Source organism: Caretta caretta, chromosome 6 (assembly GCF_965140235.1).
Source record: "Caretta caretta isolate rCarCar2 chromosome 6, rCarCar1.hap1, whole genome shotgun sequence".
In the NCBI taxonomy this organism is placed as follows: Eukaryota; Metazoa; Chordata; order Testudines; family Cheloniidae; genus Caretta; species Caretta caretta.
In genome coordinates this window covers 20,814,679-20,885,986 of record NC_134211.1, presented here as the reverse complement: position 1 = coordinate 20,885,986, position 71,308 = coordinate 20,814,679, and the positions used below count along the sequence as shown (strand labels likewise).

Sequence of the window (71,308 nt, the reverse complement as noted above, 5' to 3'; positions counted from 1 at the left end):
ATAAAGTCAGGTTAGTAACACTTGCAGTGCGGGAATCCAGTACCCTAATTGCCATTGACTTCAATGGTCTCAAAATCAAGAAAAAAACCAAAACACTGATATGCGTGTAACTGGTGACATGTTCCCATTTAGACAAGGCCTAAAAGTTGGCCTGTGCCCTGATGAGCTCACAGACAAGGCTGATGAAAACCTCGTCTACACAAGAGAATTTCTCCATTTATCCCAGTATAACTGTCCATGTGGACACTCTTATTCTAGAGTCAGAGTGGCTTTTTTTGGTTTAGCTTAACCCCCTTCCTAAGCCACATAAGCTAACCCAAAAGACATATACCATAACAAGAACAGCTACATAGGGATTATACAAGTTGCAGCAGGAAGCTACACAGCTTGGCTTCAGGTCCATCTGCTGCCTCAGTTTCCCTCACTCCAGGCATCCACTGGCATCCAACACTTCAGGTGCTGGGCACTAGTCAGACCTGTCATCCTCCCTTGGTCACAAGGCTCACCACATCACCTCACTGACAAATGACAGATGACAAAACAGTTTTTCCATCCTCCTCACGTGCAACACCAGTATGGGGGCACCCACATCCACTCTCTACTACAGGTTCCCGATCCTGGGAACACTTCATAACAGGGCTATCTAGCCTCCCTCTGATAACCTCATTGTGGGGCTCTGATTTCCCAGGACCGCTTCCTGGATTCACTCTCCTCCCACTCTTTACAGAGCACTAAATCCAACTTCCTCTGATCTCCCAGTTCTACTGCTGTTTGCAATTCCTCCCTGCTCATGCCCCACAGGCTGTTCACTCCTGGTTTAGTCACAGGACCTTTGTCACGTGAGTTCAGCACTTAGCGCCTTCATCTGGGGAGGAGAGCTAAGCTGGGACAAGTGCAGCGGCACCCCAATCCTCTTAAAGGGCTAGCTCAATTTGTGACCCCATATCACAGAATCAAAGAATCATAGGACTGGAAGGGCCCTCGAGAGGTCATCTAGTCCAGTCCCCTGCACTCATGGCAGGACTAAGTATGATTTAGACCATCCCTGACAAGTGTAAGTGTATTGGTTTAAATTCATACTTTAGGTTATATTGGAAAAAACCAACACTTTCTGCTGTAGGCACAGCCAAAGGAAACATTCCTCGCCACATTTTACAAAGGCGAACCAAGGCACAGAGGGGTTCAGTCACTGCCTCAACATCACATAGGAGTTGGGACTTAAATCCAGATCCCTTGAGTTCTAGCTCAGTGCTTCAACCAAAAGACCAGCTTTCCTCTCAGGCTAATGTTGCTTCTGCCTGTTTTTCCGCACCTTGCAAACCGCACGGTTCTGTCTGTAGCTGAAGGAGAACAATGGTGCTGGGGCTGCACCAGTTCAGAAACATCTCCTCAGATGTTTACATCACCCAGTCTTTGGCCTTCAAGGTTATACGACTGAGGCCTTATTATTGCCTGGCAAAATAGCACAACACTGTTATGCTTGTTGCAATAAACAGTGTAAACAGTAATTTCTCGCTGAACATTTCTTGGATTCTTTAGCTGGTAAGAAAATGCTGGCAAACAAAATAATAATGGTGTTTTTCTCCCAGGTGGTAATCCCCCCAAGCCAGTGATTTTTCAGTAAGCAACCAGAAGCAGAGAAATCAGCGTGACCCTCAAATGTGTTGTGTAAGCAGGCTTTATACCAGTGCCTTTCTGACATGTTGGGCACTCATCAAAAATCGCATGTTCATTCATGCCCATTGAATGCTCAGTATGCAGCAAGAAAGCTTCCTCTGCAACCCTTTCATTACCTTCTTGTTACTCATGTGGGTTACGTACAGTTAACATCCTGCTACTATTATGGTACAGCACATACAAAACCAATGTCAGCCTCTCTTCTTGATGACGTTCATATATTACAGCTTGACGACACCGTGTTCCTTTAGATGATCCAGGGCCTGATCCAACTCTCATTAAAGCTGATGGAAAGACTCCAGTTGACTTTCTCCCTATTTTAGGGTTGCCTTTGTGCTTTGTGACTATGTATTAGACCTTCATAACACAGCTCTGCTTTACTAATCTAGGCCAGTCCAGAGTCTTTGCTTTCATAGTACGGCAATATTTGTTCTTACAACTACTTTTCCCTTTGAAAACAAACCCAAATTTAATGCAGATAAGTGTGGGCTGGAGCAATAGCCTGGGAAAATAAGTCTTCATCCACAGAACATGTATAGCCTGGATACATCAGAACAAGCTTCCCCACCACTATGCTTCAGACTTAATCTGGAGGGACACCTCCAGGGCCACCTCTCGGGGCAGGCAGTCTCCATGCTCCATTGATCCTTGAGCTTCCTTTTAGGGCTGCTAGTAAGGGTGCCAGCAGTGACTGGACGTTTAAGCTGACTGTTCTGTGCAGGTGGATGCTTGTGCCTGTGTGGAGCACCATTGACTTCAATGGGGTTCTGCCACTCTGGAGCAGCGCACAAAACCGGGGTGTTAGGGTATATCTACCCTGAAGCTGGGAGCAAGCCACCCAGCCTAGGTAGCCAGACTCACGCACGATGGACTCAAGCTACCGTGCTAAAAGTAGCAGTGTGGATGTTGTGGCTCAGGCAGCAGCTCAGACTCTCAAGCCACCCCACACCCTATCTCTGAACTTCTGTAGCTAACCAGTCTCCACCCCAGCCCCAAGCTCCACATTGCCATTTTTAGCATGCTGGCTTGAGTCTGTTCACCTGAGCTGGGAGGCTTGCGCCAGGTGCAGTGTAGACCTACCCTCAGTGACTCAATCGAGAATACTAATTGACTTCACAGATGCCACCACGGAGCCATCACTTAATTACCATTTCCAGTAGCACCTGGGATATACTTGGTAGTCTCCAAATAGAGAAGATGTCATGCTTCCTGTCCTGAGGTGCTTGCAAGAAATGATTTTCCTTCACTACTGAGCTGGAGTAGAACTAATATCCCAGAGATGAAAGTGTCCATCTCTTACCATCAACCTTATTAGCAGATCACTCTCCCTTGCTATGGTAATCAGTTACCACCATAACTTCCAGGATAAAGATTTGGTTCTCCTTCCTTTCCCAATATTGCTGATGTCACTACCTTTGGAACAGAGCTTGTGCCATAGGATGTGCCAAAGTGAGCCATGTTCCTGACATTAGGATAAAGAGAAAGGGATATATTTAGAAGTTTATAGCATATACAATATACCACAACTTTCTGGGCCTTACCTGTGGTTTCAGTAGGAACATGCCCTTGTCCTTATCTTTTAAGGCACCTTTTACAATGATTCATACGGTCAGGCTTGACAAAGCCCTGTCTGGGATGATTTAATTGGGGATCAGTCCTGCTTTGAGCAGAGGGTTGGACTAGATGACCTCCTAAGGTCCCTTCCAACCCTGATATTCTATGATTCTATGATATAAGAAGCATTATGACTGTGAAGAAGGAAGCTACAACTGAAAATACAGAACAGCATCCATAGAGACAAAGCAATGGGTGGGTCAAATTGCTCAGTGGTAGACACCTGCTGAAGACAGTGGAGTTAGAACCATGATTAATTTGACCCAGTGCATTACAGGAAGCTGATGGAGATTTCTAGATACAGCACTCTGATTATAAACCAGTTCAGTGGCAACTGAAAAGACTTGGAGTTGGGGAGAATAGATTAAAGTACTTTTGCTTCCTTGTTTGGAGTAAACTTTTATCATTTCACAGGACAGGCTAGATGGTTTGCTATTGAATTGTGAAACAGGCATGCAAACTTCCGGCATAGCTAATTGCTTAAAACATACATAAGTCCCCCTCCCTCTGTGAGCTTCATGGAATATTATTTAAAGTGTATTGCCACCTTGAGGGTATTCTGGGAACTCCACCAATGCAGTATTTAACAAGTTTTGGTATGTTTAGAACTCAGAAGTGGTCTCTGCGGCCAGGGGTTTACTATAGACTAGGAGGGATAGCTCAGTGGTTTGAGCATTGGCCTGCTAAACCCAGCATTGTGAGCTCAATCCTTGAGGGGGCCATTTAGGGATCTGGGGCAAAAATTGGGGATTGGGCCTGCTTTGACAGGGGGTTGGACTAGATGACCTCCTGAGGTCCCTTCCAACCCTGATATTCTATGATTCTACGAACGTGCTGCAGACAAACAGAGCACCAAGTGGTCTGATTATATATTTATCACAAAGTGGTGTGATGTAGTCAGTTGGTGGTTTTTAAACACACAAACCCGAGACTGTGCTTTCCAGGGCAGATTAGTTGCATAAGCTTTAGCAGAAATGGTGCATTTTCAGGAGAGTTTTGAAGTAGATGGTAGGTGGCCAACCATCAGGTTGGGTTGATAGCTCCAGGCCTGAAGAATGGGAGGACAGTTGGAGTAGTTAGGCCTCTTGTGCAGGGCACAGCTCATACAAAGTGCTAGACTAGGAGACATCAAGACTCAGCTAGGCCAGTTATCAGCCTGCATCTCAGCTGCCTTTTCTGGTTACAATTATTGAACAAATGGTGACAATCAGGTGGCCTCAGTACCCTTGGACACTTGTCAATTTGGAGGCATGGGACAGACCAGCTCTTGTTACATCAGTAGATAATCTCCCAGCAACAGGCCAAAATTGCATCTCCACCCTGACACTCTTAGAATTGCCAACTGCCTTTGATACTTTTTATCATGAGGTGTGTGGACTCAGCTGGGGGCTGCACCAGGAGTGAATGGGGTTGCTTTGGGGTGGGACCATTCTTGTATAGGTAAGGGCTTTCAAAGGCTGGTGGCTGGGCCCTCCCTTGGAGGGCTACAGGGCTCCATCTTGTCACCCATCCTCTTTACAGAGCTATGGAGCAGTTAGAAGGGTTGGTGAGGAGGTGGAGATTGCTCTGACTTCACTATGCTGATGGGGCCCAGCTCTTTTATTTTCCTAGCAGCGAAAAGGGTCAAGTGCCTCAGCTGGTGTTTGGATGAGAATGAGCTGGCTTACATTTGGTTCAGAGAACATGGAGGTGATACTGATTGTAGGGGAACAAGTGGAAGAGATGGCAGAGATAATATCTCCTCCTTTGACTGAGGGAGGGGCTAGCTCAGCATTTGTGGGGCAAGTGAGCAACCTAGGAGACTGGCTGGCCTTCCAGCTGCTATTAGAAAGTCAGGTAGAGGCTACAGCCACAATCAGCTTTCTTCGATTACATACAAAACAAGAGGCTGTGTCTGTTTCTTTCATAGACATTGGCAACTGTGCTTTCATCCTCTTGTACAACCACTATAACATGATTGGTGGTGCTACGCTTCTTAAATCTATCCAGAAACCGATGCCAGGTTCACTTGTTATGGATACATCTTGCCTTGACACCAGTTTTTGAGGGCCTGTAATGGCTATTTATTACATTGGAACTGTAGCATAGTTAAGGTTTCAGTTCAACAGGAACTTAAAACTTTTATTTTGTACAAATCTCATTGAAATAGCAAAAGCCAAAGTCTTATCTTTGAGCACTGTTTTATCTTCTCATGGTGGGTTGATGAAAAATGAATTGGTAGAGAGAATAAAGTTAAAAAATACTTCCTTTTTGGCAAATTTTCACTCTTTTCTTTGTACCCTTTTATAAAAAAATCCAACACTCTGGGGGCCTGTCCTTGGACCACAATATTAGTCGTCTTATGCTGATTATCTATGAATAACTGATAATTGAGCAGTTTGTCTATATTCTATAACTTTTTAGCCATAACAGAAAAGAGAGGCAAATCAGAATTGACCTACTTTAAATGAGTCAGACAGGGAACCTAGCGGAAAGGTATTTGAGCTGGAAAAGAGGAAATCATTTCAAATCTCACCTGTTTAAATTTCCATGTAATTTACTACCCTTAATATTAGCCAAGCTCATTAACTCTAACCTAGAAGGCAGTCAAGGAAGAGCTGTTGAATCCCGTGTTGAAAATAAGTTAGCACAGAGTCTATGCAAGGACACTACATGCATGAAACCTAGGTCTTTAATGGTAAGATTTTCAAGAGTGCCTATGCAAGTTAGGCACCTAAATCCTAGTGACTTTCAGTGCCCAAGTTACTAGAGACATTTTGAAAATGGTACCCTAACTTGAGAAAACACAATCCTATCCCCCACACAACACTGCCTTTCATATTTGAGCCTGGTCTACACAGATTTTATATCAGTATAAACTATGTTGGTTAGAGATATATTTTACTGAAAATTATACATATATAACCCCTAATGTGGATGCAGCTATACAGCTGTAAAGGCATCTTACACTGAACTTATTCCCCTTCCCATACACAAATAAGTTCTACTGGCATAAGAACTTTTATACCAATCTAGAATTGCATCCACTCTAGTGGACAGGTTGTACCATTTTAAGTGTACAAGTTGTACATCTCCACTATACCTGTATGTAGACAACACAAGATCATACATCACTTCAGCAGTGTTACCCACAATAACTTACCAAACACACGGAATGCAAGTCAATCTGTTATCAGAGGTTCTTAAACTTCACTGCTCTGCAACCCACTTATGATAACAAAAATTACTATACGACCCCAGGAGAGTGTTGGAGGACGAAGCCTGAGCCCTGGGCCCCAGAAAGTCTAACCCCAGCCCTGATGATCCCATTAAAATGGGTTTACAACCCACATTGGGGTCCTGACCCACAGTTTGAGAACTAATAATATAATGGATATCAAAGCTGTGAAGCGATTTAAGATTTTGTGTTTGCACATTTGATGAAGTTGAGGTGTGCATTGCTTTTAGAGATCTGTTGGAGATGGAAGTGAAATCCCTAAAGAATGTGTTACTGACAGCATTGTAGGCAACATGCAGGTAGAAAGGAATGAACAAGTCTTGGAATAAGATCTAATTTGTCAAAGAAATGAGTGCCGCTTTGGTCATTTACAAAATATAATCTTTATGAGAGTTAGCTTTGAAGTGATGCAGTAGAATTTACAAGCTAATTCTGATTTTCTTTCCATTGGGTTTTACAACATGATTTAGAATCAAGTGCATGTTTAGGTCCTTCAGGGTGGGGTTTCAAAGGTTTCTAAGTGATTTAGGAGCATAAATTTAATTGGTTTCACCTACATGGAGAAGCAACGAGGCTAGTTAAGAAGTTTTTTTTTCTTTAAACAAAGCCCAAATCCAGATCACCGTTCTTAGATGAGAGAGAAAACTTCAGGGACAGTAGGGTTATTATAACAAAACACCTCAACATCCATTTTAAACAAAATGTTTTATTAGCTTCTGTAGCAAAAGTTTAGTCAAATAGGCCAAATCCCATGTCATCATCAGACTCCTCAGACTCCTCCTTTTTCTCTTCTTTCTTCTCCTCAGCTGCAGAGAGAAAAGATTTAAATGGTGTTTACTCTCATCTGGGAATATTTACAGTACATTTTGGACATTGCAGGTGTGAGAAGATCCCAAAACACACACTCTTCATGAAAGGTTTCAGAGTAACAGCCATGTTAGTCTGTATTCGCAAAAAGAAAAGGAGTACTTGTGGCACCTTAGAGACTAACCAATTTATTTGAGCATAAGCTTTCGTGAGCTACAGCTCGCTCACGAAAGCTTATGCTCAAATAAATTGGTTAGTCTCTAAGGTGCCACAAGTCCTCCTTTTCTTTTTACTCTTCATGAAAGAGTATCTTCCAATTAAATGGACACAAGTCACCCCTTTAAGTTTCAGTCTCCATATCTACTCTGTGCGTTACTAACAGATTCAATTTCTTTTTAACCCATATGTTTAAAGATTAAGTGCCAAATTTTGCCTTCAGAGACATATGCACCACTCTCAATTACATCCACAGGAGTTGCATACTCACACCTGAGGGTCCATTTTGGCTCTACAGACTTAAACCAGAACAAATTAATGAAGGTGAGGAGCAAGCAACTGTGTATAACTCTTACTGGTTGGCTGGTTTTAGCTAACCGCCTTCTATGCACACCACTTTAACAGTTCATGCCCAGGTACAGTGCAGAGATAGTCTTCAGTGCTAAACCATGTCAGTTAATATTTCAATCTCAGGACAAGAAGCCAAAATACAGTAGAAGAAAGAAAAGCTTCCTAAGTTTACATGATGGGAATTAAGGCACTAAGATTTGAATGTAATGAGTTTTCATAGCGGGGCTCCATTTCCCCCCTTGTTTCTACTGCACTGCACAAGTATACTCACCAGCAGCAGGTGCAGCAGCAGGAGCAGCAGAACCTGGTCCAGCTGAGACTGCTACTGCTCCACCAACTGGCATGCTGGCAAGTTTGCCGTTACCTGTAAGGAACAAAAGGGTGGGGAACACTAATTAAGCACTCAGAATAGACCTGGCCCTGCAAATACTGCAACACGCAGAACCAAAGTTATGTAGTAAGATGGCACCTAGTCAATATGGTATATGGACATGTCTATGATAGGATGAAATGAATGAGGAAAAAAATATAAAAATATCTAAGGGATGTGATTACAGGCTAGCCTCTGACAAATTAACGCACACTAGCCACCTGCAAGGAACAATAAGGTGCCAGGTATTCGTTTGTTTAAAATACAGCACATTCTACAACAAGATTCTAGAGTTTAAGACTGAAACACTGGGCAGCTAGCCTACCCAAAAAACCAACAAACAACATGGTGTTGACAATAGTTTTGGGCAGTATTTTTTTGCCTACAAAATCCCCCAAACCTCCATATTAAAAAGTTAAGACATCAACAGCAAGCAAACTTTACCAAATAAAGAAAAAGGTATCCTTCGAGAAGAGCATTTCCTATATGACCTCTGCTAGGTCCTGTCTATTCTATGTTGTCTACAATGTGCTACAACCTTGGACTGTGCAGCAATGCAGCACTGTTTGGGAATATGATTAGATTGCCATGTACAGAAGGAGACCAAACAACACTGAGCTGTTCCAAGAAGTACTGTGTAATAACTAGGCCCCTCCAACACAGAAGGAATTACATTACAGATGGGACCTTTGAGATTAGTGACCTCACTACTGCTTAATGTCTCCAATTTCTGAAAAGTTTTCCCTTTTCCCTTGTGAATACTGAGAGTCCCTCTGCTTTCGAAGTTTGCTTACCCAGTCCTTTTGCTTGTACTTCTTTTCTAAGAATCAATTTCTAAATAATTCCTTAGAATTTCAGATTCCTATAACTAGCAAAATAAACATGTTTTATAATCAGGTCAGATATTCTAGGAAGCCACGTACAGTAGAACCTCAGTTACAAACATCTCTGGAATGGAGACTGTTCGTAATTCTGAAAAGTTCATAACACTGAAGAAAACATTATGGTTCTTCTTTCAAAAGTTTACAACTGAAAATTGACTGAATACAGCTTTGAAACTTTACTATGCAGAAGAAAAATTCTGCTTTCCCGTTTTTTTAACTAGTTTACGTTTAACACAGTACTGTACTGTACTTTTTTGTTTGCTGCCTGATTATGGACTTCTGGTTCCAACTGAGGTGTGTGGTTGACTGCTCACTTCATAACGCTGGTGTTCATAACTCTGAGATTCTACTGTATTTCTAAAATAAATTATTCCATCAGCAGACAACTGAATCATTTTAAGAGTGTGTGGTAAGTGCATGCATAATGGCTCTTTCAGGTTTTTATACAACATTCACAGAAGTATCTAACAGCTGCTGTACTTTCTGATAATCATTAAGGCCTGATCCTGTGAGCACTTAAGGCATGTGAGTAAAGTTACAAAAATATCTGCTTAAATGTTTGAAGGAATGGAGAGTAAATCATTAAAGAGCTTTGGGCTACTCGAAGTATTCAACATGCTGTATAAAAACAATGTATTTGGTCAGAGCCAAATATTCAGTAAGTGGAACATTCAAATTGTTGTGCCCTTCTAAATTTATATTTATTAATTTTGCACTGAAGGTAAAATGTGATTTTTTTTTTTTACTTCATTGTTCTCTCTCAACAAGATTTATCACTTCTAGGTCTCCCTGAAATAAACAGAAGGCTTGTGAATGAAGGATTTAGTTCATGAAGTGACTTCTCGGAGAAAGAAAGTTCAAGAACACAATTGGGTAAACCAAGAGTTACAATTTAGAATGCTAAAATCTGGCTCATTCTCTCACCTAGCAACATGTCCAGAAAACTCTTGTTATGAGCAGACTAACTGTAAACTCATATTTAAGAGCACTTTCCAGTTTAATCTGGTCCACAAGCGAAACCTAGCAGGTACTGGCACTGACCTGCAGGAATTAGGATGGACCCCTACCCATTACATGATTTATCCCAATTTCTATCTTAATTGAGAGCCCTCTAAAGCAAGTCTGATTTAATGAGGAAAAACAAAATGGAAAAAAGAAAAGAAAAGAAAAATCTGGTAATTCTCCGCTCTTAAGGGTCTTTAAATTAGTGACTTAACTAGAAAGGCAATCATCATAAATGTCACCCCCCCATGCCAATACCATGAGATTACACTTACCCTGAGCAATGACATCCTCTACATTTTTTCCGTTCAGTTCACCAATAACCTATGGAAATTACATATAAAGTATTAAAACAAATTGTTTGATAAGCTGTTTTAAGTGTTAGTCAATCAGGCTTCTGTGTAATACCACCTAACCAGCTGCTTGTAAGACTCCATCTTGCCCTGTTTCTCAGGAGGAGAAACAATGAATATAGGGTTTTTTTAAAATAAATAATTTAACATTTAATTTTGAATTGACAACCTACGTTAAGACCTAAATTTATGATCTATTAAAATCATTTAAATAATTGTAAAAATAGTATTAAATAGTACATGTTTGCTGCTGATGTTTTAAAAAAAGTCAAGCCACTGAACTGGGAAAAAGCACTGGTTAAGTACCAGGAACCAGAGCTGGTTGAAGCGCTAAACCAGATTTTGACAATAGGCGTGCTCTACAGAGATTATTTTGTTCATTTCAGTTTATTCCTCTAATTCAGTTCAATGACTAGTTCATTCAAAGTTAAGAAACCAACTGGGAGCTGAAGAAGCAGGGAAACTTGTTTTCCCTCTGCCAATCTATGAATAAAAGCTAGGTGTGATGATGAGATCTACTGTTCTAAAAATAAGGACACAGTGACCAGAAATAATCAGTTCAATTCAACAACTATAGATAATATTTCCTATGTTTAATAAATCAGTTTTAACAGCAAAACATGTTTTGATGAACTTTCTTCCTTAGGTATCAGGCACATTCAAGATAATTTTTGATAAAATAAAATTAAATGCTGTTTTTGTGCTTTTTTTAAACTGAATTTGAATTTCCATCCAAATAGAGCCACAAGAAAAAAATTAATCTAGTAAATAAGAAATGTGTCATTCATCAATTACTAACATACAAAGGTAGAAATAAATACAAGTTAAGCTATATAACTGCTTATGTAAATATAGTGTGTCCACATAGTTAGCAAAAAGCAGGACCAAATTTTGTATAAAAGCTATATTTAGTAGCAAATCAACATATTTCAATGGTTACCGAATAAATCTCTTTTTTAGGAGAATAACCAAAAAGTATAAATACAAAACAAGATTAAAATCTATGATTTAAATCAATATACTTTATAGGACACTGAAATCCAAACAAGTCCACAGTTGGAAATAAAAACAAACATTAAGTGTGCCATGATAATAGCTCATCTTAACTAATTAGCCTCTCACAGTTTGTATGGTAACTTTCAACTTATCTGTATGTATGTATATATCTATATCTTACTATATGTTCCATTCTATGCATCCGATGAAGTGGGCTGTAGCCCACAAAAGCTTATGCTCAAATAAATTTGTTAGTCTCTAAGGTGCCACAAGTACTCCTGTTCTTTTTGCAGATACAGACTAACACAGCTTCTACTCTGAAAAATGTGCCATGAATGAAAACTGAAGACTGACACACTGGAGCACCTGTGCTTTTCTGTAGTCATCTCCTCATGAAATCCATTTCAATGAGTTCACAATGAATTCAGGAAGCTCACAGCAATGAAGACTATAGAAGCCTTCTACAAGTCACAAAACAGACCCTCTGCAATGGTTTGTTAGGCATTTATGAAACTGATGCTGTACCCCCTTCCATGCACATGCTCTACAGCATGGGATCCTGAACCCGCATGTGTGTTCCTCAGTACTCTGACATATGCTAAAGCCCAGCTGATCATTTCAGCTTTTCACTGGAATGTAAATTTTACTATCAAAGCTGGAGTCCAGGCTGGCAAAGATTAAACAGGAAAACAGAAACTGCTACCATCTCAGAAGCAAGCGTTAAAGGTCAAGGGTGCTGCAGCTCCTCCCGGTGTATTTCAGCTATTGGATAGCAGTGCAGGATAAAGGAGAGTCACAAACCAATGTAAACAAACAGTGGAGGCAAGATTTTAACGATAGGAACTGTAATGTCAAAATACATTGCAGCTCAGCGATAGGGACATATCTAAACAACATTTTTCAACAGCTAATCTCCTGCTCAAGTGAAGCATGCAATATGTGAATTGCCATGTTTGTGTTTATTTACTCAGAAAGGTGTGTTTGAAGAGTCCTCTAGAGTTATATTGGAGTAAGATCCGGTCAGTGTTAACAAATACAGATAAGTCAATGATGACAAGAACAAATTCCAACAAAACATTGTGGAAAAGGGATGATCAGTGAAAACTAGGTGAGTTTATATTTTTAACCATAATAAAAAAGTGTCAATTTGAAACACACAACAGAATAAGAACCTCTATTTCAGAGTGCAGAACTATATCCTAGTACTGCATGGATTCTGGTTACAGAGAACTAACCACTCTTTTGGTTGGATTTCTGAAGATTACAACTATCCACCTGAAAAACCTAGTTTCCCCAATATCCTCTCTCTTAATGCATCTCTTGTAATACCTGACACACCGTGTCTGCAAATAAGATGATTTCTCATTTGAAAAAATCTTATAGAATTTCATCAATTGTTTTCTTTTTAAACACCTTTTAAAACACCACCACATTATGAAAAGTATTTAAATCTTTCTTCCCAATCTTCCTTCAAGCCCTTCTCTGCCACACAGCCTTTCAATACTGATCTCCAGGCTGACACTAATCCTGCAGAATCTTTATGTTTTTTCCTAGGTATTGTATCATCTGGGTGTATCTCATTTACTTCCATGCCATTACAGGAGCCTCAGGCATTGGTCCACCTCAGTGTTTCCTATGCTCTGCCCATGGCACCCAACAGTTTGTCTCCTGAGGGCTGTAATACTTTGGTCTAATTCCAGTTGTTAGGTTAGTGTGCGAGTGGCTGGATTGTATTAGTGGCCACCTTGTATTAATGGCCTGTGACACACAGGAGGTCCAACTAGAGGACACAGTCCACAGCAGGTACAAGGGCTTGTGTGTTTTATGGAAAATGCTGTGTATACACTTGGCACCCCATAAATGTAGTGCAATAATGTTGCCAGAAGCTGGGAATGGGCGACGGGGATGGATCACTTGATGATTACCTGTTCTGTTCATTCCCTCTGGGGCACCTGGCATTGGCCACTGTCGGAAGACAGGATATTGGGCTGGAGTGACCATTCTGATGTTCTACCTTTTGCCTGAAAGGTATGACCCTCCACTAGATTTAGATCAATTTGAGGCCGTGCATAACTGCAAATTGAACACTGTATCTCACTAGAATTTTTTTTTGCCACCAACGTCCACTAACCAGGCAACTACCAGCCTCTGATAAGAGCCATTAGGCAGCCCTTGTTCTATGCAGTGTAGTTGTAGCCGTGTCAGTTCCAGGTTACCACCACCTGTCTCTCTAATTACAGAGACTTATCAGTTAGAAACATAGCTTGTATTAGCTCTGTCCAGTGAGGTTATTCAGACTGAATTTTTGTAAATAAGAGACCCTGAAATCTACAGAAATGCTGCCCCAAATACTTTTTATTGGGCAATTGGCACTTGAGAGACCATAACCACATACATACCCATACTTGGAACGACACAAATATTTTTAACATCCCTTGGATTAATAAGATAAGATTCATAGCCAAGTGAATACAGAAATGGCTCCCATTTGGATATTACACTGTCAGTTACTGCATTGTCACCTTGTTCAGGCGTTCATCATCCGTCTCAATGCCTACACTGTCGAGAATCTTCTTCAAGTCCTTTGAAGCGGGGGACTCGTTGCCCCCAAGGACGGCCAGAAGATAAGCTGCAACGTAACGCATTCTGAAAGAGAATTAAAATCTTTATCATGGAGGCTGTTACAGATTTTAGAAGCCAGGGACTTGTTCCCAGCTCACTGGAGCCCTGTCGCAGTTACAAAAAAGAAAAGTGCCTTCTTAGCTTGAGTTAGCTAACTCAAGATAAAATCCTAGTGAAGATGAGGCAGTTTTCACGAGTTTTAAGATCGAGTTCTATGGGAGCCTAGTGTTTAACTGCTAAGCTATATTAAAACTACAAATTACCTCATCTTCCCTAGAATGTTACCTCCAGTTAAGAACAGATGTCCCCTCCCCACCCCCCAAGAAGACAAGGCCTTAGAGAAGCTGTTAGTCAAGACAGTTGGTTTTAAGTGTCCTAAAATAAATGGCTTTTACCTCGAGCCACTACGAAAGTTGATACATACACAGCTCTACACTTCCAACCCTTAACAGTGACATCAGAGGATGTGGGGGGAGAGAATCTAAGCAGCTAGCAACTCGGCACCTTTCTGAACAGAGCCCGCTGGGTAAATGCCCATTGCAAGCTGAATGCAGGTGGGGGGCAGCCCAGCTGGACACGTCCCTGGCAGGCACCCGGAGGGGCTCAGCGAGCCCAGGAGAGGGGGCTCCCCCAGCTATGCAGGCAGGGGGCTACAAGGGGCTGTGCGTGGAGGGGCAGCTGCTTGGGCACGACGCTGATGGCAGAGCGGTTTGCACACTGGCCTGCTAAACCCAGGGTTGTGAGTTCAATCCTTGAGGGGACCATTTAGGGATCTGGGGCAAAAATTGGGGATTGGGCCTGCTTTGAGCAGGGGGTTGGGCTAGATGACCTCCTGAGGTCCCTTCCAACCCTGATAGTCTATGCTTCTATGACCACCCCGCTTCCCCCCCCCCCGACCCCCAGGTTCCCATCCCGCCCCCATTCAGTGGGGTGCTCCCCGCAGCCCTGGTAAATCCCCCTTTGTAGCCCCCCACTGCGGTCCCAGCACTGCCCCACCCCACAAGCTCCCCCCTCGCTGCGATCCCAACCCCTCCCCCCCGGTACCCCTCCCTCCAGCGTCCCAGGCCCGGCGCGGCAGAGCACATGGGGCCGCCATCGCTCCTTCCTCCCCCCCGGCTCCGCATGGTCTCGGCCCAGCCCTGCTCACGGCCAGGGCGGGGGGGGGGGTCCGGGCGCGCTTATTAGAGGGAAGGCGCGGGGGGGGGGAAGGTCCGCACACTTACTTGACTGAGTGGGGTGGGACGGGAGCTGGGGCTAGGGACGTGCACTCGCTACGGCGGCCCGGCGGCTAAAGGGAAGGGGCAGGGCCTAGACAGACAGTTCTTCCTTTTACAACGCCTCACCAACCAGCTCTGCCATTGGACGAACCGAGGCGGGTAGACAGCCAATGAGCAGTGAGATTGTTACTAGCGCTGCGGCCGCCATGACACTAGAGGCCACACCTCGGGCTGGCACGTGCTCCAGCCCCCCAGCCGCTCTCGTGCGGGGAGGGGGAGAAGCGCAGGCAGGCCGAGGCGTTACCCACGGGGTGCCAAGGCCTCCGGCCGTGCTGGGCGGGGGCAGCATCATGGTGCCAGGCCCACTGGGGACCCTTCCTCCCACAGCCCGGCAAGCTGGGGCAGCGTGGGGCTGCAGGGAGGGCAGAGCAGGGGGCAGGAGATGGCGCAGCCCTCCCCCTCCTTCCTGCCCTGCAGCAGCTCGCCCCCCCGAGCGGTCACAAGAACATGGCACGCCTCGTCCCCTGGGCACCGTCTCCAGGGCTGACGGCCCTGCCTAGGTCGCCAGAGCCAGCCCGCGCAGACGTGGGTCACCCCCCCCCCCCCCCCTTGGCTGAGAACTGTAACAAAGGCACCACGCACAGGAGGGCTTGGAAGAGACCCCTTTTTATTTCCTAGCCGCAGTCCTCTCCCCTGCGTCAGAAAAAAAAAAAAAAAAGCAATCCCATAGCTGGAGTTTGTATCCACTGGATTCAGTGAGAAGGAAGTTAACACCCTTTCAAAGTCCCTCCTCCCTTTTGTTTTAAGATAAAATAGATCTTAAAAGCTAGAAATTGTCCCTCTAGGTTTCCCATTCCCCTCTACACAAGAAAATTGCTGTGTTTCAGCTCTAGTTTGATTTTTTTCTTCAGGTGGGTTAGTTATGGCCTCTGATTCTCCCACTGGTAAATACACAGCCTGGTTTGTCTCCCAAAAATGGCCTGGAAGGGCCCTTGAGAAGTCATCAATCCAACCCGCTATGGTGAGGCAGAAGTCTCAGGACCAAGAACATTTAGAGCATCCGCAGGTGTTTATCTAACCTGTTCTTAAGGTTAGATAAACCAGGGACATGCACTCGCTAAACCCCTGACCAATCTCCTTTCAGTTACAGGGATTCCACAGCTGCCACTGAAAGCCTATTTCAGTGCTTAACTACCCTGATAGTTATCAAGGGCATGTCTTCACTGGCACCATTAAAGTGTTGCCATGGCAGTGCTTTAACATGGCTTGTGTAGTTGCGGCAGCTCTAATAAAAAACCCACCCACCTCCACAAGGGGCATAGCTGCCAGCGCTGGGAGCGCAGGTGCACTGTCTACACTGACACTTTTCAGCACTGAAACTTGCAGCGCTCCGGGGGTGGGGGGAAAGGGTGAGTTTTTTTTCCACACCCCTAAGCAAGAAAGTTGCAGCGCTTTAAAGTGCCAGTGTAGACAAGCCTTAAGTGTTTCCTAATATCTAATGTAAACCTCCTTTGGTGCAGATTAAGCCAATTACTTCTTGTCCTACCTTCAGTGGACATGGAGAACAATTTATCACCATACTCTTTATAGAAAGTTAACATAGCTGAAGACTTATCAGTTCCCCCTTGTCTTCTTAAGATTAAACATGCCCAGTGTTATTTAAGTTTCTGCTCATAAGTCAGATTTTCTAAACATTTTTGTAGCTCTCCTCTTCATTAAATATATGGAGAGAGTCCAGAGTGGCACCCAGAATTGGACACAGAACTCCAGCTAAGGCCTCACCAGTGTTGAATTGAATGGGACAGTTATCCTCTCATCTTACATGCAAGACTTCTGTTAATACAGTCCAGAATTATATTAGCCTTTTTCACAACTGCATCACACTGTTGACTCAATTTGTGATCCACTACTGTATAGCAGTGGTTCTCAATCAGGGGTCTGTGTACCCCAGGAGGTATGCAGAGGTCTCAGACTCAGACTTTAAGGTCAGAAGGGACCATTATGATAGTCTAGTCTGACCTCCTGCACAATGCAGGCCACAGAATCTCATGCACCCACTCCTGTAACAAACCCCTGACCTATGTCTGAGCTATTGAAGTCCTCAAATCATGGTTTAAAGACTTCAAGGAGCAGAGAATCCTCCAGCAAGTGACCCGTGCCCCACGCTGCAGAGGAAGGCGAAAAACCCCCAGGGCCTCTGCCAATCTGCCCTAGAGGAAAATTCCTTCCTGACCCCAAATTTGGCGATCAGCTAAACCCTGAGCATGTGGGCAAGACTCACCAGCCAGACACCCAGGAAAGAATTCTCTGTAGTAACTCAGATCCCACCCCATCTAACATCCCATCGGGCATATTTACCACTCATAGTCAAAGATCAATTAATTGCCAAAATTAGGCTATCCCATCATACCATCCCCTCCATAAACTTATCAAGCTTAGTCTTGAAGCCAGATATGTCTTTTGCCTCCACTGCTCCCCTTGGAAGGCTATTCCAGAACTTTACTCCTCTGATGGTTAGAAACCTTCATCTACTTTCAAGTCTGAACTTCCTGATGGCCAGTTTATATCCATTTGTTCTTGTGTCCACATTGGTACTGAGCTTAAATAATTCCTCTCCCTCCATGGTATTTATCCCTATGATATATTTATAGAGAGCAATCATATCTCCCCTCAGCTTTCTTTTGGTGAGGCTAAACAAGCCCAAGTTCTTTGAGTCTCCTTTCATAAGACAGGTTTTCCATTCCTCGGATCATCCTAGTAGCCCTTCTCTGTACCTGTTCCAGTTTGAATTCATCCTTCTTAAACATGGGAGACCAGAACTGTACACAATATTCCAGACGAGGTCTCACCAGTGCCTTGTATAACTGTACTAACATTGCCTTATCTCTACTGGAAATACCTCACCTGATGCATCCCAAGACCGTATTAGCTTTTTTCATGGCCATATCACATTGGCAGCTCATAGACATCCTGTGATCAATCAATACTTCGACGTCTTTCTTCTCTGTTACTTCCAGGTGATGTGTCCCCAGTTTATAACAAAAGTTCTTGTTATTAATCCCTAAATGCATGACCTTGCACTTCTCACTATTAAAGTTCATCCTATTACTATTACTCCAGTTTACAAGGTCATCCAGATCTTCCTGTATGATATCCCAGTCCCTCTCTGTATTGGCAATACCTCCCAGCTTCGTGTCATCCGCAAACTTTGTTAGCGCATTTCTACTTTTTGTGCTGAGGTCAGTAATAAAAAGATTAAATAAGATTGGTCCCAAAATCAATCCCTGAGGAACTCCACTAGTAACCTTGCACCGGCCCTGCCTCTAACCACTTTCTTATCCACCTTTCAATTTTTATATTGATCTCCATCTTTTCCAATTTAGCTAATAATTCCCCATGTGGAACTGTATCAAATGCCATACTGAAATCAAGGTAAATTAGATCCACTGCGTTTCTGTGTCTAAAAAAATCTGTTACCTTCTCAAAGAAGGAGATAAGGGTCTCCCTTTTGTAAAGCCATGTTGTATTTTGTCCCAGTTACCATTGACCTTAATGTCCTTAACTACTTTCTCCTTCAACATTTTTTTCCAAGACCTTGCATACTACAGATGTCAAACTAACAGGCCTGTAGTTACCCGGATCACTTTTTCCCCCCCCTTTCTTCAAAATAGGAACTGTTAGCAATTCTCCAGTCATACGGTACAACCTCTGAGTTTACAGATTCATTAAAAATTCTTGCTAATGGGCTTGTAATTTCATGTACCAATTCCTTTAATATTCTTGGATGAAGATTATCTGGGCCCCCTGATTTAGTCCCATTAAGCTGTTCAAGTTTGGCTTCTACCTCCCATATGGTAATATCTACCTCCATATTCTCATTCCAATTTGTCATCCTATCAGGTCCTCCCAGGGGTACATCAACTCATCTACATATTTGCCTAGTTTTACTACAGGCTACGTAAGAAGCACTAGTGAAGTTAATACAAACTAAATTTTCATACAATGAAATGTTTATACTGCTCTATTTACTATACACTTAAATGTAAGTACAATATATATATTCCAATTGATTTATTTCATAATTATATGGTAAAAATGAGAAAGTCAGCAATTTTTCAGTCATAGGGTGCTGTGACACTATTTTTTGTCCGATTTTGTAAGCAGGTAGTTTTTAAGTGAGGTGAAACTTGGGGGTACACAAGACATCAGACTCCTGAAAGGGGTCCAGTAGTCCGGAAAGACAGAGCCACTGCACTATAACACCAGATCCTTTTCAGCAGTACTGCTGCGTAGCCCAGTTATTCCCCATTTTGTATTTGTGCATTTGATTTTTCCTTCTTAAGAGCAGTATTTTGCACTTGTCTTTATTGAATTATTGATTTTAGTCCAATTTTCCATATTGTCAAGGTCATTGTCAATTTAAGGCTGCCCTCCCAAATGCTAGCAACCCCTCCCAGCTTGGTGTCATCTGCAAATTTTATGAGTATACTGTCCACCCCATTACCCAAGTAATTAATTCATTATCTCATTATCACATTATCAAATCCAGAGCACCTCCAGTCATCATAAAGTCCTGGCAAGTGAGAGAAGAATCACACCCATAGCATACTTACTTTCTGGAGACTGGATGGCTCAAGGAATTGACGACAGGATAAGGAAGTTTAGTTGTCTGCTTCAAATCCATCTTGAATTAGCAGTAACTGAAAATTATCACCTCCTGATGGATGTGTGCAAAAAAAACGCTTGACTGTTTCTGGCAAGTTTTCTAACAGATAAGAATCCACATAGCAAGAACTGTGGTCCATCACCATGGTTGGCAATCCTGGCAAAGAAGCTAAGGACTAAAATAGGCACGGAGACTCAGTTATTAATATTGCTATAACACGCAGAAGCCCCAGTTAAGGTTGAACCACAACAATGGAAGTATTGCAGGGAAACTTATACTGCCACTGCTCATGCTGTACCTATCCTGGAGACAGGAAACAATAAAACTGATATGCAGTTATAAGCACTTCCAAGTTACATGCTGTTGGAACTAGGTGCCTCCTATAAGCAGCTCAGACACTGGGCAATTTGACTGGAGTAAAGCTTCAGAAAAGCAACATGGTAAATCAAAAAAACAATTGCCATGTGTATAACTTTGTTAGTCATAGTTAGAAGGGGCTGCAAGGGTCATCTAGTCTAACCCCCTGCCAAGATGCAGGATATGTTGTGTTTAAACCATCCAAGACAGATGGCTACCCAGTCTCCTTTTGAAAACTTCCAGGGAAGGAGATTCCACAACTTCCCTAGGCAGTTTGTTCCACTGTCCTCCTATTCTTACAGTTAGAAAGTTTTTCCTGAGATTTAATCTAAATCTGCTATGTTGTAGATTGAATCCATTGCCTCTTGTCCTGCCCTTTGTGGCAAGAGAACAATTTTTCTCCATCTTTTTTATGGCAGCCTTTCAAGTATTTGAAGATGGCTATCCTGTTGCTACCTCCAAGATCACAAACCTTCCTGGAGGCACTGCTGAACCCATGTTTAGCTTTGAACAGAAGGGGGGCTGGAACCAGGAACCATATGTCACTACATATCCCAGGTGGACAAACATTTCCCATTGCACAACAGTACAATGGTGGCCCATGGTATAAATGTGCTGCTCAGAAATCTGCAATTATAGGAAATCCTCCATTACTTGGCTACTTACAAGTTGATAATAACATATGTGCCATGGTTAGACTACATCAGAACATGGCATTATGCAGAGTTAACACCTATCTGATCCAGGAAAAACCCTCCAACAGCAGCTTGCGTTTACAAAGTTTTTCTTTTTTTGCATGACAAAGTTTAAAATGGAAATCCACTTCAAAAATAAAATGGTTTTTATTTTAGATTTAAAGGTTCTAAGTGAAAATAATTTTTCAAAAGAGTTCAAACTTCACAAAACAATCGGATTTCTTCAAATAATTTGTCAAAACCAAGTTGACAAAAAGTGTTGCTTTGCCCAGTTCTGATTGCAAGAATAAACTTGTAAACCTATAATGTTTTTTAAAAAAACAAACAAGCAAACATTCATTTGTGAGGGCAGAACTGCACCTTAAATTTAGGAAGTGAAATAAAAAGATGCAATGTTGATTAATACCTTTTTGTTCTTTGACAAGCCTGCAAATAAACCAAGTGCAGTTCTGCTCTGAAGCTGTAAAAACTGCATTGTGGGGTTCATTCTTGTACTTAAAACTAGTCAGATTGGTTCGTGACCGATTTGATGTGTAACATTTTTTGATAGAAGATATTTTCATTATGGAGGAGTGTTTAACCTACTGAAGTTAAGAATTTTTTTAGACAAATTTCCATTTTAAAGTTTGTCATAGAAAAAGAGAAGCTTTGTGAAAAGCTTGGAATGAAACATTGGTGAGGCCTCATCTGGAGTACTGTGTCCAGTTTTGGGCCCCACACTTCAAGAAGGATGTGGATAAATTGGAGAGAGTCCAGCGAAGGGCAACAAAAATGATTAGGGGTCTGGAACATATGAGTTATGAGGAGAGGCTGAGGGAGCTGGGATTGTTTAGCCTGCAGAAGAGAAGAATGAGGGGGGATTTGATAGCTGTTTTCAACTACCTGAAAGGGGGTTCCAAAGAGGATGGCTCTAGACTGTTCTCAATGGTATCAGATGACAGAACGAGGAGTAATGGTCTCAAGCTGCAGTGGGGGAGGTTTAGATTGGATATTAGGAAAAACTTTTTCACTATGAGGGTGGTGAAACACTGGAATGCGTTACCTAGGGAGGTGGTAGAATCTCCTTCCTTAGAGGTTTTTAAGGTCAGGCTTGACAAAGCCCTGGCTGGGATGATTTAACTGGGAATTGGTCCTGCTTTGAGCAGGGGGTTGGACTAGATGACCTTCTGGGGTCCCTTCCAACCCTTATATTCTATGAAAGAAAAAACTTTCACTATTACATTTTACGCCCGCTCTAATAACAAATGATTTCCAGAGAAAGTTTGCTCATTTTACAAAAGCTGCTTTTTCTAACTGCTAGCCCTACAAACCCAAACTGCAATCAGCATGTTCTTCCTGGATCATACATCTTGAACCAACCCCCATTGTCAGACATTACTACATCTGTGCAACTCCACTATCTTCAATTCGATTACACAGATAAACTTGGAGCAGGAAACTTGACATGATATTGGAATTTAATTAACAGTTATTTAGATGATGCATGAGGCAGGGTAGAATTCAGGTTCTGCTCTCAGCTAGGTAGGCTCTGGAGAGTTAACATTAATTTTGACCCCTGAAGTAAACAGATATCTGTTGAATAAGAAGGTAACCACTTTACAGAGTACAACTGCCTTTTACAGACTTCCCTAAAGGCAACAACAAAGAAGAAAACAGAAGGGGGAGTATAAGGGCCCTATACAGTGGTCTGATGGAAGCATGAACATGTTTCCTTGTGCAGGGGTACATTATAGAGGAGCAGATTTTTGTGGGAAAATTGAAGAGACAAAGCCAGCTCTACTGGTGTTTCACCATGGCTGTTTACTACAGCTGCTTTAGCATCAGAGCACCTAATGACACCATAGCAAGCGTCAAATAAAGTGCTTGCAGTGTCAAGCCCTGCATAAATGAGATGTAGGGGAGCATTTTGGCCCCTGAAAACTGGATAAATACCTGCAAATAAACCAGTTACAGCTGAAGAATAGGTACAAGGGGTTGGAATTTGTAGGTCAAATAGAGTAAACTCTTTCCAAGCCCATTTTCAAAGCACAAATCCACACAGTTTAGGTGTATTAAAGGTGCACCTAGACCATCAGACATAGCACTGGTCTGTTACAGGTACCCCCAGAATCTAAACCTGACATCCAAAGGTGGTAACTTTGTACCCTATTTTCACAATCCACAAGGCAGGACAATGGTTTAATAAAACCAAATCAGGCCCCAATAATACTGATTGGAACTCTCAAATTTCAGCAAATGGGAAATCTCTCTATATGGTATAGATGAGGACCCAAGCCACTGAAGCCAAACACAAAGCAAATGATTTCTCACAGCCAGAGGTCAAAACATTAAGGCACTCTTGGAGTCCTCTTCTTCAAACATACAACTTTGAACTAATTTCCTCTCAAGCAGCCTTACCAGGTCCCCTACCACACAGGCAAATATATTCCCTACATTAATACCACTCTAAACAAACACCCACCAGCCTTTCCTTTTTATACTCCCTGAATGACCAATCATCTTCTTCACCTGAGACCAGTCTCATTCTTGCCACCTACCCCTCATGGCTGAGTTGTTCCTGTTGCATTTGTTGTCCCTCTGGTCAGAGACAGAGTTTAACTCTCTCTGAATTATCACATCACACTGTTATATGAGGGCATTCAGACAGCCTTACAGTCCCTATGTCCTGTACAAATACACTCAGATGGCATTCTGGATTAGATTAGAAAGCTAAATTACATTGGAGCTGGGACCATGTTTCCCTGTGTATTTGTACAGCACCTAGCACAATAGAGCCCTGATTCTGCTTGGGACCTTTGGACATTATTAAAATGCAGATAATAGTGTTATGCTGGAAGCTATTAATTGCTGCCAATAATCATAGACCTGGTTAAAACTGATGAGTGTGCTAATAGTCCTTAATTCGGGCTTGATGGAAAGAGCAGTTCGGCCCCTTTATCTAGTGATCACTGGGAACAATAGGAAGCCACTGCCCAAGCTAATAAGCTGCATTAGAAAACCTGAGCAGAGTTAAACCATGTACCTGCAAAGAAAGGGACTAGACGGGGATTAATTGTTTGCTTGCAGCTATGTGTGACTGTATGTGTGAGAGGCAGAAAGCCAAGAGACACTGCAGAGAGAGAAGTAGCAGTGAGCGTAGCCCTGGAGAAAAGCTGTGGTATAGAGCTTCTTATGGTACAGTACTTACTGAAAGGGCATCTTTGGATTTCTGAGCAGAGACTGCCTTTTGTGGTTTGTTTCTATTTGTTCAGGGAAACACGTTTGTGTAGATTCTTTGTAAATAAACAGAGTTGCACCCAAGAAATACCTGACTCATATCATTAATTGCTCTCAGCAATACCCCCTCATATCCACTAACTGCTTGGGCCACAGAAAGGGTACCAATAATAATGGCCGTTTCCCATGTAGGTGCATGGAGCTGGCTTATGAATCTAGCCCATATGACATTATGTATCCGTATGTTGTCTCTTGTCTTATACTTACTGTGACAGATATAGCAATTCCCTGCAATATCCTGGACAAACCTTGCTGAGTTAAGTTAAATATTGATTATATTGAATTATTATTGAATATTGATTAAATATTGAATACTGATTTAAGTTTAAATATTTTAGGAATAATCTTAGGAATAAGTTTAAATATCTTAGGAGTGTATTGTATTAAAAACGCAAACGTTTATATATTGCTGTGGGATTGTATGTAACTTCTTTAAGGGGGAGACAGGACTAATGTAAAGCTTGGGAAGTGTTATGAGCTTCCAAAGGACTCTCTTGAAACAACAGACCAGACAAGATTTAGGGCTAGTCCACACTGGAAGCGCTTTAACGTGGCTTGTGTGGTCACGGCAGAGCGCTGGGAGAGAGCTCTCTCAGCACTCTAAAACACCCACCTCCACAAGGGGCATAGCTACCAGCGCTGGGGCACTGTCTACACTGGTGCTTTACAGCGCTGAAACTTGCTGTGCTCAGAGGGGTGTTTTTTCACACCCCTGCGCGAGAAAGTTGCAGCGCTGTAAAGCGCCAGTGTAGACAAGTTTTTAGTTGAGTGCATTTCCTCGGAAATACTTGGGAGGAAGGGGATGCAAAGCTGTACCTCTTGAGGAGAATCCCATTGTCTGGCTGATTACCTGTCAGTACTCTGCATGTCAAAGATCCCAGTTGGATAAAGGAGTGACTCACAGATTCATGGGGGTGCTTGTTCTGAGCCCAGGCCATTGTGAATTTGTAACCACAGGAAAATATCTTGGTGGGGTTTGAAGGATTGACTCCTAGCAGAGCCCTTGCTGGAGTTGAGGTGATCTCTGGTAAGCTTATTAGCAGGTGGGTAGCTTCTTTTATTGTTTTTAATATATTTTCTTTGTAATGCTTTTAAACTGAGAATGTGCTTCCTTAGAAAGAGCTGTGTGGCAATTTAACTGAGCAATTATACTGTTTACTGTCTCAGAGGGGAAAAAAAATAAAGCAGGTCTTACTTGTCTGACTTTGCTGAGCAACTGTGCAGCCTGGGAAAATCCCAGTCAAGAAGTAGAGATACACAGGTCACCACACAAGAGAGAAGGTGGCTGTGGAGTCTAGAGCTGATGGCCAGTATGGATGGATGGCCATTCTTATGTTCTTATAATGTCAGCAGATAATATCAATGTTAGTTTTTAAGCATTTTTATCTATTTAAATTTTCACAGTTTGGGGAAATTATGGAGGGTCAGACAATAATTATGTAATAACAGTAGACCCTGAAATTCAAAAAGTTACAGCTTTATTATTATTAAAACAAAAATTGTCAACATCACATGTCAATCTATAAAAAGTAAATAATATCCTTAAATCAAACTCTTAAGTTCTCAAGCAGTGGGGTTGTTTTTACTTTGCCTATCTGTAAATTTTGATTATTATCAATAGCAATATGTTTTGTTCATTTGTGTGTGTACAGTGAAATCAATGTTTACTGACATTTACCAATAAAAATCAAATCCGTCTAAGCCTATTAACACTGCAGCATTTGATTTTTGTTTGTTTGTGGCCTAAAGAAAGAGAGAAGTGTGGAGGATGCATGCAAACTATATGGAGTACCAGAATTTTGTTTGCCTCTTAAGTGTTTGGTAAAGAACACAGATGTTGCTGTTTTTTTCCTCAAGCTCAGAAGAATGCAGGTGACTATAGAGACTGAGAAATCATCTCTGAAAGAAGTTCATAGGAGATGTGTGTGTTAAAGTAGATAACTTTAACTTATGTTGGAACCATGCATTTAAATACATGTAACAGCAACAAAGTGGGGGAAGTTTATGATCTACACTACAGACCTATATTGGGATAACTATGTCACTCAGGGGTGTGAAAAATCCACACCTCTGAGCAACCAATGTAACCCTTTTCTCTTCTGTGTGGACAGTGCTCTCTCCCCCTGGTGGACAGAATCTTCGTTAATGCAACTTTTTAAGTTTCAGAGTAGCAGCCGTGTTAGTCTGTATCCCCAAAAAGAAAAGGACTTGTGGCACCTTAGAGACTAACAAATTTATTTGAGCATATGCTCAAATACACTTTTTAAGTGTAAACATGCCCTGTATAAGGCCTGGTAGACTTACTACCTAGCACAGGGGTTCTCAAAGTGGGGGGCGGGTCACAAGGTTATTACATGGGGGGTCGTGAGCTGTCAGCCACCACCCCAAACCCCGCTTTGCCTCCAGCACTTATAATGGTGTTAAATATACAAGAAAGTGTGTTTAATGTATAAGGGGGGTCGTACTCAGAGGCTTGGTATATGACAGGGGTCACCAGTACAAAAGTCTGAGAACCCCTGACCAGCAGCTTTTGTTTAAAAATTACATGGGAGTACTCTAAATACTATTTTCAATGTTTTTGTGTGTGCTAATATTCGTTCACTACGGAATTGTACACCACTCACTCTTCGATGCTGAGTGGAACTTGTAACAGCTGCATGCCATTCACGCTTTCTGGAGAGGCATACCTGTGACTTGTGCTGCAGTACAGAGTGAAGCTGAAGTACATGAAAAGGGGGAGCGTAAGCAATTGGAGTATATCTACACGGACAATAATAAATGCCTGCTGGTCCATGTTAGCTGACTCCGGCTCCCCAGCTCCGGCTCTAAGTTGCAGTGTAGCTGTTCCCGCTAGGACTGGTTTCAGAGTAACAGCCGTGTTAGTCTGTATTCGCAAAAAGAAAAGGAGTACTTGTGGCCCCTTAGAGACTAACCAATTTATTTGAGCATAAGCTTTCGTGAGCTACAGCTCACTTCATCGGATGCATACTGTGGAAAGTATAGAAGATCTTTTTATACACACAAAGCATGAAAAAATGGGTGTTTACCACTACAAAAGGTTTTCTCTCCCCCCACCCCACTCTCCTGCTGGTAATAGCTTATTTAAAGTGATGACTCTCCTTACAATGTGTATGATAATCAAGGTGGGCCATTTCCAGCACAAATCCAGGGTTTAACAAGAACGTCGGGGGGGGGGGGTAGGAAAAAACAAAGGGAAATAGGTTACCTTGCATAACAACTTAGCCACTCCCAGTCTCTATTCAAGCCTAAGTTAATTGTATCCAATTTGCAAATGAATTCCAATTCAACAGTCTCTCGCTGGAGTCTGGTTTTGAAGTTTTTTTGTTGTAATATCGCAACTTTCATGTCTGTAATCGCGTGACCAGAGAGATTGAAGTGTTCTCCGACTGGTTTATGAATGTTATAATTCTTGACATCTGCTTTGTGTCCATTTATTCTTTTACGTAGAGACTGTCCAGTTTGACCAATTTACATGGTAGAGGGGCATTGCTGGCACATGATGGCATATATCACATTGGTGGATGCGCAGGTGAACGAGCCTCTGATAGTGTGGCTGATGTGATTAGGCCCTATGATGGTGTCCCCTGAATAGATATGTGGACATAGTTGGCAACGGGCTTTGTTGCAAGGATAGGTTCCTGGGTTAGTGGTTCTGTTGAGTGGTGTGTGGTTGCTGGTGAGTATTTGCTTCAGGTTGGGGAGCTGTCGGTAGGCAAGGACTGGCCTGTCTCCCAAGATTTGTGAGAGTGTTGGGTCATCCTTCAGGATAAGTTGTAGATCCTTAATAATGCGTTGGAGGGGTTTTAGTTGGGGGCTGAAGGTGACGGCTAGTGGCGTTCTGTTATTTTCTTTGTTAGGCCTGTCCTGTAGTAGGTGACTTCTGGGAACTCTTCTGGCTCTATCAATCTGTTTCTTCACTTCCGCAGGTGGGTATTGTAGTTGTAAGAATGCTTGATAGAGATCTTGTAGGTGTTTGTCTCTGTCTGAGGGGTTGGAGCAAATGCGGTTGTATCGCAGAGCTTGGCTGTAGACGATGGATCGTGTGATGTGGTCAGGATGAAAGCTGGAGGCATGTAGGTAGGAATAGCGGTCAGTAAGTTTCCGGGATAGGGTCGTGTTTATGTGACCATCGTTTATTAGCACTGTAGTGTCCAGGAAGTGGATCTCTTGTGTGGACTGGACCAGGCTGAGGTTGATGGTGGGATGGAAATTGTTGAAATCATGGTGGAATTCCTCAAGGGCTTCTTTTCCATGGGGCCAGATGATGAAGATGTCATCAATATAGCGCAAGTAGAGTAGGGGCGTTAGGGGACGAGAGCTGAGGAAGCATTGTTCTAAGTCAGCCATAAAAATGTTGGCATACTGTGGGGCCATGCGGGTACCCATAGCAGTGCCGCTGATTTGAAGGTATACATTGTCCCCAAATGTAAAATAGTTATGAGTAAGGAAAAAGTCACAAAGTTCAGCCACCAGGTTAGCAGTGACATTATCGGGGACAGTGTTCTTGATGGCTTGTAGTCCATCTTTGTGTGGAATGTTGGTGTAGAGGGCTTCTACATCCATAGTGGCCAGGATGGTTGTTATCAGGAAGATCACCGATGGATTGTAGTTTCCTCAGGAAGTCAGTGGTGTCTCGAAGGTAGCTGGGAGTGCTGGTAGTGTAGGGCTTGAGGAGGGAGTCTACATAGCCAGACGATCCTGCTGTCAGGGTGCCAATGCCTGAGATGATGGGGCACCCAGGATTTCCAGGTTTATGGATTTTGGGTAGTAGATAGAATATCCCAGGTCGGGGTTCCAGAGGTGTGTCTGTGCAAGGCACTGCATTTAGCCGTATGGAGTGGAAATCTATCAACTGCATGAAAAATCTTGTACAGATACAGACAGACATCATCTTCCTTTCCAAATGCAAACAGATGGACATAGTACCAAAAGGACTGAAAATAAAAAATCCATTACAATCTACATACCACACAGACTATGCTGACAGCTTGTGCCACACGCTCTCAAAGAAACTGCAGAACCACCTGATCAACATCCTCTACAGCAAACAGGGAAAGATATGAAAAGAATATGGAAAAGATATGGAAAGAATGAGCTCTCAAAAATGGATACTCTCATAAAAAACCAACCTTCCACACAAACTTCCTCGTGGCTGGACTTTACTAAAACTAGACAAGCCATTTACAACACACACTTTGCTTCTCTACAAAAGAAAAACTACTACATGCCACAAGGGGCCACAGCAATGGTTCCCTCAACCCACCCAGCAATATTGTTAACCTATCCAACTATACTCTTAGCCCAGCAGAAGCAGCTGTCCTATCTCGGGGCCTCTCCTTCTGCCCCTCCACCCCCACGAACATGATACAGTTCTGTGGTGACCTAGAATCCTATTTTTGACGTCTCCGACTCAAGGAATATTTCCAACACACCTCTGAACAACATACTAATCCACAGAGACCTCCCTACCAACACTACAAAAAGAAGGATTCTACGTGGACCCCTCCTGAAGGTCGAGACAGCAGACTGGACTTCTACATAGAGTGCTTCCGCCGACGTGCACGGGCTGAAATTGTGGAAAAGCAGCATCACTTGCCCCACAACCTCAGCCGTGCAGAACACAATACCATCCACAGCCTCAGAAACAACTCTGACATCATAATCAAAAAGGCTGACAAAGGAGGTGCTGTTGTCATCATGAATAGGTCGGAATATGAACAAGAGGCTGCTCGGCAGCTCTCCAACACCACTTTCTACAAGCCATTACCCTCTGATCCCACTGAGAGTTGCCAAAAGAAACTACAGCATTTGCTCAAGAAACTCCCTGAAAAAGCACAAGATCAAATCCGCACAGACACACCCCTGGAACCCCGACCTGGGATATTCTATCTACTACCCAAGATCCATAAACCTGGAAATCCTGGGTGCCCCATCATCTCAGGCATTGGCACCCTGACAGCAGGGTTGTCTGGCTATGTAGACTCCCTCCTCAGGCCCTACGTTACCAGCACTCCCAGCTACCTTCGAGACACCACTGACTTCCTGAGGAAACTACAATCCATCGGTGATCTTCCTGATAACAACCATCCTGGCCACTATGGATGTAGAAGCCCTCTACACCAACATTCCACACAAAGATGGACTACAAGCCATCAAGAACACTACCCCGATAATGTCACTGCTAACCTGGTGGCTGAACTTTGTGACTTTTTCCTTACTCATAACTATTTTACATTTGGGGACAATGTATACCTTCAAATCAGCGGCACTGCTATGGGTACCCGCATGGCCCCACAGTATGCCAACATTTTTATGGCTGACTTAGAACAATGCTTCCTCAGCTCTCGTCCCCTAATGCCCCTACTCTACTTGCGCTACACTGATGACATCTTCATCATCTGGCCCCATGGAAAAGAAGCCCTTGAGGAATTCCACCATGATTTCAACAATTTCCATCCCACCATCAACCTCAGCCTGGTCCAGTCCACACAAGAGATCCACTTTCTGGACACTACAGTGCTAATAAACGATGGTCACATAAACACCACCCTATCCTGGAAACCTACTGACCGCTATTCCTACCTACATGCCTCCAGCTTTCACCCTGACCACACCACACGATCCATTGTCTACAGCCAAGCTCTGTGACACAACTGCATTTGCTCCAACCCCTTAGACAGAGACAAACACCTACAAGATCTCTATCAAGCATTCTTACAACTACAATACCCACCTGCAGAAGTGAAGAAACAGATCGATAGAGCCAGAAGAGTTCCCAGAAGTCACCTACTACAGGACAGGCCTAACAAAGAAAATAACAGAACGCCACTAGCCGTCACCTTCAGCCCCCAACTAAAACCCCTCCAACGCATTATTAAGGATCTACAACCTATCCTGAAGGATGACCCAACACTCTCACAAATCTTGAGAGACAGGCCAGTCCTTGCCTACCGACAGCTCCCCAACCTGAAGCAAATACTCACCAGCAACCACACACCACTCAACAGAACCACTAACCCAGGAACCTATCCTTGCAACAAAGCCCGTTGCCAGCTGTGTCTACATATCTATTCAGGGGACACCATCATAGGGCCTAATCACATCAGCCACACTATCAGAGGCTCGTTCACCTGCACATCCACCAATGTGATATATGCCATCATGTGCCAGCAATGCCCCTCTACCATGTAAATTGGTCAAACTGGACAGTCTCTACGTAAAAGAATAAATGGACACAAAGCAGATGTCAAGAATTATAACATTCATAAACCAGTCGGAGAACACTTCAATCTCTCTGGTCACGCGATTACAGACATGAAAGTTGCGATATTACAACAAAAAAACTTCAAAACCAGACTCCAGGGAAACTGTTGAATTGGAATTCATTTGCAAATTGGATACAATTAACTTAGGTTACCTTGCATAATGACTTAGCCACTCCCAGTCTCTATTCAAGCCTATTTCCCCTTGTTTTTTCCTACCCCCCCCCCCCCCCACATGTTCTTGTTAAACCCTGGATTTGTGCTGGAAATGGCCCACCTTGATTATCATACACATTGTAAGGTGAGTGATCACTTTAGATAAGCTATTACCTGCAGGAGAGTGGGGTGGGGGGAGAGAAAACCTTTTGTAGTGGTAAACACCCATTTTTTCATGCTGTGTGTGTATAAAAAGATCTTCTATACTTTCCACAGTACGCTTCCCATGAAGTGAGCTGTAGCTCACAAAAGCTTATACTCAAATAAATTGGTTAGTCTCTAAGGTGCCACAAGTCCTCCTTTTCTCTTCCTGCCAGGACTGGAGCCCGGGCTCTGGGATCTTGCGCTTCAGCATAATCACTGGCAGAAAGGAGGAGGAAGATGCAAAGCCCTTACTGGCTAAATCGGTTGGGTTTGGAAGTGTAACTCCAGTGGTACTACCCCTCCCCTCCCATAAATATAAATAAATCTCCCCCCGTGTGGGCGCGCGCAGCTTTTGGAGGGGGTCGAGCCAACAGCTCCGTGCACCAGCGTGGCTGCACATGTGGCCAAGCAACGCTGCCCGGTTCCCGCTTCCGCGAGCGGCGCACGGGTGCCTAGGCCAGCCGGGAGGGGCGGGACCCCGGGACGCTCCACCCTGGGCTGCAGATCGTGCCCCCCCCCCTCCACCCCCGCCCCGGGACTGTCCCTTTAAGAGCGGGGCGGGCTGGAGCTCGCGGCGCTGCGGGGTGCAGTCCCACCCCCGGCCCCTCCAGCCCGGGTAAGAGCCGCGCGGGGCCCCGCTGCCTGCCTGCGGCCACGTGGGGCTAAGGGGAGCCCGCGGGCTGCTCCCCCTGCGCCCGGGGCGGGGACCGGCCGCTCCGCGCCGCCTCCCAACTTCCACCAAGTGCGCGGGGCGGCGGAAGCGGGGCTCGCGGCGGCCCCGGAGCAGGAGCCCGCTCCGCTGCCCCGGGCGGAGGCGGGGTGAAGTGGGGCGGCGTTAACCCCCGATCCCCGCAGCCTGGCCGGGCCGCTCGGGGTACAAGGGCCCAGTTGTCGGCCGCTTGGCGTGTCCTGAGTCCGCGGAGCAGATGGGGCCCCGTCCCCTCCCGCCCTGCTGTGGCTGAGCGGGTTGAGTTGTCCTTTCCCTCTCCCAGCAGCCCGCGTCCCCCCCAGCGCTGGGTGCTGCTCCCTCAAGAGCCCATCGCTGCAGCTTCTGGGCTTGCCGGGGTGTTCCCCACAGCGCTATGGGGCTAAACTCCCCATGGCTCGGGACCCTGCCTAGGGGAGGCAGCCCAGTGGGTAGCGCACTAGACTGGGGCTCCGGAGAGCCACATTCTATTCCTGGCTCTGCCAGTGGCCTGCCCGATGATCTTGGGCAAGCTGCTTCCTTCCCTGTGCCTCACTTTCCCCTTCTGTAAAATGAGGCTGGGGGTACTGCCCTCCTTTGAAATTTAGGGCTTAACATTAACACCTGGGTAGCTGCTAGCAAAGCAGAATGACTAATTGCATTTTGGTTTCAAATCGCACTGGTATATCAGTGGTTTTCAACCTGTGGTCCATGCAACTCGGTGTGGGGGCTGCAAACTGTCTAAAATTTCGAACATGGTCTGCACTTCCTTTTGTAGGGGTTTGCAAATAAAAAAAAGGTTGAAAACCAGTAGTATAGATGACCACACAAGGTGAAGGGGGCAATGGAGAATTTATCCCACATTGGCCTTTCCCTCTTCTCCCATAATGCAGAAGGCTGTGTGTGCTTCCCCCAGGGCACTCCCCATCCCAGCTAGTGCATAAATGTGATGTGATTTTTTTTTTCATTACATCACTGCATAGTTACATTACAAGTTTTGTTCCTTAGTCCTTGTGCTGATGTGAGCCAACCCGCCTCTGCTTTCTCCTCTCTGCAATTTCATCCTGTTGCTCCTAATTACACAACAGTCAGTATGGCCTATTGGATCAAGTGCTGGCCTAGGAACCAAGGTCTCCTGACTTTGCCCTTGGCCTGCTGGGTGACCTTGGGCAAGTTGCTTTGTCTCTCTATGCCTTTGTTTCCCCGTCTATAAAATGGGAATAATGATACTGACCTCCTTTGTAAGGCACTTCGAGACTTGCTGATGAAAGGTGCTATAGAAGAACTAGGTATTCTTATCCTAAGCAAGCCTTCTCCTTTGATTACACCCTTTAAATTCCTGGAGATGACTCTGTTTTCTGGCTAGATGGAGGAAATGCGCCAAGGTGGCTGTTCCACCTTATTGCTATACCTAGCACATAGCTGATCTACCGCTGCTAGCAGCAAAGATCTCCAATGGCCGGTGATGAGATGCTAGATGGGGAGGGCTCTGAGTTACTACAGAGAATTCTTTCTCAGATGTCTGGCTGGTGGGCCTTGCCCACGTGCTCAGGGCCTAACTGATCACCATATTTTGGGGGCAGGAAGGAATTTTCCCCTGTGTCAGATTGGCAGAGATCCTGCGGGGGCTTCACCTTCCTCTGCAGCATGGGGCACAGTCATTTGCTGGTTTAAATTAGTGTAAATGGTGGATTCTCTGTAACTTAAAGTCTTCTAAATCATGATTTGAGGACTTCAGTAACTCAGCCGGAGTTCAGGGGTCTATTATAGGAGTGGGCGGGTGAGGTTCTGGGGCCTGTGATGTGCAGGAGGTCAGACAAGATGATCATGATGGTCCCTTCTGGCCTCAAAGTCTATACCAACTGCCCATAAAATCTTTAGTGACATACTGTATGTACAATCCCCATGCATCTTGTTATGGTCGGAAGATGCTGTTTACAAGCTTCTTCTAGCTAGGCTGTGCAGGGGCAGTAGGGTTTCACTGTGTGCTCATGTTCCCTTTTAGAGCCTCCTTTCTCGTCTTCACGGCTGCCTTGTGATGCTGCCAGTGCCTGCCTGCCTGGCAAGTCAAAACATGCTCCGGCCCCAGTGGACTAACAGCAGAAGATGGCAGAGCTGCCGGAGGTTGGGGCGGCTTTGGGGGAGGGCAGTTTGGTGACTGCCGCACTTGAGGGCTGCCGCCTTGCAGGCAACAGGCTGAACCTGGATGTGTACCCCGACGGCTGTCACCAGTTCCTCAAGCTGTTTGAGAAACGAAGGGAAGAGGTGGCCCAGGTGGAATTCCTGCGGCTGAACTGCAACGAGGCCCTCATAGACTCCACGCTGGGTAGCCTTCCTGTCCTGAAGTGCCTGAAGTCGCTGGTGCTCAAAGGTAAGACACGGAGAAGCATCCCTGCCCATTTGTCCAGGCTTGGCTCTTTCTCTCTGCTCCTACAGGATGGATGCGCTTTATGGTTTCCATTGTGCACTAGAGCTCCTTGCAGCGGCTTTGGGTCTGTTAGCCTTATGGGGAGCAGCAAGCAGATTGAGCAAAATCCAGCGGAGGGGCTGTTATTACCATCCTTTGTTTCCACAGCTGCTGGGGACCAATTTCCTCACCTGATTCAGTCTGACAGGTGCAGCCTTTTATTTGAATATCACTTGAATGGAGACTGGGTTAGATCTTCAGTTGTGGAGAATCTGAAATAATTTTTGGTGATTATTTCCCCCCCTCATGAGACATAACGATTCCTTTTACTGCATTTCGTTCTGGTGTAGCTTTCTGAACAGACCGTCATCCTGTGCCCTGCAGTACAGGCTGGGAACATGGTTTGAGAATGAACAGCAAAGAAGCCAACTTATCAGGAGCACAAAAAGTATTGGAGTGGATATGCCTAAGGCTTGCAGTCTGTGGCATGATGACATTCAATAAATACCTGTTGACCATTGTATTGCTTCTTTGGCTTCCTAGTTTTTGTATGCTAGGAGGCTGTGAATACGAATGATGTGTTTTTAGTTATCTTGGAAAAATGTTGAACCACCCAGTCTTCTGTGGGGAGCTGTGTGTGCACGTTAGGGAAGAAGGATGGTCCAATGGTTAGGACACTAACCTGGGAGTCAGGAGACTTGGTTCATTTCCCCTGCTCCACCAGAATGTGACCTTAGGCAAATATCTCTGGCCCAGAACCACAAAGGTGTTTGAAATCAAGGGAAGTCAGAAGTCTAAATATCTTTGTGGATCTGGGCCTCAGTTCCCCCATCTGTAGAATGGGCACATTAATACTTCCCTACCTCCATAGAGTTATGCTGTGAAGTGCTCAGATACTCTGAGTATCCTGAAGTGGGAAAAACTTGATTCACTAAGAATTCCGTATTTAAGCCCTACCATTTGCTAATCCAGGGTTTCTCAAATATTAATCTTTCTTCTATTGTACAACAAAAAAATCCAGTGGTCTCCTCTAATGTAAGCATTTAAAATTGCACTGCAGGAGGGTGGTGAGTAGGAGGAAGGGAGGATACTGGTACATTTAAGGAAGTGTGAGTTTAGATCATGTGGCTGCCACATTTTTTTTCCCCACATAGGTCACTTGCCCTGGTAGTCTCAAGCAAGCCAGAAATCCTTTGAATGTGCTTGATTTATTATTTGGAGCCAGACTTGCCCTTAAATACCTGAGCACGCCTCCCATCAAACCTAGACTTGTCAAAGTCAGAGATGGGGAAAGCTATTAGACCATGCAGTCCCCCTCCCTGCCAGTGTGGGTTATTACTGATGTGCTTCTGTCCAGGCTAGTTTTAAAAGTCCCAAGCAGTGAAGCTTCTATCCTTTCCCTTGGGGAAACTGTGCCACAGCCAAATATGCCTCCCTCTCAGGGAAATTTCCCCATCTTCAGCTAAAATTGCCTCTTCCATAAGTGCATCCTGTAATTCCTAGTTCTCCCTTCTCCCACTGTGTACCAGAGAAATCTCTCCTCTCCTCCTCAGCTGTTAACGCACCAAAGTTTTAGGTGTCAGAGGTCCAGGGGTCAGACTGGAATGAAAAAAAGATGAGACTGTGCTAAAACAGACCCCTCGTACATACGTCCCGCTCCACAGAACCACACACAATACAGAGCCCTCCACAGTTGATACAGCTGATTTTACGGATGGAGAAACTGAGACACGGGGAGGTGAAGTCATACAGGTGATTCACCCAGTGACGGTGCTGGGACTAGAACCCAGGTCTCCTGAACCACACTTTAGTGCACTAGCCATTAGGCCATGCTATACACCTTACTCTTATAATCTGCGTGCATGCACCAATCCCTCCAGCCTCGTGTTAACATTGTCTGAATTTCCAGTTTGCCATGCTGTTGATTTAAGAGGGAGCTGTGCGTGCCTATCTGAGGCTAGCTTAGCAGAATCCATGTAACATGGACTCCTTTTTCTCTGCTTTTCCTTGCCCCCAGGTGGGCATGCCAAGGATGAATTCGGTGCTTGTCAACAGGGTTCCCTGACAACCTTGCCACAAGATTTTAGGAATCTACTATGTCTCACACATCTGGATCTCAGCTTTAATAGCTTCTCCAGGTTGCCCAGCTGCGTCACTGACCTTGCCAGCCTCCGTGTACTCTTGGTGTGCCACAACAGCCTGGTGGGGCTGCCTGAAGACTTCGGCCGGCTCAGTAAACTGACTTTCTTCTCTGCCATGAAAAACCAGCTCCGGGATCTGCCACGGAGCATCGGGGAGCTGGCAGCGCTGCAGAGACTGGACCTGTCTGAAAACGCCCTGGAATCGCTTCCCGACGAGATCGGGAGTCTGTATAACTGCCTGGAGCTGGATCTCTCAGGGAATCAATTGGTGGGCGTCCCTGGCTCCCTTGGTAAGAGGTGCACCCAGAGAAAGAGAATGAGAATGAAAGAGAAGAGTCCCTAGCTTCTGGCATGGAATGGGTGGGTTTTAGGGGGTCTTTGAACAGGAAGGCATGTAAAACCTAAATGGGATTTAGGTGTCTGTCACTGCCCCCCTTACTTCATCACCCCCAAGCAGGGCTGTGGATTGGGAGGTATCTCTTGCACGACTTGCTAGGAGCAGGATGTTGTCTATATAGGGCCCCATCAATTTAGTCAGTAAGCAAACCGGGCACTTTGAAGATTCAGAAGACTCTGGGCCAGATCCTGAGTTGTTACAAATCAGGATAATGCCATTGCCTTCAAACTGACATAAACCAGCTGAGGATCCAGCCCTTTGGCTGGCTGGGGCACTGGCTCCTGACAGGATCCCAGCATCTCTGCAGTTGCTGATGTGAGGCAATGCACTGAGGGCTAATGAGGATGATGGGTTGTTCTGTTTTAAATGACCTCTGCGTTGAGTCCAGACCAATCCAGAGAGCCGTTCAGTGCTGGACTCTCAGATCTCAAACCTGTATTCTGAATGGGGCTATTTCCACAGCTTTGATTTCTGTATTACTATGCTCAGGTTTCTGCCATGGTCGTTATATTGCCGTAGCATGTTGTAGCCCCAGGCATGGACTGGAATCCCATTGTGCTAGGCACTGTACAAACAGAACAAAAGGACAGTCCCTGTCCCAAAGAACTTACTGCTCTCCCAACCTGCTAATTCTCTGAACCCACAATCTTTGTGCCCCCCTCATGATTTAAATATAGCCATGATTTGTGTGTGTTTAGTGGTCTGGTGCAGGCAGGCTGGGGTGGCGCTCTGGGTGCTTGCTAAGGGGAATTGGGGATGTATGTGTATGGTGGTTAGAATCACTACTCGTGTATTTACTGAGGGGGGGGCAATTTTTCTTCTTGTTCTAACTTGCAGCCAATTTGCGATCTCTGCAGCAGCTGCGTCTTCACAGCAATCTCCTGGTGACTGTCCCTGCATCCCTCGCCAGCCTCCCCAACTTGTCCAGGCTTGACTTGCAGAACAACAGGCTACGCTCCATCCCCCCCGAGATCCAGAGCTCTCCCTTCGTGCACCTGCGGGGCAATCCTTTAGGAGAACCTGAGATCCCCCTGCAATCTGGTAATTACGTCTCATTGGCTTGACTGCGTCTCAGACAGCTGCTCCCAGGCTCTAGCAAGTGTCACAAGCTGGTGTGTGAATGTGATTGTTGGAGATGAGGGGGAGAAAATGGGTCATTATTGGTATGGCATCATTACAGGTGTATTTTGCACTGCACGGGCACATGGAAGAGTGAGCCCCTCGCCCAAAGAGTTTACAATCCACATTTGATGTGGGCTTAATTGCACTAGAGGGTGTGTAAGGGAGAGGACGGCTATCCAGAAGTTCCTACAGTTCTAAGGTGTGTTTTAAAAAAAAAAAAACAAAAAAAAACCTCTGGAGATGCTTTTGCTCAGCCTGATCATTGGAAAGGTCTTGCTGGCGATGCAGAGGTGGGGCTGTGGGGGAGTCAGTGGGCAAAAGGAAGTCGGCCTCTTGGGAAAGTCCTCAGACTGCAAGCAAAAAGATCCCAAAAAGGCACCTGCTATTTAGATCATAAAGAGGCAGAGGTAGGGAAGAGTCAGCGATGACAGTACAGCCAGGGCAGTAGCTGCCAAGTGCAGGAAAAAAGATGCATCAAAAGTTCACTGACCTCTGTCTGTCCTCCCATGGAACCCGATCCAAAGCCCATGGGGGGGGATATGGAAAATCTCTCACGGACTTCACTGGAATTTGGATCCAGCCTGTTATGAGCACAGTGTTGCAAGAGGAATGCTCCTTTATCACCTGCACCCCTCAAATCAATGGAATGTCTGCCTCCAGTCTGCCTGCTACCCACCCCTGTTCACGTCTCTTCTTCTGATTCACTGCAGATGAATCCAGCTCAGGAGAGCTAGGAAGAGTGTTCCTTGTACCCAGTGATGACAGGTATTTCACGCAGTGTCTTTATTGTTTTTGTTACTATTTATTATTTTGTATTGCAGTAGCACCTAAATGCCCCAGTCAAGATTAGGGTCTCGTTGTGCTAGGTGCTGTATATACACATTATTAGGGGTAGTCTCTGCCCCAAATTGTTTTCAGTCCCAATAGACAAGTCATAGTTTTGCTCCATTACATGCAGGGAGTTTGTCTTGCCAGTTACAAGACACAGGAAAGCAAAAGTTTAATGGCGTGTGATGTCATTGGAAGACAAGGTGGGTGAGGTAATATCTTTTATTGGACCAGTGTCTGTGAGTGAGAGCGACAAGCTTTCACGCTACACAGAGCTCTTCCTCAGGTCTGGGGAGTGTCACAGCTCCATACAAGATGGAACAGAGAGTTTTTTGGCAAAAGTAGTTAGCGCATATTCTAAGGGACCAGTCAAGTTGAAGTGGCCCATTAACGCCCCTATAGTCATAGGCTAAAAAGGGGGGTTAGTGCATTACAGATTAAGTTGATCCAATAAAAGATATGCCCTCATCCACTTTGTCTCTCTGATATCCTGGGACCCACACAGCTACAGCAACACTGTAAACACCAATGCGAGTCATTGCAAGATGTCATTCATACATTGCTTCGTTTTCAAAAGCTTTACTGTGACCCCCGACGGCTGCAAAGTCATCCTGGCCTGCGGCATCCAGTTTTACTTCCCCCCGGGTGCTGCCACCTCCTCAGTAACAATCCATTTCCAAACGCTCTCGCCTGACCCACGGTGGGTGAAACTGAGGCACCATGACATCCTGCTGAGTGAAGTCCTGGAGCTGTGGCCTCACGGGGTTGAGTTCCAGCAGGTAAGCGCACGTGAGGGGCAGGACGGGGCTGGGCAGAACTCTGTTATAGCCCATCGTGGGTCTATATGTGCAAATATGACTGGCCAGAAAATCCTTGTTTGTGGCCTGAAAGGATCATGTCTTGGGGCTGTGTGCTGACTGCTGGGATCCCTGAACCACACATCCCTGCTTGCAAATAGCCCTGGGGATCAAACTTGAAAGGGATTCTCAGCACCAGGGCAAATCCCCAAAAGGGCAGTGTTTTCTCCCCTGGCAGTACGCTGTCCCCACACCTTCCCCATCCCTTCTGCCACGATGCAGGCTGTTCTCTGAATGAGAACCTCCTCCCTCCCAGCTTGTGAACTCCTCCTAGGGGGAGAGCCAGCCCCTGGGGGTGACCTCCGTCTGCCAGAAACAGGACTCGTGCCCCATTAATGGACGCTTACATGAGTAGCCCGGTGAAGCCAGTCATGGCCAACAGGAGCTCACTGGCCTTTTTGGGAGGCCAGTGCACAACACCCCCACCGAAGCATTGTCTGGAGCATAGCCAAGGAACTGGAGGCAGTGGTTCTAGCTGACTCCAGGGCTGGTGGGCTGCAGGAGAGATCAGTTTTCATAACCACCCCCCACTCTCTGCCTAAAATCTGCCTGTGGTGGATTGCGCTTACCCCTGTGAGCGTCCCCCAGCGTCTGGGCATGGTGTTGCTGCTCTTGTCAGCTCCCAGCACCCCCGGCAGGCTGTCAGCCTACCTCTGTGGGTCTTCTGTGGCTTGGTCGGGTCACCCAGCTCAGACCCCTTCTGGGGTACAGCCAACTTGGATAGAAGCAGCCCCTTGCCCTTCAGGGCCAATCAGAAATCAAATGGTTTCCTACCTTTCTGGGGTTTAATTTGCTCCCCAGAGTTAAATCAGCAGGGTTCTTCCTGAGCTCCGGCCGCCGATTTGGGGCCAGCAATGGGCCCTGGCCCAGCGTGGCTCCTTTGTCTGTAGCCTAGGGAGCATCTCTCCTCATGCCGCCGGCTCCAGCCAGGAACTACCTTGCTAGCAGCAGGCAGCTCCTTCTCTTTTTTGCCCTTGATTGGGTGTTACTGATCCCCAGCCCTTTAGTTGCTGGAGGAGCAGCTCTCCATGGTTCCCACAATGGCTGCTCCCGGGCTGCTTCTCTAGGTAAGCCCAGAGATCATGTGCTCACTGCTCATTTCCTCTCAGAAGGCTGTTTCCAGGGGTGGGGGGGAGCAGAGCAGTGGGGCCTCCAGCGGGGAGAGGGGAGCACGGAGGCTTGCCACGCCCTGTCACATTGGCCTCCCCTGCTTGCCCAGGTAAGAGGATGTCTCTAGAGTCGGGGTGCCGTTCTGTTGGCGTCTCATGGAAACTCCTTGTTGTCCCCTGCCAGGAGGTGCAGATCTGGATGCCTTACACCTCCCCTCAAACGCAGCGTGAGCGAGAGGTGGTAGTTCGGACCTTCAATGGGCAGAGCTGGAGCGACCTGCAAACCAAGGTGGAGCGGAGAGGAAAGCCGAAGGTGAGCAGGTTGGATTAACTCCTGGTCACATGCAGGATGTCTGACTTGCCCTGCAGCAGATAGCAGGGCTTAACTTTGTCCAGTCCCCAGGGCTAGCTTGGACCTGAGCTATGGGTCCAGTTGGTATAAAGGGGTTGCGTCTGCATCCCTCCTCTCCAATACAGACGCGTGGCAGCTAGAGCAGGGGTTCTCGCAACAAATTTTTTTGATGGCCTCAGAGTGTGGCCACCAACTCTCACTGGTAGCTGCACTGAGACTTTTAACCTAAAATACTTAATTAACTTTAGGAAGAACAATTAAATATGCACAGAGTCACATCCAAATCATCGGAAGGCATATCTGTAGGGTTTTTAGGCAGACTCAATAACAAAAATAATGCTGCCTCCCTTTTCGGCCCTCTTCTCCACCTCCACCCACACCCGCCCCCCCCCCCCCCCCCGGCTTAGTGAGTCCTGGGGCTTGCTGTGAGAAGTGATATTTGTATATTAGTAGCTACCTGGGAGGCTGTGAAAAGTGATATTAACAAACATACAAGTATCACTTTTCTCAGATAGCTAGTCAGTCTGCTGTGAAAAGTGATATTTGCATGTTTAGTATCAGAGGGGTAACTGTGTTAGTCTGGATCTGTAAGACGCATCTGACGAAGTGGGTATTCACCCATGAAAGCTCATGCTCCAGTATGTCTGTTAGTCTATAAGGTGCCACAGGGCTCTTTGCTGTATTTGCATGTTTGTTAATATCACTTTTCTCAGCAAGCCCCAGGACCCATTACGTCCTGGAAGGGGGATGCAGCAGGGGCCCGGGACAATTGCGGGGGGATGGAGGCAAGGCCAGGAAAGCAGCAGGGTCTGGGCCTGGCGGGGACGGATACAGGGCTGTGGGAGGTAGCTGGGGCCAAGGGTGATGGGGGTGGGTGATGAACCCCACTGTTCCCATGGCCAGAGCTAGGGCCTGGTGTCTGCTGCCAGGTGTCCAGGGCTGAGGCTCAGTGCCCACGGCCAGAACCCAGAGCTTGGAACAGGAACTGCATGGCTGGAGCCAAGGATCGCAGCCTGCTGCCATGCAGCTGGAGCTGTGGGTCAGTGCCCAGGGCTAGTGCCTGCCGCTGCACGGCCAGAGCCCGGGACTGGAGCCGGGAGCCAGCGGCTGCCACCATGCAGCTGGAACCAGGGGCAGGAGGCTGAAGCCCTGCAGCTGGAGGCCAGGGCCACATGGCCAGAGTTGTGGGGGTGGGGTGGGAGGGTCAGTACCTGCTGCCCCGCGCTCAGAGCCCAGGGCTGCACGGCCTGGTTCCTGAAGTCCCACCACTGGAGCCTGCTACTCAAACCTCCTCTACTCAAGGTGGGTCAAGAACTCACCTTGCTCCTGCAGTGTTGTGCCTCGTCTCTCTCCAGAGGCGGTGCAGGGCGGCGCATTCAGGAGCAACAAGGAGGGAAGGGGAGGGGCCGATGCTTTGCCCCCTGCCATCACTGCCCAGGAGGCTGTTGTAGCTGCACGAAAAGCCCCTGGTGGCCGCATTTGAGAAATGTTGTCCTAGAGACTACAATTTTCCATCTTAATTTAGCATTGGACTGAAAGATCTGCTCGGCTGGGACCTCATCTTACTCCATGTTTTGTGAAGTGCTGTGGGGTACTGTGCTAAGGGTCAACCTGTGCTCTCCCTGCCACCCTACCAGCAATCAATCCCGGGAGCACAGCGGGTGCTGCAGGCTATCATGTCCAAAACGTCTAGGCTGCTTCTGCAATCTGTGCAGTGTGACTCATACCAGGAGTGGGGTATGAAAGGTCACCTCAAATGCCAGCTCTAATGGTGCAAATGTCTTCTCAGGTGTTTAAAAAAATAAGCTTTATTGGTGGCGTGTGTTTGCATCTAAATGTGTGTAATATATCTGCATATGTACTGATGAAACATTATGAGCCATTGATTTTTTTTCAGTGATTCCATTGACTTCAACTGGTGTCAATCTGTGTGTCTGAAAGATACTGTAACATGTCACTCAGCTGTGTTTTCTTTGTTTCCCACGTTTTGTAATAGAAGCACATGGCTTGCTGTAGCGTCCCCCACTTCTCCTGGTTCCTGGTCGTCTCTCGGCTCGTGGAGAATAAATGTAGTGTCCCATCAGCGGGGACTTTGCTCTTTTCCACTGTGGATCCAAGCATCAAAGTGACCTTCCCTCCTGGAGTCACAGAGGAGACTCGGAGCATCACATTGCAGGTGTGTGTGTGTACGCTAAAACTAAAACGCAAGCTCTGGTAGGACTGCTGGCGTGTGCTGGAGATGAGAGCAGGCAATAGGATAGATGCACTAAATGAGAAAGAAGGATGGGCCAAGCACCAGCCAGGGAACTGGGTCTGACTTGGGCTTCTTGTGGCTTTTAGGTACGTCACAGAGCCTCCCTGCCTCGGTTTCCCCTGCTGTGAAATGGGCTGGGTCATTAGCTGTCTGGCAGGGGTTAGCACTCACATATGCCGTAGGTCAAGCATTGTAACTTGTTAAGGTTCTCCTAGCAAAATTTTTGGTGGCCTCAGAATGCAGCCACCTACTGTTGCTGGGGCTGCTATGTCCATTTTTCTGAAAAACGTAGTTAAGTTGAGGAAGAACAAATAAATCTGCACCCATACAATGTATGTCCCAATCATTGTAATTGCAGGGTGGTTTTTTTGCAGACTCAATAATAACAACAACGTACAGTGGTCTCTAGTCTTTACTGGACCTAAACAGAATAGAAACACAAAGAAGGTGCTTTGCATGTTCTTGGTTTTTTGTTGCTCTCGTTTCTTTTGCTTTTTTTGTTTTTTGTTTAAGAATTGCTAGCTAGTAAGTCTGCTTCTGTGAAAAGTGATATTTGTATGATTGTTACTGTCACTTTTCACAGCCGCAGACTTGTTAGCTAGCTGGGAGAAGTAAAAAGTGATAGTAACAAGCATACAAATATCGCTTTTCACAGCAGACTTACTCGGTCCTGGCAAGCTGGGGGACAAATTAAGCCTTGGATGGGGAGGTGGGTAGGGAGGCAGCTGTGGCCAGGGGTGATGAGGTGGATGAGTCAGGAGCCAGGGGGGCCAGGGGTGATGAGGGGGTTCGTGAGCCCAAAGCCCAGCGGCCGGAGCCTGCCGCCTGCCCCCCCAGGGCTGAAGCCAGAAGACTGAGCCCCACCGCCCATGGGAGAAGGGGGAACTTATACTGACTGTCTGCTCCTCTGGTGTTTGTGGCTCCAGAGGGGGGAAGAGCCTGTCCCCTCCTTGCAGACCCAGGAAGGGGCTGCTGCTTTGCTCCCTGCCCTCCAAATCACCGCCCAGAAGGCTGTGGCTGCAAGAAAAGCCTCTGATGGTCACATGCTGGCATGACCGCTACATCTGAGAAACGCTAGCACATCTTGCTGAGGTAGGGCCTGGTTTAACATCTAGTGGAGTCAATAGATGTTTGGTTGGGCCCCGAGGACCTCACTTCTCAGAGTGCTGAATGCCTGCAGCTGCCACTGACCTCAGCTGGTGTGCTGGGTGCTGAGGAGTTTTGCAAATCATTGCCATAATGCATGAGTGCAATGTTCATCTTTTGGGTCTCCCGCCACATTCCCCAAGGCTTTGACCTTTCCAGGCTATGGGGCTGGGGACAAATGTATCTGGGACTTGTGGGACAGGGGAGTTGGCAAGACTAATCATAGAATATTAGGGTTGGAAGAGACCTCAGGAGGTCATCTAGTCCAATCCCCTGCTCAAAGAAGGACCAACACCAACTAAATCCTGTACCCTGTTTAAAAACAAACAAACCTGTCTCTTTCCCCTCTCCCATACAACCTTCCTTGATACAGTCCTGGCCCCTCTGTCCTTCTCTGGGGAAGGCTGAATGGGGTTCTGCTCAGAGCTTTGCTACCAAGGCGCTTGATAAGCCAGGAGGCAGCACTGTCAAAGGACATGCAGCTTTAGCCTCTTGTTTAGTATCCAAGAACGAAAAGCATGACAGACCAGCTCAGCAAGTGAGATTCAGAGCGTTAAACTTTACCCTTATTCTAACTCTGGAGCAGCCCCATTAAAGTTAGTAAAAACCATGAGGAGTCTTTGTGACACCTTAGAGACTAACAAATTTATTTGAGCATAAGTTTTTGTTGGCTAAAACCCACTTCATCAGATGCATGGAGTCAAAGTTAGTAGGGGTGGTCGTGGTAGCTGTTTAATTAAATATGTGACAGTACCACCGAGAAGACTCAATCTGGCTCAGGGCCCTGTTTGCCAAGTTTACACCAGTATAACTCTGAGCAGAATGTGGTTCAGGGATTAGGATTCACACTCCCACTTGGCAGCCAGCTTGTGCCACTGAGTCAGGCCTGGCATTTGAGCGGTTGGGGCCTGTAACCATGCCTTCTTGGGTCACAAGTGAGAGCACCAAATTCAGGACAAACTGCTGAGAAATAGAGCAGATACACCCCAAGACTGGTGGCTAATCCCACATAGGATATACCAAACCAGCAACAAAAGTAAACTTCTGTTTCACGACACTGGCTGACAAGAAGTCATAAAAGCAGTTTCCTCAGGCATTACAGTCCTTGTATTACCACCGAAAACATTAGACTTAGAGATGAGTGGTTCTTTAAAACCAATCTCTTCAAATAAAACATTCTTCTGATCCCAAAGGACCAGCCACACACTCAGGTCAAAATATAACTTAGATCTTACCAAAAAATCACACTGGTGCCAATCCTTTAGTATCTAAAATCTAAAGGTTTATTCATAAACAGAAAGAAAGGTGAGAGTTAAAATTGGTTGGAGGAATCAAATACATATGATAAATGAACCTCCTTGGTTCAGGCTTGCAGCAGTGATGGAATAAACTGCTGGCTTGGTAAGTCATTGGAAATCATTCCAAATCATTGGAAAGTCTTCCATCCATTAGTTAAAATGCTCCCATTAGTATCGTCCATAGTCCAGAGGTTTGGGCAGAAAAGAGGCAAAATGGAGGAGTTACCAGGGGCTTTTATCTCTTCTGCCATGTGGTGGGAATCCCATTGTTCTTACTGTTGAAAAGTACAGTAACAAGATGGTGGTTGTAGTCACATGGACAAGTCACATGTCCATGCATTTCACCTAGTCATTGCAGGAGGCCATTACCTATATTTCAGATGGAACGTCCACAGGACAGTTCATTCAGTGCAGATGAGCGTCTCCCATGGTCCACTGTCAGTTAAGTGTTTCTTGATGAGCCACTTAATTTGAATAGTCCCTTCAAGATGTGCAGACTAAATACCTTGTGGTCATTACCCCAGGAGCAAACATTTGAAATCCAGGTATAGAGCCAATATTCATAACTTCAAATACAAAAATGATACATGCATACAGATAGCATAATCATAACCAGCAAATCATAATCTTTTCATAGACACCTCACTTGACAACCTTTGTACAAGATTTGTTGCAAATATATAACAGTGATTGCAACAGCGATCTATATGGTCATATTTTAATCAGATAACGTCACAGTGCCGTTGCCCTCTTTCTGCCTCAATGAACTCAGGTATTCAGACATTAAGCTGATTTGATTATTGTTCAACCACCAGGTGTTGCCAGTGTCGGCAGAGGAGTTGGCAGAGATCACGGACGATCCAGAGTCCATAGCCAGTCCCCTGCTCTGCCTCTCCCAGAATTCCACTGTGGATTTCCTCAGGCCAGTTAAAATTCAGCTCCCGCTACCTCCAGGGGTCACAGGTTAGTATATGCCCAGAAATGCCAATGGAAAGCTTCTGTGCTTAAAATCCTCCTACTTGGTAGATTATCTTTCAGTTTCCCCCAGGCAATTGATGTAATAAACCAAACTGTGAACAAATGGCACCTTTCAGCATTTGTGGTTAGGAACATCAGGGTCCAATGCACAAAGTTTAGTACATAAGTAGTAGAAGAACTATAATAGGCTGCTAATATTTCCCACTGCTTTCTGGAGAGTGCTGGTGGGACAGGTCCTCTTTATTCATAAAGGAATACTGACACCAGTGCCATCCCATGGAAACAAGATATTTCTCCCTTATTCCAGAGTAACTGATCAAAAGAGGTTGGGGAGGTGGGAAAACACTTATACTTTGCCATCCACAGAAAACACACTCTTTTTGATTTAATGCCTTCTGACTCCATAAATGCTTCCCAAACGTTCCATCCTGTTTAAATGCACAAAAGTAAATGAAAGCAACGGTAAGGTTGTAAATTTGGTGCCTGATTCTGATCTCAGTGTGAATCATGAGTGACTCCATTGGAGTTGCAAGTCGAGTCAGGCTTTCCAACCCTAGCAATTCAGGAAATGTGAAGATGTAGGTTCCAGCAGTGTGCAGAATACTGATTGATTATATTGTGAACCAACATCAGGGACTGACAAGCTGCTGTTTAGCTGTAACATTCGCCTAATAAAGGTAAAGCAAAATTGGACTGGGTACATCCTGGTGATGCTTGGGAAGTGGTCTTTTAATACAGGATCTAGAGGAATAAGGGTGATCTCTGGTACATTTAACAATGTATTCATCAAAAATATTATGGCTGTTTTGGATTCCCAGTTCCCATTGATTTTAAGCAGTGCTTTAATCTGTTTTGGAAATCTCAGCCCATCATGGCAGCCAGGCTTACAATGTCTATGCGCCAGTCTTCAATTGATGGTCATTTTTTTGGATTTCCATTTTTGTAGTACCAGCCTTTGAGCAATTATTAGTGCTCTGCTTAAGCCACAGGTTTTCAGGTGCTTCCAGTTAACGTCCATTTGGTTTAAAAGTACATGTTTAGCTGGGAACCCAATTTTGTTTCACTGGAAAAAATTAACTCTGCAATTAAGTTCTGCCCAAAACATACACATTCCCAGAGCACAGGGGTTAAATTAGCACCTGTTGAATCAAAGCACCAGCATTTGTCTGACTTAGTGGCTCCTGTTTTGAACAGTGGGAGTGTGATCCAAAGCCGCCTCCTGTATGATTTTGTGCTGGATTAATCTTAAATGGAGGTTCAAGGAACAGTTTGAAGCACTGGCTAAAATTTGTTTCCATTGATGAGCAGAGAGTAATTGGCCTAGTTCCTCCTCCAATCTATATTTAATTCAGATTTGCTGGCCAAGTGTGCATATCGTGTTGTGCCCTAGGTCTTGGCAATCGGAGTAATATTTGGAGATATGAGAGCAGTTCAGGAGAGTCAGAGGCATTGCAGGTATCGAAGGCCAAGCAGATGGGAGATGGCTTGTTTAAGTTGGATATATTGCCACTCCTTCTTAGACTCTAGATTGAACCTTTCTTTTAATATTGATAGTCAAAATCCCTTTCCTAATCCAGACTCCCCAAATGATGGGATTGCCTGCTAGAGTTTCAGGTTAGATAGAGACCAGAGATCCTGGTATGTAGAAGGGGATTGTTTTTAAATTCAGTAGACTTGCTACGCTGAGGATTTTTGCCTCCACAATAGCTGGTTATTGTTTTGTAGCGAATCGGTAGTAATGTGAGTGCAGCACCGTGGGAAAGAGGAAAAGGAGCAACCAATTCTGCTTCCAGCTGGGGCCAGTCTGGGGCTCGACAGCATGAGGGAAGGAGCCACTGTGCTGCATGGCTAAGAATGTTTTGCCTGGTGGTAAAGTTTAAAGTTGGGAAACCTCAAACTGCATGTTTTGACAGGGAGCTGTACTCTTTGCAAGGCTGCTTTAGTTTGTTACCAGCACCGCACAGGAAGGACCTGACCCTGTTGATTTTGGTAAAATAAAAGGGAAGACTATGGAAAAGGAGGGAATTCAGAATAAAAAGGCTCCTGAGAAGGGCATTCCTTTTCATTGTTTATTTTTCCCCCAAGGGGGAGGAGTAGTGCCTGCCATCTATTTAAATTGCTTATTATTTGCATGGTTAATGGGGTGAGGTTATCCTTGACTATGTTTTTAATTTCCTTAGGGAATAGGACGCCAAGATAGCTGAGGTTTGTCTGTTAACATCTACATGTCCCTATAGGAGAAGCCACTTACAACTAGATCTCATGGGATTGTCACTGCTTCGAACTTGTCCCAGTTTGTCCTGTAGCCATAGAATTTGCCAACGTTTATCATTTGTAGGGTGTTTGGAATGGATCTGGAATTTTTAATATCTAGGAGAATGTCATTGGCATATAGAAAGGTTGGGGTTTTTTTTGTTTTGTTTTTTTGTCTCCTGTGTCCCTGATTTTATCCCTTGAATCCTTTGGTGTTGCTAGTCTTAGAGGGACAGCATCTCCTTGCTCAGCCATCTTGGCTGCCAGAGGGTTGTCCGATAGCTTCTGCTTTTGGGGATTTTATAGAAAATCTGGAGATGGAGCAGCATCCATAAGGGTATTGAATTAAAAGAAGAGAGTTGTAGAATAATCTCTGAATATTAGAAGCTGGGGAGGGGAAGCGATTCCGTTGCCGATGATTGTGGACTTTAGGAGGTGAAGGGGGGAGCTGTAAAGCTATGTACCCACCATTTCCCCCACTCTAGAATTATTATTATTACAGTGTCACACGAGAACCCCAATTGAGATTGTGCTAGGCGCTGTCCAAATGAGTAATAGGAAAGACAATCTTGCCCAAGAGCGTTAACAACCTAGCTAGAAGCCAATTTGCAGCTTTTCCCAGAGTGCCTGTTGCTGTCTGCATGGGGTTATAACATGGTCGCTGTTCACTGAGGCTCGAACTTCACTTCATATAGCTTAGGACAGGAAGTGAGGCCTAATGCAGCCAACTGAAATGGCACACAATGACAATTGCCTTGACAATTTGTCTTTGGTTAAATTGATTTCTTGCTCAGAGGCATTTGTCTGGATGAGATGGGGGTGGTGTCTAGGAGGGGACCCTGGCAAATGGAGAAGTTTCGCTTGTCTAAGCTTATTAATTCCGGTTTCCCTTTGATCTCCCTTGGCTTTCTTGTTGTTTCTGTTAGCGTAGCGCACAACGGGCTGTGACGCTTCCAGGGGTACTCAGGGTTGTGAGACACTTCGCTTCCCCCTGCCCTTAGTGTGAGGAAACCTTGTCTGTACTTGCCATGGGTCAGCTCCCCAACTCTGTCAGCCATGGGCAACACAAGAACTTCCTTGTCAGCCCATGTGGGCTTCGCTGCCCCGCTGCAGGTTAGCAATAGGCACACACCAGCCCCTGAGTCCTCTGAGCTTCCCCCTGCAGCGTCCAACCCCTGTTCCACTGGAGAGACTCAGAATTCACAGATGCACTGCTCCCAAAGGAACAGTACCCCCCAGCTTGCTAATTACACCTCATCTCACAGCTCTGCTTACCTCACAGCACGTACAGATGATTACAGTGAAAACAGGTACAAGTTTATTTAACACAGAGAAGAGAGTCACATGATAGCAAGTCTCCACATATTAGAAACAAACAGTTGCCTATACAGTAAAATTATAACTTGCATTCTAGAACCTAGACTTATTTAACGAGTTACTTTTATGTCTTATAGAGCTAGACTCACCCCAAATCCTTCCAGTGTATTTTAGCCAGGCTTGGCTGCACCCTTCAGTTTGCCCCCTCAGTGAAAGATCCAGGGTGTACCTCTGTACCCCCAGTGATCTCTCCCTCAACCCCCCCCCCCCCCCCCCCCGATTCAGTCTTTACTTATAAACAGGATGTTCCCGATGCTGATTGTTTTTTTGTTTGTTTGTTTGTTTTTTCCCCTTGAGATTTTTTTTTTTTCTTGTCAACTTCACAATCTCTTGATTAGCATTTGGCTCAGTCTGTAATTAGTTCTCCACTCAGACACGGACAATACACACATGACTAGACAGATACATTTCTTCCCTTCTGCCTGATAGGAGCACATTTATCACCTTCTGGTGACCTGTCGTAACTTACATACCTTAGGACTGTATTTTTCAGTATGGATACATAACTCCTTTGTACATACATTCACAGTAATTAGGATGACCTTTGTGTTACTGGTTGTTGGTAGAGACTTCACATGCCACCCTTTGGCACTCTATTATGTAGACATCAGGCCCAGGGAAGCCCTTTTAAAATCGTAGGCACCTCCTGTGCCCCCTGCCAGTTGGCATCAAGAGGCCCCTGGGACACATAGGCCCCTGTCAGGATTGGGGCCTCTTTGTGCCAGGTGCCGTACAAACATTTAGGAGTCAGAGGTAGAAAAATACCTCTTAGGTCATGCAACCCATCGGCTTAGGAGGTAATTAAGTGGCTGACACATTAAGGCTAGGAGTCCCACTGGAATAGCAAATCAGATATTCAGGGCTGGTCTTTTTCAAAGAAGTGGCCTGGCTGAGCTGGAATTTGGCATTTCCCAAAGGTAAGCAATTGTGGCTTTAAAAAACAAACAAACCACAACTCCCCTAAGGCTCCAGCTGCTTTGCACTTGGATTTGTAAAGCAACAAGCGAGGCAAAAAAAAAATCCATGTTCATCTAAAACTAAACCGGCTTGTGTCTCTTGATCTTTAGGTCTCACCCTAGATCGCTCCAGGCTGCATCTTCTTCACGGCAACCTGCAAGCCCAAACCTGGGATGACATCACCAGTCAGGTGGTGCTGGAGTTCACGCACCTCTACGCGCGGTTTGAAGTCACCCACTTCTCCTGGTGAGCTCTGACCCGCTCACGGACAGTGTTTGAAGAAAAGGTAGAAGGTGGATGGCTGCGCTTTCCCCCAGACCAGGGGCTATGCTGTTGCTGTTGCCAGTTTCCCTTCCAGCCCCCAGCACCTTGCCAGGGTTGCTCTTTCCCCTTAAGAAGGATGGAATGCCGAAGCTTTATACCTCCGGTTAATATTCCCAATTCCTCGGTGCACAGTACAGCCGCACTGAAAAAAAAAGCTTGCTTCTGTGTCCCGGGCGGTTTCTATTTCTCCTCACTTCACATCCCACCAGATTGCAGTGAGCAGATTTGTGGTTGCCCTTGTAGGCCAGGTAGCTTTAAAGAGGCCATGCTCAAGTGAGTACATTCCCACTCAGACCCTAAATCCGTTCAACAGTGAGGTTCCCGGCCACCACTCCTCCCAGCTGCCGGAATCCTTCCCTCTTCCATAGGCTGCTGATGCAACCCTTCCCCCTCACTGGTAAGTTCTCTCGCTCAGTCTTGGGCTGAGAATCTGCTTTTTGGAGGATAACCTGTGTCAAGCGGACAGGATGGTGCCTTCAACTCAGCTCCCTTGAAATCCAGATTTTCCTAATTTTTGCCTTTCCCCTTCGATAGAAAGGAAGCGTCACTTTAAGGTCCACCCCTTCAGGTTCCCGTCCTTGCCCTTGGCTTCTCTGCTGGCAGATGGATCCCTCCCTCATTTGCTTCCTTCCCCAGGTACTGGCTGTGGTATACTACCAAGACCTACATCGGTGGCATCGCCAGGAAGGTGTACGAGAGGCTGCGCCTGTACCAGGTGAATTTCATAGCGCTGCAGAGGAAGAAGGACCCTGAGCAAGTCTTGCTGCAGTGTGTCCCCAAGCACAAGGTACTGCATGCGCTGCCCTGCCAAGGGGCCTCAATCCAGAGCCGTTGGAGAGGGGGCGATGGGAGCAATTTTGCCTGGCATATTCACCAAATGTCCCTGCCCGTTTAGCCCTTGGCTGTTTGATTGATTGAGGGTTCCTGTTGCAATGGTGGTTTTTGCGCCAGGGACACTGGCCCGCTGGGAAGTGGACAGAGCTATAGCGTATTTCACAAAGCTGTTTGGTGCAACGATCACCAGTCTAGTTCAGCCTGACGACTGAATGGTGAAAGCTGTGCTGTCCCGTTATAATCCCCTGGGCTGGCTGGTCCCACTTGTGTGTAATTCTTATGTTCCAGTATTGACATAAAACACATTCATAAACACCGGAAGGGAAACTTCAAGCCTTGGGCGTCAGGGGTGAAATCCTGGTGCCACTGAAGCCAAAACGGGAGTCTTGCTATTTTAGCTTCACTGAAGCCAGGATTTCACCCCCGGAAATTCGTCCCAGAGGGTTCACTGGTAGGATAGTCCAAATCCATGTGCAGGGTGAGAGAGGCTGCACAGCATTAGCCTCACTCAAACTGCCTTTGAGAAGTAAGAGCTCATAGTCTTTGGGTATTTGCATGCTGCTGCCCCAGGATGAGGCTTTCAGCAGAGAGACAACACATTTAGGCTGTGTCCTGGCCTCAGCTACGTGGCATTGCAGCACAGGAGTTGTGTGGAAAATATCTCCCCACGACTAAATGTTGGGGGGAAAAGAGAGGGAATAACTTCTTGGTTTTGAAGGGTTACTGACAGGTTACAATTAATCTGCTCTAACACCCAGACACTGCAGTGGCTAATGATGCTGAAGGAATTTTCAACCTCTGATGGCAGCATTGTTGTGGTCACGTTGGTCCCAGGATATGTGAGAGACAAAGTAGGCGTGGTAATATCCTTTATTGGACCAACTTCTGTGGGTGAAAGGTACAAGCCTTTGAGCTACTCAGAGTTCTTCTTCAGGTCTGGGGAAGAAAGTCGAGAGAGTCTGAGCTAAATAGAAGTTTAGCCCAACTTGTATTTAGCTTAGACACTCTGCTTCCTTCCCCAGAGCTGAAAATGGAATTAGACCAGATAGTTTACAACTGATAGTCTTCAGCACCCTGCTAGTGTAAGAAAAGGAGGGCCAGCTAGACTTTGGCACTAGGCCAGCACGGGCTGGAACAGTTCAGTCCATGCTGGTATTAGCCTTGCTGTCAGCAGGACTAAACATAAATAGTTGTTTCTCCCCCACCGCAAACAGCGGAGCATATTTGTGTGCCTGGACACCATGTGTTTTATAAGCATGCCGTGGGAGCCACATGATTCTTAGCTACCGTCACTTTTTAATGACAGATTAGACCTTTAGGGGAATTGTGTGGTTTTGTTTTTTTTTTTTTTTTTCTCTTGGAAAAATAAACTCTTTGAATTGAAAGTGCAAGAGAAAAATTTCTTGGACCCTTTTTGGGGGTTGGGGGAGGGGTTGTGAATGTGCAAAGCCTAAACAGACCCCCATGTTGCTTTCATCCCTGGTAGGTCGATCCTGTTCTGGGAAAGCTTCATGACCGCTACCAGGGCCCGGAGCCCTCTGACATTGTGGAGTTGTTTGAGGGAGAGCAGTTCTTTGCAGCCTTCGAGCGAGGCATCAACATCGATGCCGGTATGGCAGAGCCCTCTTGTCCAATCTGCTCTTTCTTTCCTCCGTCCCTTTCGCCTTCAGTTCCCTCCCAGCAGCTGCCGCTCCATTCTGTATTCGCTTAGCGCAGTGGTCCCCAATGCAGTGCCTGTAGGTGCCACGGCGCCCACCAGGGCGTTTTTGTGCATCCGCAGGACACCCCACTGACAAAATGCCACCGACGGAGAACCGCCTGCTGAAATGCCACAGAGAAGCATTGCCGCTTCTTGGCAGCATTCTGGCGGTCGGTTCTCCGGTGGCACACTCATCTGGCAAGGTGTCCGGCGCCCGCCACAGTCTTCTGGGAGTAGCAATAGGCAGTTCCCACAGAAAGGTTGGGAACCACTGGCTTAGCAGATTTGGCAAACGGAGCATAGCACTGCTGCCTATGCTGATCAGCTGATGGGCAATGCAGCAGTCCTTCTGCTCTCTGGAGACAGAGTGAGAGGCCGGCAGGACATGTTTTTGGTAGTGAATTCTCCCTATGGAATTGCTGCTTCCAGGACCATGCTGGACTCTGCTCTCTTCATAGCAAACCACAACAACCCCCAGAGGGGTACAGTCTAGTACAGTGTATTTATTCCGTAGGTAAGCTGAGTACATGACCTGTGTACTCCGAGCACACGCTAGCTGATCTAACAAGTCTCATCCATTTCTGATGTAGTCTACGTACAAAGCCATTTCTATGGGGAGAAAGCCCTTGGAACGGTCCAGCCCAGAGAACTCCCTGTGTGGAGTTTAATGCCTATCTGTCTTGTTGGCCATCCTCATTTTACCTCCCTCTCTCACGAACTCAGCTTACAGGGGGTGGGACCAAAACCATAAGACTGTATCCTGGGGCAGCCAGGTGGGAAGGGATGTCACAGCTGCACTCTGAGCCTCCTTCTGATCTCTAATACCCTGGTGTAATTCCACTGTGACATCAAAGACAATAGTCCCTCTCAGTTGGCCCTGGGGAAGATGAACCCAGAATCGGACCCTTTACCGCTGACTCACACAGGACTCTGTAGCCTAGTCTCAGGGCACCAGGAACCCTCACCTACCCTTTGTCACAGGTATTTGGCAGGATGGTACAGTCCTAAGGGGGGGAGGGATAGCTCAGTGGTTTGAGCATTGGCCTGCTAAACCCAGGGTTGTGAATTCAATCCTTGAGGGGGCCATTTAGGGATCTGGGGCAAAAATTGAGGATTGGCCCTGCTTTGAGCAGGGGGTTGGACAAGATGATCTCCTGAGGTCCCTTCCAACTCTGATATTCTATGATTCTAAGGCAACATATGCAGCATTACTTTTTCCTTTATCCCTACTCATCTCTCTCTCCCCCCCCCCACCCCCTTTAAGGAAATGTAAAAGAGACGGATGGTTTATTTTGTGTAAACAGGAGTCACTTTCCAGCTGGTACCCCCTGCTCATTAGTGATCCGTTCCTGGGTAGGACAGATGCAATATTTAACCTCAACATCTTCCCCTCCTTTTGCACTCTTTGCAACTCTTCTTCCTCCGGTGGCTGGTTTCCTTTTGCTTCTGCATGATCTGCTTCCTCCATGGTCACGGGTGGCAGCCCTGTCCCAGAATGGGACGAGCCAGAAAACAGGGAGTAGTGGGTTCTGGTCTGGGAAGCTGCTGATGTAGCCCTTGCCTAGGAGTAGGAAGGTTTTCTGTACATTGATCGATTGATTGGTTTTCCCTGGCTCCGCTCAGACCGCCCAGACTGTGTGGATGGACGGATCTCCTTCATCTTTTACTCCCACTTGAAGAACATGAAGGAAATCTATGTGACTGCTGAAGTGGACAGGAAAGGCCAAGCTGTGAAAGGGCAGGTGAGTTTCTGGGGATAGTGCTCACCAGCCCAAGAGCCTCATTTTCTTTTTTCGCAGTCCTCGCCTTTCCTGTGGCGTCCCTTGCTGCAGCGCCCAAGCCTTGAGTATGTCAGTGAATCGAGTTTCTGTTTTTCCTCACCAGAGACTGACCCGTAAAATAAGCCCACAGGAGAGTGTGGCTTGAATATGAATGGTCACCTATCACCCAGGCTGGTGCCCAGAGTTATGAGTTAACTCTTGGCCTATTGGCAGTAAGGGAGAGGGGGCTGGACTCTGTGGTGGATCCTTGTATTATTGCCAATGGCACCCACTCAATCAAACTGCAGATGGCACGCCAAGTGGGGAATGTGTGGTCTCCTGTAGGGACTGGGTGGGAAACTTCTTACATAATCCTTGCCAAATAGAAAACAAGCTGCATAGATAGACATGGCCGTTGAAATGGCCTCTAGGTCTTACTCTGTGATCTCGCCTGCTTGTGAAGGTCTCCTTCTATCGTGGCGAAGTTCCAGACAATGTCCCTGAAGATGCCACCAAGAAGAGGAAAGGGCCCGATTCCCACTGGCTGGCTACTCTGCCAATCAAACTGCCTGTGAGTTACTTGGTCACCTACGGGGAAGCCTAACATAGATGGGGAAATATTTGTGTCTGTCTGCTAAACTGAAGTCTCCCATACTTAGCCCTGAAAAGAGTGGGATGGACTACAGCCGGAGGTGTCGTCTGCAGAAACTGCATGATGGAAAATGAAGAATCCCTTTTCCTCTGAAAAAGGGGGAGTGTGTGCGCATGCAGCCATGTGACCGTAAGGGTGGAGGAGTGAATAGCTGTGCACGTGCTTTCACGTGTCTGAAGTGTGAGGGACAGGGTGCTGGTGGTGAGATCACTTGAAGGTGACCAGGCACAATTGCTTTTGGGAGTGAAGCTCTTGTAAATGGCCATGGGCACTTTCTGTGGGTATTTTCCCACCACTGTGAGATAGCTCCCCTCCTCCCCAAGGAAGTGTGTGACTGGAAATGTTCCTCATCTCTCTCTAGTTTATCCACCTTCCTGTCCTGTTCCCTTTTGCACCGTTCTGAGCTGGCACTGATGCAATGAAATGTTGTGGAGGAGATTGTTGCTCTGAGTGAATGAGAGAGCTCAATGAGGAGGAAACTGGTTAGACCTGAGCACAGTTTCTGTCTTGCATATGAATACCCCAGTGATGGGTATTGTTGGGAAGGTGGATTTTCCAGTGCATGGCAGCTCAAAGGCATTTTGATTAAACCGTTGTGTTGAAGTGTGCTGGAATGAGCCAGGGGTGCCTTAAAGGGACCTGGCTGGCCAAGCTGTGTCATGGCAAGTTTTATTTCTCTTGAGCTGGCTCGAACCAGTAAATATTGTTGTCTTTCTTTGAACATCACCGTAAGGCTTACCCCAGAGTAAGCACTGTGGACTGCAGTCCCACTTCTGGTACATGCACAGCCTTGGTTTGGGGCCTAGAGTAAGAGCTCCCTGAAGGCTGAGGGACATGTACTTGGGGAAACAACTGGTAATGAAAAGGGAATCTCCAAAGACAGGGCAAGGAGGGATTTCCTGCTTCAGGCTGTGATTGTGGGTGCTGAGCATCCATGGCTCTCACTGGAGTCCGCTAAACAGTGGGTGGTCAGCACTTCACACAACTGGGTCCCTAGAGTCCATGTTAAATCTGCTTCCCCAAGGTGCAAAGAGGTAAAGTTCAACTAAATGACTTGGCACTGCCCCTTTAAAAGGAAATCATTCCAGCCAGGAGTACTTCTGTCACTCTCTCTCCCATCAAACAGAAACTGAAATCCCGCTCAGGTGAGCATTCAGAGCCCAAGAATGGCTTCTCCTTCCCTCCTCTGAACCTGGGGAATGCCGAGACCGGCTACCTGACACAAGCTAATCTACTTGGCATTGCTGGGCGCATTGGAGCTGACTGGCAAACCATTGGCTTGAACCTAGGGCTACCCTATCAGCAGATCGAACGAATAGGATACAACCACAGGTGAGCCATGTGTGCAGAGATTGATATGGTGGCCCCATGGACCAACACATTTCCAGGGTAGGAATATCTCCATTAGGGCTGGTGGGAAAATTGGGGTTTTGACTAAAAAACAAAAGTCACAAAATGTTTTGTTTTTGTTTTAAAAACCTAAAATATTTTGTCTGAAAACTGAAATATGTCAGTTTGGAAATGCTCCCATAGTGTCTCACAGGAATTGTAGTTTGGGTGCCTCCTATGCCCTATCTCTATGGGCAGGGCTGCCCGGCAGGATAATATCTCCCATCATGGTTAGGGACTCCCATGATGCACTACCCCATCTCTCCAAGAATGGAGACTCTGGTGCATCCTGGGAGATGTAGTCTGACCAAGGAGTTGATGCTGTTGACAGGAATGGGAACTTGAGGCACGGTGGCAGTATTTTCATATCAAAATAATTTAGTTTTCAGCTGAAAACTAAGGGTTGGGTAGTGAGTCCCACTGAGTCATCTTACTGTGGCATGATGGCACTTTCTGGAGTTCGGACCCAGTCACAGATTCAAGTAAATGCCGTGAGGGATGGTGGGTTTATTTCTGTGCTTCTTGCTCTCCTCAGGGAGGACCTGGATAGTCAGATCCTGAACATGCTCTTCTCCTGGGCTCAGCAAAACTCTGACGACCAAAACTGCGTGGAGAAGCTGATCACAGCCATGAAGGAGAGCGGCCGCCAGGACATTGCAGACGAGATTGAAACTGTCATTGAACTGGGAAGGCAGAAATACAGGGCGTCCATCCGCCGGGTGGGCCTGGACCAGGAGAGCAGCGCTGAAGACTCCACGATAGCCATGGTGTAGCAGCCAGCAGAAGAAACTCTGCTTCTTACTGTGGTGATCCCTCCCCTGTGCATTAGGTGGCATAGGACCTGCCAACTGATCCACATGCCACCACCTGCCATGGGAGCTGGGGGGCACCAGCTGGATTGTGATCATCCACTACTAACCCACCGTGCTCTGCGAAGGGTATGCTAATGTGTGACTTCTGTTAAGTCCGTATGTGCCAACTTCCTAGTGTGTGGGAAAGGCTGGTGAGTCCCATGTTCAGGCCCTCTGGCTTTAGGTGTTAGGGACGTGGAGAAATTCAGAGCAGTTAAATAATGGAGAACACTGCTTTTAATAATGTTGCTGTAATAGATATTTATATATAATTTATGCCTAAACCTATGTTCTGCTAATGATTTGGGATCTAAACATTCCCCACCACATCTCTTCTTTCAGCATTTCTGTAGGGACAGATTCAGTTGTGTTCTGGTGTTTGATGTAAAACTTAATGGGGGAATCCCACTATACGAGCTTGTGCTGTGATCCTCGCAGATCTCCAAGCAAAGGTTGGGTCAGTAGTTGACTGGGAGACCTCCAGCTATCTATTTTAGGTACCTATATGGTCCCCATTACCATCATATCTGAGCACTTCACAGTCTTTAGCGTGGGAAATTTAGAAACATTTTCCTTTCCCCTACGTTTCCTGTGAAAACAGTTTTGACTTTTTCCTTCCACAAAAAAACCCTGGAAGAGAATTGTTTTTTGTGGGGAGGGAGGGGAATGTTGGTGTTTGGGTAGTTTGTTTGTTTGTTTGCTTTTTTTCGTTGGTAGAAATTTTCCACTCTTTCTAATTTCTTGTTTTGTTCAAAAACCATTTTGTAATTATTACTTTTTAAAAACAATTTTTTTTTTGCCCAACTCTAGGCCTCTGTGGGGCTGGAGGTCTTTTGGATGAGACATAAAACCTAGCCGCTCTTGACCGTAGGTTCCGTTTTACTTTCTGCAGTGAATTAGGAGGTTGAACCCATTGTGTTGGCCAAATGCCAATTTGGATTCTAAGTTGCCTCTTTAAAGTTTCCCAGCAGTTTCAAGTGGATACTGTGTTCTTCACTTCCTCTCTTAAACTGTTTGTGCGGTGGGATTCTGCAGTAGTGGGCGGCAGGTGAGGTTCAGCTCAGAGGTCACAGCACTCACTCCTGTGTATAGTTTTCAAAGCACTTGGGATGAAAAGCACAATATTCATGTGGCATTTTAAGAGCTGATCAGGTCAGCTGCAGGACAGAGCCATTGTGGGATATGGATGGAATGGTGCTGACCTCACCTTTAACCTTCCTAATCTGAGTATCCTGTAAATGAGAATTCCCTATTGACTTCCCCTGCTCTCCAACCCATCTCATAATTGGCCTGAAATAAAGACAATGGGAGTCTTTCCATGGACTCCCCAAAAGCCACTGGAATCCCTCTTTTATTACAGATGCTCCTTAGGAGACTGACATGAATGGCATATACTGAATCTTGGGAGCAATACTTGAAGGGATACCGTCAACTTGAAAAATCACATTTCTGTCTAAAAATCTTATACCTACTATGACCATTGCAGTTGGAAGAAGTTAGCAAAAACCAGAGTGGTCTACCTGACACTAGTCAGGAAGACTTGATTTAATCATGGTTTTTTACATAAAAGTGCATTCTTGTTGTAACCTTAATACATATTCTTCGCAACTCAGAGATAGATGTAGATTTCATTTTCAGAAGGTACACACTATACATTTTTAGACTGATTTATTTTGAAAACTTTTCAGATTAGTTTTACAGCTATATCAGAAAATGAATGATTGTTTGGTTATTTCATTTGTCAAAGGTAATTGAAGTGAACTATCTCCAATTCAACAGGTTAATCATTAATATTTGGAGGATTTTCTTCCCATGCCGAAGGAGGAGGAGAACATCACATTTAAATTGTTTTATTTAACTAAAACAACAACATTAAGTGTTCTGAATTTTTTCTTCAACAGCACACACACATATTTTAACAAAACAAGCATATGTCCCTCGCTTCTCACATTTATCTCCAAACTTCTTCTCCTTGTCCAGATCTGTTCCACCCCCAACAATCTCCTAGTCATTGACCTTTTTTAAACTTTGCACTTTTAGAGAGGAGTAAGGGATTGACTCTGTGTACACAAATTTGCAGAGGGACAATATTGTTGAGGTCTTTTTTTCTCACCTCTATTTATTTATTTTAAACCATTTTTGCTGTTAACAAGCATATTACCTCTGGAGACACAAATCCACAGTCTGAGAACTGCAAAACTAAGCATCTCTGATGGTATCTTCTAGAATGAGCACTGAGTCGCATTGGTCGATAGAAAGATTAACCTAAATAATCTATACAGAAGCCTGTGGCACCCCATAAGTTTGGGTCCCTAATCCATGAACTATTGGAACTCATTTACAAAACTTTTCTTAAACATTACATGAATATATTGTCTCATTCTATAGAATTAGAATTAATAATTCCTATTTGATGATGAGATACATTATAGCGCAAAGATATCTTAATTAAAAGTATATTTAGATAGTTTTTTTCCCCTCAAAAATCATTTTATCAAAAAAATCCGATTTTAAATAAAAACTGATTTAAAAAAAATCATTGATTTTTATCCATCTTGGCAAAAACCAGTGATTTCTCTGGGGGGAAGGTTTTCAGCCTATTTACTTTGTGCGTCATCACTTCTACTGATTACACCTCAGAGTCGGTTTGATTTGCTGAGAAGACTTATAAATAAATATTGACAAGGAAGCAGAAAAACCCTTGATTTTTTTTTTTTGAAGGAAATTTTTTTAAATCTCCTTTAATATATTGAGTGCTAAAGTTTAAATCAGTGGGAATTAGGAGGAAACTTCCCCTATGGTGAAGATATTCCATAATTGTCCACTTGTGTTTCTTGTATCTTTCTGAAGCAGCTGATACTAGCCAGTGTCAGAGTCAGGATGGTGGGCTAGGTAGCCCAGTGGCTTGATGTGATATGATCAATGCTACATTATTCTATAGAAATTGGAATTTAGTTGTCGTTTGGTGTTATTTGTATTAAGTAGCACTTAGGCCCCAACTGAGATCAAGTACTGTACAAACTCATAAGAAGAGCTTACAAGCTACACAGACAAGAGGCGGGAGAGGAAACAGGCATAGAGAGAGGAAGTGATTTGCCCAAGGTCACACAGCTGGACCGTGGGAGACATGGGAATAGACCCCAGGTATCGGGGCACTAGGCCGGGAACTGTCTGCTCGACAACACTGCCTGCAAGTTCTCATTCGTTAAGTTCAAGTTTACAGTGCCGCTTTAAAACTTATTTCTTCTTCGAGTATTGTCCCTGTGGGTGCTTCGCTTCACTTCAGGTGCACATGTGCCTCTCAAGCCCTTGATTGGAGATTTTCAGTTAGCAGTGTCCATTTGGCCCGTGCATGCGCCGTATGCTTCCTCATGCCAGAAACTGAGGCTTTATGGGGGGGTGTGAACTGCCCTCAGTTCCTTCTCAGTCACCTTGCCCTGAGAGGGAGTCTGGTGTACCCGCCTTGAGTGTGCCTTTGCTCTTCTAATATATCTATAGTGATAGTTTATCTAGTTAGTTAGCATAGTTACAGATAGTCGGTAGAGGATTGTTTTACTCCTTTCTTACCCTTTGGGGAGACTTACTTTTTCCTGGCAGGGCATAGCTGGCTTGCCAGGTTTCAAATGTTGCCTCTCCTGCCGAGAGGCTATCCCTGTGAGCGACGGCCGCTCTAAGGGTGTCCATTGCTTGGCGGAGTCCCACATCTCCCAGAAATACAACTTAGGCCTCGCCCTCAAATTCAGGGCAGGGAAAACCAGAAAGATTTAAACTGACTGTTACTGATGGATCGCTCCCTTCAGCTAGCTTCTGAGTCAGGTCAGAAATCACCCCACTCCCCACACCAATGTACATCTGTCTCTGGACAGATCTGACACTGCTTCTCCCTCAGCACAGGCTTCCCCTAAGAAAGGGAAGACTTTGGAGGCTTCAGGGAAGGCTCCAGAAAGAGGAGTGTGGAGACTCTCCTCAAGGAGCCAGCTCCAAGAAAGTCCAGGTCCCTGGCGAGATCTATGGTCTCTGGACCCTCAACTTCTTTACTCGATACCGCTAAGTCAAAGGACTCTGCAGCCCTGCGAGTACTCGAGGAAAAGTCCCAGCACACGAAGGAGAGACACTGCTGTGTTAGGGCCTCGGTACCTTCTACAGCAAGGAGAGCAAGAATAGACACTTGGGACTGGCACTATTGAATTCAGCCCAGCCTTTGGGACCCATGCATGCAGCACCCTCGGCACCAAGCAAGGGGCAGCGCCAGATACCATCAGCAGTACTGTTGGCTTCAGCAACCATGGTCATGGCTACTGCGTTGATAGTGATCCCCTATTCGATAGCACAGGAGCTCAGATATAATAAGGACCTCTTGATAACAGAAGAACTGGAGTCTCCACGCTTCATGGGTACCAAGCATCTCTGGGTACAGAGACCCTGATCTCTGGGCTGCCATCCTCTAGCACCGCAAGACTCCCCTCCATTTTGTGCAGGTGCTCCTCCTCTGGATGAGATGGAGGAAGATGAAGGAGTCTTCCAGTCGGCTTCCTCTATTTCTGTTCAGAATTCTAACATATTCCCATTTTCTGAAAGGCATAGGGAACATTAAGCTCATTATCAAGGGTGGTGGAACCAACCTTGCATACCACCCCCAGGAATCTGTACTAGGACCAGTGCTATTCAACATATTCATAAATGATCTGGGAAAAGTGGCAAGCAGTGAGGTGGCAAATTTTGCCGACAATACAAAATTACTCAAGATAGTTAAGTCCAAAGCAGCCTGCAACGAGTTACAAAGGGATCTCACAAAACTGGGTGACCGGGCAATAACCTTGCATTTATCGACATTTAATTTCATCTGCCTAGTAATGAACACTGGAAAACATAATCCCAACTCCTTCTACAAAATGATGGGGTCTAATTTCGCTGTTACCGCTCAAAAAAAGAGATCTTGGAGTCATTGTGGATAGTTCTCCGAAAACATCTGCTCAATGTGCAGCAGCAGTCAAAAAAGCAAACACGTGGTTCACCCACACCTTGAATACTGCGTGCAGTTCTGGTCGCCCCATCTCAAAAATGATATATTGGAATTGGAAAAGGTGCAGAGAAGGGCAACCAAAATGATGAGGGGGATGGAACAGCTTCCATATGAGGAGAGATTAAAAAGACTGGGACTTTTCAGCTTAGAAAAGGGGAGACTAAGAGGGGGTATGATAGAGGTCTATAAAATCATGACTGGTGTGGAGAAAGTGAACAAGGAAGTGTTCTTTGTCCCTTCACATATGCAAGAACCACTGGTCACCCAAAGAAATTAATAGGGAGCAGGTTTAAAACAAACAAAAGGAAGTATTTCTTCATTCAACCCCATCAACCTGTGGAACTTGTTGTCAGGGGATGTTGTGAAGGCCTAAACTATAATGGGGTTCAAAAAAGAACTAGATAAGTTCTTGGAGGAAAGGTCCATCAATGGTTATTAGCCAAGATGGTCAGGGATGCAACCCCAGGCTCTGGGGCATCCCTAGCCTCTGATTGCCAGAGGCTGGGAGTGGATGACGGGGGCTGGATCACTGGATAATTGCCCTGTTCTGTTCGTTCCCTCTGAAGCACCTGGCATTGGCCACTGTCAGAAGACAGGATACTGGGCTAGATGGACCATGAGTCTGACCCAGTATGGCTGTTCTTATGTTCTAGAACGAGCGCGGGACTCGGTTTTGCAGTACTATCTTCAGTTCTGCACTCTGTTCTGAAACTCCTCCTCCAAGCCGTCTCGCCAGATGGAAGTCACCTGGAGTGGAGCACTCATAAGGACACTCCTCAAAGAAGAGGTCACTCACTTTGTGCAGTAACTGTGGTTCTTTGAGATGTGTGTCTCTCTATATGGGTGCTCCACTACCCACCCTCCACCCCCTCCCCTTTCCCTCTGCTTTGGACTGTTCTTTAGGGGATGTCTGGGTGGAGAAGGAATCAAGGGCAGTTCGCTCGCACACCCCTGTATAGCCTCAGTATCCAGCACAAGGAGGCATAGGGTGCATGCATGGGCCGAATGGACACTGCTAACTGAAAATCTCCGATCAAGGGCTCGAGAGCCGCATGCACACCTCTAGTGGAGCACTTACTGGGGGACACATCTCGAAGAACCAGAGTTACTGGACAATATGAGTAACCTCTTCTTCCTGTTAGTTTTGTAATGTCGTGTGTCATTTTTGTTTGTTCTGGGGAGTTACTGTTCTTTGCTCCAGCTTTGGAGTGATGCACTTTGGCACATGGCCCTAATTTGTAATAAAAGAAACTTTAATCATGTTGTATCTTGTAAGTACATGATGTGAAACAACTCCGCATGGGCTGCAGTATATATAGCAGTTAATCACGTAAGGACTTAGACTTGTCTATCTCACAAGTCTGTTCTGGAGAAGGCATGCTAAGGCCCTGTCTGTGCTATAGACAAACCGTTGCATTGTGGGATCTGGTTACGACATGACTTTGTCTTGTAGAGGTGAGTGAGCTATGCTTTGGCTATGTTCCTAGTCTGCGTTACAGCCCAAAGGCTGTCACATGTTTCAGGAACCCTGTTAAGTATTATTCAATCCCGTCCCTGTAATAATAGGTTTGTCTTCACTAGGAAAATTAGGTAGTGTTAGAACATGATTTTGATGAGTTGTGGTAACCAGCATGATGCTAAGTCCCTCTTAGCAGTCAGTATAGACAGGGCTGAGTTGTGGTGAGTAAACCCTGCTGAAACAACCTTAAACCCAACTCCTTCCTGTGTATGCTGGTTGTTAAATCTATTCTATTTAGGTTCTTATACCACCTTTTCCCTGTAAGTATCTGAGCATCTTCCGGTTGTACACTAACCACCGTGATTAACGTCTGTCATGTGTGGTTCATTCTGTCTCCCATCCCCACAACCTGAGTTATTTGTGTCACCCCTGTGTGTTGCTAGGACTTCTGGAGTCACATCCCATGTTTTTTGTGCTGCAGTGAGCTGAGCTGTTCCTATGATACTTTTCCAGTGAATTGTGGGAGACTTTGTCTGTTGTATTGGGCACACGGGAATCGTGTAAAGGGCACTGGAGGATTATTGGCACTCAAGTGACAGCCTGCATCCTCATTGCAAAGCAGGTGGGTTGCTAGCTTGAGGGAAAACAGAACCTGAGGTCTAATGAACCAAGGCCTTCCCCACTTCCCGGCACATGCCAGCCTCTCCAGCTTTAAAGCACCACTAAATTCAGGTGAGAAGCTGTGTGTGTTTGGATGGGAGGTGGGGTTAGAAGTAATCTTCAAGCAATAGCCTGGGTTAACTATAATGAAAATATCCCCTGTAAGAACTGAACCATATTGGGGGACCATTAGGTCCTGAGGTTATTATGTGGGGGTCACGAGCGGTCAGCCTCCACCCCCAAACCTCACTTTCCTTCCAGCATTTATAATAAATATAAAAATGTGGTTTTTAATTTAGAAGGAGGAGGGGATCACACTCAGAGGCTTGCTGTGTGAAAGGGGTCACCAATGCAGAAGCTTGAGAACCACTGCATAGCTAATCCTTTAAAATGACAAAAGCCATTACAAGTGAGACTGCTCGAAGAATAGTAGATGTTCTCCAGGAAAACTATTGCATGAAATGAAAACTTTCTGTTTTTTATTTTGTTTGTTTGTTTTTTGTTTTCAAACAAAAAAAATCATTTTAATTCTAATCTAAATGAAAAATTCTGGTCCCCATCTCCATCCACCTCCCAATTTATATTTCCACTGATAAAGGAGAAGACAAAGGGAAAAAAGATAGAGAACTGGGGGAGGGGAAGGGAGGGAATTCTATAAAAAGTATTTGGTTTATTTAGAAACAAACCAAAATTAAAATGTATGATTTGAGGTCAATTTTTGAAAACACAAGCTTTCCTTGAACCATTTTTCATCAAAGCTATTTTTCATTTAACTCCCTCCCCACCTTCTTGATGGGAATACGGCAGCCAGCTTGTTATAATTCTGTATTGGCAAAGAACGTGTAACTCCTGTGCTCTAACATGTGATCGTCAGCATCATCCGACCTGGGGTCGGCATCCTATGGCACGCATGCCAAAGGGGGGCATGCGAGCTGATTTACAGTGGCACTCTGCTGCCGGCCTGGGGTTCCGTCCGCCGGCCCCACTCAGCCCGCTGCCGGCCTGGATGGATGGAACCCCGGACCAGCAGTGGGCTGAGCAGGGCCAGCGGCTGGGACCCTGCCTGGCAGGGGCCGGCGGACGGAACCTCAGACCAGCAGTGGGCTGAGCGGCTCAGCGTGCCACCGATTTGGGGTCCTGGGTCCCGGCCGCCCGTCTGGGGTCCCGGCCGCCAGCCCCGCTCAGCCCGCTGCCAGTCTGGGGTTCCGTCCGCTGGCCCCTGTAAATGTAAAATGTATTACTGGCACACACAACCTTAAATTACAGTGAATAAATGAAGACTTGGCACGCCACTTCTGAAAGGTGGCCAACCCCTGATCTGACCTTCTGTAAAGTGCTCTGCTGTAGATGACTAGTGCAGCGCAAGTGTGCAGTGTTCCATATACAAACTGCATATAGTACGGCTGTGATTATCCAGCACCCACAACCTTCACATGACTGGGACCAGCAGAGTCTGAGGTGCTGCTAGGGTGCATCTGAGCTTGGGAGGAGCATCAGGAGCATGTGAGTCTTTGAGCCTCCCTGATCAGTTACTGAGCATCACCTCTTTGAAGTCTGCAGCTTCAAATTGGGGACCGTAGCTCTGCTTCCAAAAAGCCAGGTTTGTATAATCAAGGCTGCACTGAGAGCTCGTGAAACAACCCACCTCTTTTTCCTGTAGGAAAAAATGGTTATCCACAGGAAATGTAAAAACAGAATATTTAGGTTTGGGATTTTTGGTGAGTTTTATTCACCCCTTTTCTGACACACTTTTGACCTTTCTCGACTGCTTTTTCCAGTGGAGAAAAATGGGGTGTACAAAGGGGAGAAAGGGAGGAAATCCCCGAAACAAGAAAAGGAAAAAGTTCATCTTCTAAAACTCACAACAATATTTTAAGTTGAAACAAAAATTTCCATTTAGAAATTCCCATGGGGGGGCGGGGGGTATTTTTGTCATAGGAATTGAAATTTTTCCACAAATTTTAGTTTTACCAAAAATCTCACTTTGGGGGCAGCAAAGCTCTCTACAAACTGCCTGCCTCCCTCCCAAAGGGTTGCCTAGCCCTCATCGCATTGGCTGAAGGCTGATATCACTTGCTGAAGAGCTTTTATTTTGCTAGAGCAACAGTGCCATCTAGTGAGGTTCTAGATAAACTACTTTATTGTATGGGACTGTCGATCACCAGACATACAATAACTTCTGCCCAGTGAAATGGGAGTATATAGGATGGAAGGCATCACTGAGGTGAAATCACTAATAATGCTAAGAGGGCTGCCAAAAACTAAAGTGGCCTTCAGCCAGCTTAGCAGATTCAATGGTGGCATGAAGCCACCTTCACTGTCCCCAGGGCTTTGGGTCAAGCCCCATCCTGGTACTGGATTGAGCTGCTCAACTTCAGTTCCAGGAGCATTAAATGCACTCACCAAAAAATGTGTCTGGTATCATTGTTCCACTAAGGATAACCCCCTACTCTGTCGCTGGTAACTGTAGTGGGGCTAGATTCATAGATTCCAATGCCAGCAGAGAACATCGCAATCATCTAGTCTGGCTTCCTGTATAACGCAAGCCATAGAACTTCCCCAAACTAATTCCTAGAGCATGTCTTTTTAGAGAAACATCCAATCCTGATTCAAAATGGACAGTGATGAAGAATCCATCACAACCCTTGATAAATTGTTCCATTGGGTAATTATGCTCACCATTAAAAATTCGTCTTGTATCTAGTCTGAGTTTGTCTCGCTTCAAGTTCCGATCATTGAATTGTGTAATACCTTTCTCTGCTAGCCAAAAGAGCCCATTATTAAATATTTGTTCCCCATGTAGTTACTTATAGACTGTAATCAAATCGCCCCTTAATTTTCTCTTTGTTAAGCTCAATTGATTGAGCTCCTTAGATCTATCATTTGTAAAGCAGATTTTCTAATCCTTTTCTTGCGGCTCTTCTGTGAACCCTCTCCAACTTATCAACATCCTTCTTGAATTGTGGACCCCAGAACAGGACACCGTATTCCAGCAGTGGTTACACCAGTGCCAAATATAGAGGTAAAATAACTGCTTTACTCCTATTTGAGATTCCCCTATTTATGCATCCCAGGATCATGTTAGCCCTTTTGGTCACAGCGTCGCACTGGGAGCTCGTGTTCAGCTGATTATCCACCACGACCCCCACATTGTTTTTCAGAGTCACTGCTTCCCAGGATAGAGTCCCCCATCGTGTAAGTATGGCTGACATTCTTTACTCCTAGATGTGTGCATTTACATTTAGTCGTATCAAAATGCACGTTGTTTGCTTGTGCTCAGGTTATCAAGTGACCAGATTGCTCTGAATTAGTGACCTGCCTCCTCGTTATTTACCACTCCTCCAATTTTTGTGTCATCTGCAAACTTTATCAGTGATGATTTTGTCTTGTTCCAGCTCATTGGTAAAAATGTTAAATAAGATCAAGAACAGATCTCTGTGGGACCCCACTAGAAACATACCATCTCAATGATGATTACCCTGTTACAATTACATTTTGAGATCTGTCAGTTAGCCAGATTTTAATCCATTTAATATGTGCCATATTAATTTTATATTCTAGGGTTTTTTAATCAACATGTCCTGTGGTACCAAGTAAAATACCTTATGGAAATCTAAGTATATTACATTAGCACTATTACCTTTATCAACCAAACTTGTAATCCCATAGAAAAATATATCAGGTTAATCTGGCAATCTGTCAGAAACCCATGTTGATTATTAATTATATTACCCTCCTTTAAGTCTTTATTTATTAATAGAGTCCTGTTATCAGCCGCTCGATTATCTTGCCCAGGATCGATGTCAGAATGGCAGACCTATAATTACCTGGGTCATCCCATTTACCCTTGTTAAATATTGGCAAAACATTAAGAACATAAAACTGGTCATACTGGGTCAAAACAATGCTCCATCTAACCCAGTATCCTTTCTTCTGACAGTGCCCAGTGCCAGATGCTTTAGAGCAAATGAATAGAAAAGAACATTAGCTTTCTTCCATTCTTCTGGTATTTCCTTAGTGTTCCAAGCCTTACTGAAAATCAACATTAACAGCCCAGCCAGCTCTTTTAAAACTCTTGGATGCAAGTGATCCAGACCAAATCATTGATTTATAAATGTCTAATTGTAATAGCTGCTGTTTAACATCCTCCAGAAATTCTAGTGGAATGGAAAGTATGTTATCATCATCACATGATGAGACTATCATCTGTTTTTTCCCGGATCCATAACAGAAATATTTATGGATTTTTTTTTTGCCTTTTCTACATTATTACTGATAATTCTGCCACTTCCATTCTGTCAAGCTTCCACTGTAGGCTCTGGATCCCTATCCCTCAGCCAGTGACTATACTAACTCTGCATGCAGGAATGACATCCTGCTTCTTGCTTCTCAGTGCTTGTTTCCCTGCCCCCAGCAGTCTGTTACTATTCCAGTGAGGCTCATATGCTCCCAACCAACCCTTCCTATGCAAACTGCCTTGTCTCCAGCTAACTCTGAGTTAGGTTCCATTGCACCCTCATCTCTGGAAATCCA

General features: G+C 45.5%; 2 protein-coding genes and 1 non-coding gene across 3 annotated transcripts; 1 reads left to right on the top strand and 2 right to left on the bottom strand.

Moving 5' to 3' along the window:
- Window positions 1-7,198: 7,198 nt before the first annotated feature.
- Window positions 7,199-15,481, bottom strand: RPLP2 (ribosomal protein lateral stalk subunit P2). The gene is made up of 5 exons (XM_048854955.2): window positions 15,333-15,481; window positions 14,010-14,133; window positions 10,414-10,462; window positions 8,154-8,246; window positions 7,199-7,314 (listed from the first exon to the last, which is right to left on the bottom strand). Exons 2-5 carry the CDS (start codon window positions 14,130-14,132, stop codon window positions 7,238-7,240), a joined length of 342 nt encoding a protein of 113 aa, XP_048710912.1. The 5' UTR covers window position 14,133; window positions 15,333-15,481; the 3' UTR covers window positions 7,199-7,237.
- On the bottom strand, window positions 10,067-10,199 carry LOC125639260 (small nucleolar RNA SNORA52). The gene has a single exon (XR_007357441.1). It is a non-coding gene; the product is annotated as a small nucleolar RNA SNORA52 (small nucleolar RNA).
- A 16,918-nt stretch (window positions 15,482-32,399) lies between the features above and the next one.
- PIDD1 (p53-induced death domain protein 1) lies at window positions 32,400-65,919 on the top strand. Its single transcript, XM_048854774.2, has 16 exons — window positions 32,400-32,579; window positions 34,654-35,019; window positions 37,073-37,486; window positions 38,431-38,634; window positions 39,426-39,480; window positions 40,121-40,322; window positions 41,694-41,822; window positions 43,858-44,037; window positions 47,375-47,522; window positions 52,235-52,370; window positions 53,085-53,235; window positions 54,769-54,892; window positions 56,605-56,723; window positions 57,205-57,312; window positions 58,520-58,725; window positions 59,318-65,919. Exons 2-16 carry the CDS (start codon window positions 34,755-34,757, stop codon window positions 59,553-59,555), a joined length of 2,679 nt encoding a protein of 892 aa, XP_048710731.1. The 5' UTR covers window positions 32,400-32,579; window positions 34,654-34,754; the 3' UTR covers window positions 59,556-65,919.
- Window positions 65,920-71,308: the final 5,389 nt, after the last annotated feature.

Excerpts from the sequence above, each read along its gene's own strand:
- PIDD1 (XM_048854774.2), top strand. The coding sequence starts at position 34,755 with ATGGCAGAGCTGCCGGAGGTTGGGGCGGCTTTGGGGGAGGGCAGTTTG. Across the intron at positions 47,523-52,234 it reads GCTACCTCCAGGGGTCACAG|GTCTCACCCTAGATCGCTCC; the intron begins GTTAGTATATGC and ends CTTGATCTTTAG. Across the intron at positions 57,313-58,519 it reads CTCTGCCAATCAAACTGCCT|AAACTGAAATCCCGCTCAGG; the intron begins GTGAGTTACTTG and ends CCCATCAAACAG.
- RPLP2 (XM_048854955.2), bottom strand. The coding sequence starts at position 14,132 with ATGCGTTACGTTGCAGCTTATCTTCTGGCCGTCCTTGGGGGCAACGAG. Across the intron at positions 8,247-10,413 it reads AGAGGATGTCATTGCTCAGG|GTAACGGCAAACTTGCCAGC; the intron begins GTAAGTGTAATC and ends TGTTCCTTACAG. Across the intron at positions 7,315-8,153 it reads TGCTGCTGCACCTGCTGCTG|CTGAGGAGAAGAAAGAAGAG; the intron begins GTGAGTATACTT and ends TTCTCTCTGCAG.